Raw genomic sequence first — 72,089 nt, 5'->3', positions numbered from 1 at the left:
TTATGACAACTTTATTTGGAAAAAAACTCATTAATAAATAAATTAAATATTTTTGATCAAATCAAAATGTCAATATTGGCTGAAATTGTTTTGGATTGGTTTTATAAAAAATATAAATTATAATTAAATATAAATTATTAATAAAAAAAAGTGATCTGGTTATTTATTATATAGACAATTTAAGAAATAATTTAAATAATTAATTTATAATTTTATTATAAAATTAGTGAACATTTCACACATCATCACAGATTTTTTAATTATATTAAGTTTATTATGAAACAAATCCTTTGATTTATTCTCTTCGAAAATTAGAAAAAATTATAATTTAAAGTAAAATGTAATATAATTAAGTATATTTTTCCAAAAACTAATTATTTACATTATACCAAAGTAAAAAAAAATTCAAATATTATGAAAAACCAATTCAAATAAATAATTATCAATTACAAATTAAATATTCACACCATAGTAATAATTAAATCTATTTATACTATTTTATATATTAGTTATACTATTTTATATATTAGTTATTAATATTGATGTGATTACATATATAAGTACACATATATGTAATATTATAAAACTTTATACTATTTCATATATTAGTTATTAATATTGGTGTGATTACAATATATAATATATAAGTAAACACATTATATATAATATTATAAAACTTTCATTAGTCTAAGAGAAAAAAACAATTGAAAAGGTATTTTATAAGATATAATATTTTTATAATTATATATTGACCATACTCCTATGTGACCGTGTGACCATATTAATAGAAATTTTTCATTTTTTTCAAAATAAATTTTAACAGAAAAGGAAAGGTGGATGCATGTGCGTAACGCATGAGTCCTGCCTTGACACCCGCTGAATCTTCCCCGCGAGAAGATGGGACGATTGAGATGACTTTACATGTAATTGTAACTCTACTGGAAACTGAGTGCAGGACGTGCCTGTCAACATATTCACATGCATATCCATAGGAAGTCATGACACTTCGCTCTTTAAATCCCGGGAGTAGCTGAGGACAAGTCTGCGCAAGTCTCTCTTGCCTTCTGTTCGTTTAGGAACATTAGGAGTTACAGAAAGTTTTGTTTCGTTATGTTTTGTGGCTGAAGTTTGCTCGTTTCCCGAGCTGGTCATAATATGGACATGGGCATGGAGGGCCGCTTTCCAATGGATATATTTCAGGCGCCTGGTGGCCATGCCGTGCCGCAGGAAAGTCGACTGCGACACCAACCTCCCGCTCGAAGTCGAACCATGAATCTGCGGTGGATCTGTCACTGGCCATAACGTCAAGTGGTCGAAATCCATGGAGCAGGTCTGTCATTTGCAAAATACCTCTTCAGGCATAACAAAGCCCGCTGCTGAATGGATGTGGTTAAGTCAAGAGTCAATTCTCTGGACAAAACGAGATCGGTGTCTGCCAAAGCGAGACACTGGAAAATCAACGCTGCTTGCGATAATTGTGGCAGAGACATGCTTAGAGTGGATTGCGGGCTGACGGTAATCACAGGCCTACGGTTACGTGATCATTGCGATGAAGAAGCATGAGGCACCGTCACTTCTCGTATGCACATTGCAGACTATGAGGACGATCGTGCCAGGAAGCCGCGGACTAGCCATGCCAGTCTTTCTAAAAAGGCTGCGGACTACATCGTCGCGCTTCACATGCAAGTTAAGGCCATGCAGGCATTGGCCTACTACTATTCAAATTATAATGATCAGACTGCTGGCCATGCCTCGATATAAGGTCACGAGATCGAATCTTGGCCGCAGAAGCAAAGGTGACGGGCGTATTACACGCATCAGCTGGTGGTATACTGTGTATTTGTCGAAGAATGAACTCCGACTAAGAGTTTGGTTTTAGTTAATCCATCCCTATGGTAGTCCAATTTTGGAATATTTTTGAAATATGCAATCTAGTGAAAGTTTAATGGGTTGTGGTTTCTGGAATATTTTTGAGATACGCAATTTGGTGAAAATTTAGTGGGTTGATAATTTAATGGGTTGAGGTATTTTTATTTTTTTGCTATATTTTTATTTTAAGGAATTTATTGGAAAATATTTTGAAATTTGATAAATATTATTGTTATTAATTTTTTTAATAGTTTGTTAAATTTCAAAATATTAAGTTAATAGGTGTTTTTTTAATTGGAATTGGGCATTTAATGATGACAATTTCAAAATGCTACTATATTTTAGTGTAACCACTATATCAATAAATAAAATTCACACCACTAATTTTTTTATATATCTTAATCATATATTTAAACTTTACTTAAATTATTTTTTTTACAAAACACAACTAACAATTTACCCTACAAATTATTTATATCACTTATGAAAAATAAAAATATTAAAATTGACATTATTGAAATGTGAAACATTGATATTTCAAAAATCCTAATCGCAGCCCAAATAGGTGTCCTGTCCTCTATTCATTAGCATTTATTAATTACAGTTTCATCAGACTGCCAAAAATATAAACATGGTTTTATGGCAGAAATTAATCATTTTAAATTATAATAATCTTTATAGATTTTAAAGTCTAAATTCTAAGATAATTTATATATTTTAAGTTGTAAATTTTAATATATTTTATATAATATCAAGTAGTTTTGATGAGATGATATATAAATATATATTATATTTTAATACTAAATTTAATATAAACTACTGGTTTTAACATTCAATATCTTAATGTGATTTTAAGAACAAATTTTTTATTTTAAATTCTTCATTTCCTCTTAATAACCCTGTTTTGCCTTTAAATTCCTCATTTTTCAAAATATGTGATGCGTCCTTCTTTCTTTTTTAATAAAAGATTGGTGTGTGGACATTTAAACAATGTAATGCCCTCATAGCTCTTCATTTAAGCATTAAATTCATTTTTCAAAATTCACTAGGATGCTTATGGTATAATCAATAATTTTGGAAAATTTTAAAATTCAGGGATGCACATTGTATAATCAATAAAGATTGGTGTGTGGACATTTAAACAATGTAATGCCCTCATAGCTCTTCATTTAAGCATTAAATTCATTTTTCAAAATTCACTAGGATGCTTATGGTATAATCAATAATTTTGGAAAATTTTAAAATTCAGGGATGCACATTGTATAATCAATAATCTTGAAAAAATTTAGGGAAAAATTAAACAATTCCATATTATATTGGTAAATTGTTTTAAGATTATCTTAATTTATTATACTATTTTTCAAATTTAGTGTGATCACCAGAACCATCCAAATTTGGATGCCAAGGAATTTGTCAATTTCAAGAAAAACATGAACGGATGAATTGAAGTTTAAGACATTCATCCATAAAATGTTAATTAGAAATCTATGCATAAAGCAAATGACCTGGGTGTGATATGATATGTTACAGACATTTACCAAGTATAAAATTAGTAAATTAGTATTTTAACAATTGAAACTGGGATGCCAATGTTGTCTTAATTCATAAAATGTTAATTAGAAATCTATATGTAAGCAAATGACCTGGGTGTGGGTGTGAGATGATATGTTACAAACATTTACCAAGCAGCAAATTAGTATGTTAACAATGGAAACTGGGATGCCAATGTTCAACAAGAAGGAATTTGTGAATTTCAACAAATCATGAATGGATGAATTGAAGTTTAAGACATTCATAAAGTGTTAATTAGAAATCTTTGGATAAAGCAAATGACCTAGGTGTGAGATGATATGTTAGAGACATTGTAGCAAATGAGTATGTTATACCACAATATTCGTTTAAAGCTTTGCTTTAAACTTGCTCAATCACAAATATTAATATTATAATATTGTATTAATATTTATTAGGTTTTAATAATAGTTTTAAAATTTTAGTTTTAATATTAATATTACTATTTATGGACATGTTTCCTAGTTAGGGTAGTTAGTGATAGATGAAATGCTTTAATCCTTGTCTTCGTTATTGATGTAATAAAAAAATAAATGCTCTAACCATATAGAAATTGAATATCCAATAATGATGGACAATTCATTTTTTGCAATTTAATAAATAATGGTAGAGAATAAGAAATTCATGAATTTCAACATAGCATAAACCCATTTACTTCTCTCAGAAATTGAATATCCAATAATGATGTACATTTCATTTTTTGCAATTTAATAAATAATGACAATAAGAAATTCATCAACTTCAACATATCATAAAACCATTTACTAGTCTAAAAATTTGAATATCCAAGAATGATGGACAATTCATTTTTTGCAATTTAATAAATAATGATGGACAATAAGAAATTCATCAATTTCAATGTAGCATATATCACTACTCTCAGTAAACCAACCTAGATCCATATTAACTCTGGATCTATCAAGTGCCAAGAGGGATCAAATATCTCGAGGTGTAAACATTTTTTTTGAGTGAAAAACTTGAGGAAATGTTTGTGCCTCGAGAGATTTAATCCCTCTCTACGCTTGGTAGATCCAGATTTAAAGATGGATCTAGGCTTATTTTAGTCATGTGTGGCCAAAGAAAATCTATCAAACATATGATTAATTTTATCAATAATATGTAAATACATTTAATATTGATATAATCATTTTAAATGCTAAATATTATGAGATTTACATGGTCATTTTAACTTTAATTCTTCTTAGTTACCTTAGTTTATTGAGATGACAAATATTCTTAATAATTTTAAAGATGAAAAATGATGAAATAAAATTTTTGAATGCAAATTGACAATGTAAGAGTGTTGAACGATAGAAAATGTCAATAATAAGAATGTAGTCAACTACAAATAGTCTTCATTGTGATCAATCTCAAATTATTTTCTTGTACTATTCTTGTTGTCACCCTTATTAGTTTTGTCATCTTTTCATATCGATTATATGAAAATGACGATTGAAATCATAAACCATTTAAATATTTGGCTCGAGCTGTAATAAAAACCATACCTTGTTTCTATTTCTCTACAATATTGATACATTGAATTACTATAACACAAAAATCAATGCACATTGTCAATATTTTTTTGTGATTACACTAAAATCAATGCACATTGTTAATCCAATCACTTTAAAATTAATCTACCATGATACATCTATTTACATCAAATTAGAAATCAACATCCACACTGAAATCAATGCATCTAATGCAAACAATAAAATAATATTAGAAAACAACATCTACAGTGAAATCAATGCATCTAGTGCAAGTAAACAAATAGGATTCGAAACCAACATCTACACTGAAATCAATGCATCTAGTGCAAGAAATCAAATAGGATTATAAATCACCATCTACACTGAAATCAATGCATTTAGTGCAAGAAATAAAATAGGATTAGATATCATCTACATTGAAATCAATGGATCTACTGCAAGCAATCAAATATAATTAGAAATCAACTTCTACATTGAAATTAATGCATCTGGTGCAAGCAATTAAATAGGGTTAGAAATCACCATCTACACTAATATAAATGCATTTAGTGCAAATAATCAAATAGGATTATAAATCATATACATTGAAATACATGCATCTATTGCAAGTAATCCAATATCATTAGAAATAAAATCTACACTAAAATCAATGCATATAGTGAAAGAAATATTCTTACCTCTCTCTCGCCACCATCTATATGTATATATATCTCCATCCATCTCTCCTTCTTTTTCTCTCTATCTCACCGCCACAAACTCACAAACTCACTCACTCCATATCAATTGATCTTTCTGCCCCTCCCTCCTTGTCTTCATGTCTCTTCCTCTCTCTCTTCACCTTCCATCTATATCTATATCTCCCTTTGTCTCTCTATATCATCCCCAAAAAATACACTCTATCCAATCTATTTATCTATCACTCCATCTCTCTCTCTCTCTCTCTCTCTCTCTCTCTCTCTCTCTCTCTCTCTCTCTTTTCTTTCACTACCTCTACCCCGATTCTATCTCTCTTCCCTCCTGTTGTCCTCTCTCCCTATATATCCATTTTCCTTATCACTCCCTCCCTCTCTCTCTCTCTCCACCTTCCAACTTTGTTACTATATGTTTCTCTCTCTCCCTCTCTCCACCCTTCTCTCCATATCTCCTTCTTTGTCTCTTTATCTCACCCCTAAACATACACACTCTCTCTCCCTCTCTTCATTGTCACTCCCTTTCTCTCTCCACTTCTCACTCTCTGTGTCTTTCTTATTTCCTCCCTCTCCCCCCCTCCAACTCCATCTCTCTATCCCTCCTTCTCTCTACCTCTCTCTCAAGTCTTCTATCTTATCCTTCCTCTCTCTCCATTCCTCTCCTAACTCCCTCGTTCTTCCCCCATCACTCACACTCTCTTTCTCCTCCAATCCTCTCTCTTCCCCAATCACTCTCTTCCTCTCTCTCAAGTCCTCTCTCTCATCCCTTTCTCCCTTGCCTCCGTCTATCTTCCTCTCTCTCTCTCTCTCTCCTCTTCCTCTCTCTCTCTCTCTCTCTCTCTCTCTCTCTCTCTCTCTCTCTCTCTCTCTCTCTCTCTCGAATTGTCTTACTATATCCCTCCCTTTCTCCTTCTCTCTCCCTCCCCCGCCCCCCCCCATCTCCATGTCTCCTTCTTTCTCTCTTTATCCGACCCCTAAACACACACTTTCCACCTATATGACTCGATGTCTTTGTTCCCCCTTCCATATATATCTACAATTAATACATATATCATTCTATATTAATATATATTATAATATAACAAATTTAATATTGTATTAATCCAAACTTATTAAATTTAATAATATTAATATTATAGTATATTAATATGAATATTAGATTAATAATAATAATCTTTTAATATTAATATTAATTATTTAGTATTAATATTAGGCTTAATAATGTTTTAATATAATTTGGTCCATGGTATTTGGACCGCAGGGTTGGTATATAATTAGATGTTGATTTCTAATCCTATTTGATATATTTTTATTTATTCACTATACCTCTCTTTTCATCGTTTGTAAACCTCTTCATATTTTAAAATTACATTATGCTTATAGATCATAATAATAATTAGACTGATTTTTAAATAGGACCAACATTAGATTAAAAATGCTAAATGTTAAATGTTAAACATTACATATACGTACATTTATCAAAATTATTTTAAGTTTAATTTTTATTTATGTTATATGATTAATTTGAAAAAATTAGAAGGAAATGGAAATCAAGTATTATGGAAATTTTTAACCATGACAAATCATATAGAATAAATAAAATTAAAGTTAAAAACAATTTTGATATTTTTTTATACATGTATCACACAATCAAAATCCAACTTAATTTAAACATTACCCTTTAAAACTAAATCCTAAAATAAAACATTAAAAGTAAATATTAAAAATTATATTTAAAATAAATTCCAACCATACTTTTTTGCAACTTCACCATGTGGATGTAAAGACTTAACCAGAATGTAAAAATCTTAAAGTACTATTAAAGTACAAATTTTCACCATTCAATGAAGACAATTTATACGAATTATATTGGTGGTCAAACCATTTCAAATTAAAATAAAACAAGGGGAGCTACAGGGAAGCAAGTCCCTTAAGGAAACAAGAAGAAAAAAAGAAGAAAAAAAGTAAAAAAAAGTATTGAATGACTTTTTCTAGATCTGAAGTTTCAACTACTGCTTGACATCAAAGTTGGAAAGACAAGCCAAAATACTTGAAGGGAAGAAGATGAGCCCATTGTTGCCAAAGGACATGAATGGAAGAAGATGAGATGGATGTTGTTTCACAATGTATGTTTAAAACCAACATCATGGTATTATCTAAGTTTCTAACGAGTCCATATTCCAGAAGGTCAGAAAAAACCATATTTTGTTGAATAAGTGATGAAAAAAAAAGAGGTAGATGAGATGGGAGGTGGGCGAGTGAAATGTATTTGATAGGAAAGGGCCATTATGTGCCTAACTGACTAGGTATCTAAAGTCACATGTTCATGGTGATAAAAAGGATCATTAATTTTTTTTTTATTCTAGCTAATGTAGCAATGAGGTCTGTGAAGGTGGACTTCTCATTTATGTAGTCCAACTAATGTAGAAATGAGGTCTTTGAAGGTGAACTACTCATTCATTTAGTCCATTTTATTGAGAGAGAGAAGACGAATAATTGATTTCTATTGGAAGAATTTAGATTTCCTCATAAATTTTTGGAGATATCTATATAATATTATAATTTTTCCTGTAGCTTCTGAAGAATCCTAGTAGCCTTCAACAAATAGCCCATGGCATTAGCATACAAAGCATACAAGTAGGGAGCTAGTTGACACCCTTGTCTAATGAATTGATGCAACAAAAACAGGTTTGGCGGGGGAGAATTAACTATAGAAACATGAGAAATAAGTGTTAGACATGGAAACACACATCGAGCAAAATCAGTGAAGCATTTATTTAATAATATAGATGATCAGTGAATGCTATCGTATGCTTTATCAAAGATAATATTGAGAAAAAGAGACTCTTTGGCCCATTCCATGTTGTCTCATACTGAAATGATAGTGTTTAGAATCTCCCCTAAACAATTCAATTACTTTGTTAAAGTTAATCTTGAGAAAAGGAGACTCGTTGGTCCATTCCATGTAGAATCTCCTCTGAACAATTCAAGTCCTTTGTGAAAACTAATCTTGAGAAAAGGAGACTCGTTGGTCCATTCCATGTTGTCCCATACTAAAATGATAGTGTCTAGAATCTTGCTTGAACAATTCAAGTTCGGTCTTGTTTGACCACTCGGGCAGAAATGATCCAAATGTGTAATGTTACAACCTTTGCTAGGATTCTGTAAGAGATATTCAACAAGTCTAATCAAACTTTGATAAATGACAAGAAGAGTATTTTGTAATAGATATTTCGCAAGTCTAATCAAACTTAGATAAATGACAAGAAGAGAAGGCTTCCCCTTGCCTTCTGAAAGAAATCATTACCCAATTCATCCCACATCCTTTTAAAAATTCACAAGGAAGGCCATCTATATCCTTCACACAAGAGTTCACACTAAAGAAGAGTTTGAAGCTAAGAAGTGTTCATCCTTAGATATCCAAGGAAGAGTCCTTGGGCTAGATAAATGTATTACATTTGCAGTATCATTCAGCCCTAACCGATTGATTTCATGAAGCTTGGAAAACTAAAGTAAGCAAGTATGGCATGCCATGAACCCTTCTATTAGACATGTTTTACATTTACATTCATAGAAATAAAAGAAATACGTCCATTCCACTCCATAATCACATCTACAATATGTGAAACTACCTATGTCCCATAGTAAATGAATTCAATGCATAAGGAACTTATAGAAACCATATTATTTCCAATGCTAGAATTTATTGTTGTGTATAACATAAGCACACAAAATGATCCAATACCATTTGTCTTTTAAGGGACCAGTTCAAGGTGATTCAAAATGAAACACAACAATTATGCACTAAAAATGTAGGCTAGTGACAGGATAGTAACAGTCTTGGGAGTTGGAAGTCAGGCTTGTGTCTATGATTCAAAATGAAACACAACAATTATGCACTAAAAATGTAGACTAGTGACAAGATAGTAACAATCTTGGAAGTTGGAAGTTAGGCTTGTGTCTAGTATATTAAAGAAGCATGATTTACATATGAAAAAAAAAAATCTACACCATTAATACCACTTGCCACTACCACTTACCTAAATAGGGTAGTGACAATTGATAAGAACACCTTGTTGCAAAGAGAGAAACAAGGTCCATCTAAATTCTAGTTTATAAGCATGGGCTATATACAACTCATTTACAACCAATGTAAATGAGGCACATATACAACTCATTTGCAACCAATGTAAATGAGGTATATATCAGGTGAATAAGGGTGTGTCACGTTACCTGTCCGTCCATCCATGTGTGATGATTTTCAACCAAGATAATAAAAAGAGGTTGATTGTATGTGTACTCAAAACCCAGGTCAGAGATATGTAAAGAGTCATTTACATCAAAGGTCAATGAGGTGTCACATTATCTACGAGTCCATACATGTGTAACAATTATAAACCACATCGATTTAAAAAACATGAAGTCTCATCGATTCATATATAATGATTATAAACCAAGATAGAAGAAAAGAAGGTATAAGCTCATAGTGTAAAAGAAAAATTAACCTAGATATTTTAAGCACTTGAAAGTTTGGATCTTAGTTTCTTTTTCATGCCTCTTGGTACCTAACATTGAAACTGGATATGGAGATGATCCAACTGCCTACTAAAGGATCAGATGAACTCAAGGACCAAGCTATAGTCGAGTCCTATCCCTACCTGACTCTAGACCCTGATATTAGCTCCTTATCTCTCCCCTCTTTATCTGTCCAGCCAACCAAACCCTTCTTTTCACAACATATCCAAATGACTTATATAAGAATAAAGCATACTCACCAATGGAAAAACATAACCAGTTCACACCTATTGTTTAGTTTGTTGTACATCCCACTTAGTTGCTGTAAGAAGGCTCAAGTAGTTATTTAGTTAGACTTCTATAAGCTTCTACATAAGGATACTGCGAAGATAAGTTACACCTTTCTTATTGCATTGGGCATTTGTGTGAAGTGAGATCACACCACCTAATCCACCCTTCTTTATACAGAATCTCAGACACCAGGCGCCATGTCTTTAGCAATAAAAAGTGAGAGAAAGACAAATTTTTTACCCCGAAGACCTTAAAGGGTTGAGAGGGAGGTTTTCTTACCTGAGACATAATCGTAGAATGCATTTTTCACAATCTATGAATGATGAGATTTCTTGCATTGAAGCATGAGTATTCTCTCAAGGGCCAAGCTCAAGCTGGGTTAATTTCGCATTGTGGTATTGGTAAAGAAAGGCACAAGTAAAGGCACAAGTGAAGGTTAAAGGCACAAGGAAAGAAAAGAATATGGGTAAAGGCGCATTAGCAAGTGTGTCTACAACTAAACATCATAAAAGGAGGCTAGCAAAATAAGTTAAAATGGAGTCAAACTATAAATATTCACCTGTAGCAGAACCTATTCGGGCAGAAGCAAGGGTAGTAGTACTAGACAGAGATTGAGTTGACAGGGTCATAAAAGGAGATCCAATTCCATATTCTTTACGCACTGTGGTTTTTATTTTCTTCCCTGATCCCTATTTCATGTACTGTGCTTTTCGTTTTCTTCCCTCATACTTATTTCATGTTTTATTAAAATCTTATATATAGTAAATAGAGTATACAGTTGTATGGGGGCAGTAATTAGTTGTAACAGGAGGGATTTCAATTAACTTTATAGGTTTCCCAGTGTAGGGAAGTCAGATAATACTACCATAGGTCATGTTTTGAAATTAATTCTTATTAATTCAATTTATACGGACACTCTTAACATTTGACATATGACACCATGATTCACACCCTGGAATTATCTGTAATTCTTGTTTGTCCCTTAAGCTTACATCTAGGCCCTCTGATTAGTAATAATAGAGCACAAATATTTGTGGGGATTTCTTTTGTTCTTAAAATTGCTTTCTAAAATGAACCGTAGGCCTGATATGTTTCCCTTATCACATACATTGTTGAGAGTCAAGGAAACACTTTGATAGCCTTGGATGTCACATTGTTAACTACCATACATGTTGAGTCACTGTGGTAAAACCCTCCTCACATGCACACATTGAGAAACTCTGCAACTTGATGATCGTGAGAGGAAAGAGCACTTATGCACACACAATTATTTTCCAACCTTCTCAAATCAATGCAAGTTACAAATTAAAAATAAGAAGAGCCTTAGAAATAAGAATATCCTTAGGGTATCTGGGTTGAATGCTTGATGCTATGTTACACTCTTCCATTGATGCTATGGACTCTGCACTTCAACAACCACCATTCAGATATCGTCTAGAGGAACAAATTGTTTCTTTGTTGATGACAGAGGACAACTATCCAATGTTGAGCATTATTTATCACAAATAAATAGAATCAACTCTTCCAAGTCTAGTGAAGACAATTATGTCCTTCTATGGGAATGTGGATGTCATTGTTGAGGTAGTGCAACAATGCCCAAGATAGCTAGAAATGTTTGGATCAAATTAAGCAGGATTGGAAGACATGTTGAAAGAAATAAAAAGTAAGGATGATACATGCATATATTTGAATGAACTCATGTACAAAGGTAATTAATGAGTTCACATGAACTAAGAGATGTTCCCACAAATACACACAGATGGATCTTGCAACTTTGAAATACTATGGAAATATAGGTAAAACATATGAGGTAAAAGGCCTTTGTTGAGATATGGTGTCTGGTGAAGGCCGCTCTAAGGACAAGACATATGCTCTAGGTAAATTTACCAAGGCATATGAATATAACTTTGATAATTTAAAAATATTTAGAGTCTCAAGGCTAATAATAAATTGGTTTAACAATGATTTATAGCTGAGAAATAACAACCTCTTTTTAAGGAAAATTGGAGTATTGGAGAATTCATGAGGTTTCACAGGTTTCTTCTCCTACATATTCCAGGAATGGAATCAAGTGGTTACTGGAAATTACCTATTCTACTTACATTTTTTATAAAACACATATGCAACATTGTACAAAGGGACTATTATTACGTCAAGGTCACATGTTATCAAGTTGTAAATAGTCTTCTAAATATTTTGATGTTGAATCTATGGACATTATTATCTATTTCTATCAGAGTTGTGAAAGGATATAAAAATGCATGAGAAAACATATGCTCAATGTAATTTTTATCTTTTATTAGTAAATTATAATTTTTGGAGTAGGAAAAGAATTACCAACCTTGATAGAAATTTAGGTTCAATGGACAACTCTCATTAGTAGAGAGATAGAGAGAGACAAAAACAAACAAAAAAAGTAGTAACAAAATTCGTACATCTTGCTTGTTGAAGATTTAATATTCTTTCGTGGCTTTGAGGGAAACCTTGATAAAACTTTAGGTGCAATGGACAACTCTCAACAACAGTGAGATAGAGAGAGAGACAAAAATAGGAACACTAGTAAAAAAACTCATACATCTTGGTTGTTGAAGCTTTAATATTCTTTAATGGCTTGAAGACCTTCTGGAGCAAGCATACCTTGTTGAGGGTCTTTGAAATTCTTGTCTCTGGATTCCCTTCACAAAGAAAATTATTGTAGTTTTTTCTTAACCTTCAAAACAACTTTTCTGAGTTTAGTAATGGATTTATGCAATGTATTTGTAGACACAAGGAAGGTACATCGATAGACCTTAACTGTGATTCCAATGTATCCACATACAACTATCCCAATTACAAACAAAACATGTTAAGAATTTTCAATGAATTTTCGAAATTTTGATCTTCTAATAGTAATTAGCAAATAAAAACAATTGATTTATAACATATGGTATAAATTGCAATTAGACTGAACAAACACCTTTCTGCGAGTTAGGTGATGAAATGTAGATGAATTTACACTAGACTTGATTTTATTTACAAAAATTTAAAAAGAACACATGAATGTATGCTCGTTTTTCAAAATATTTACTTAAAAAAAGATAAATCCTCTTATTAATGTTCATTTAAACTAATCCAAAATATTTTCTAGTTGGAGATTGTCGGCATATGTTACATAGTTGAAAGGGAGAACGTTTGCATCTACTAGCTTGAGCGTTGTTAGACCTCATATTGCTCCCACTAGACAATAGGTAGAAAATAAGATGTTTGATTATAATCATTAAATTTGATTCTTGGGGCAAGGGATGTATACTAGAATTTTAGGAGAAATATTAAGCACGATGGATTGAGTGACTAATTGATTTAGTGTTTTTTCATCTTGTTGGCTGTATAAGAAAAAAGTGATATCTAATATTGAATATGAAAAATCCAATGCATAGTACTTAATATTTGGCATATTTTACAGTTTTTTCTATGGAATGTAAGTTTGTTCATGTTGGTGCAACCTATAAGACGTTCGATCCGCACAACTTGTGAATTGTTGATATTCCTTGCTAGAGGACAATGTATGGAACGTTGACAATCTACTTACATGCAACATTCCTATGGAAAAGCAGGTTGCCATATTTTTCCATCCACATGTATTCATCATATAGAGAATGATATGTTCGAAAGTCTATCATCAATACATTGTAGAAATAAGCACAGTACAGTAACTTGTTGATCTCTCTATTTTCTTTAATCTCAATTTCATGTACTCTATGATTGTGATGTTGTTACCTTTTCAAATGTTGAAGTTAGTGCTTTGAATTCTGGCATGCTATACAAAAGGAGAAAAATTGGATCGCTTTCCACCTAACCTATTAATCTGAGATGGAAATTTAATAAGCTCTTTATAACAATCCCCAATTTTTTTGGCAAATATTAATCACCATATGGTAATTTTATTCTATGCGAATAATGTGATATTGAATTTGACGAGATAAAAAAATAGTACGCCAATCATTCGCTTATTAATATTTCCTTCTGATTGGAATTAGATTAATCATATTAATTTAAAACTAGTGAAGTGTAATCGTACTTATCCTTATCATTAATTGGAGCATAAGGTAATGAAGAAAAACATGAACACTTACAAAAGGACAAGAGTCGTAGTTCGAAGAAGCCCATGCTTCATAGATTGTCCTTCTATGGTTGTCTAGATCTTCCACCTTTGGAAATCAAAGTATAATAATCAATTCAAAGTACAAAAATCAGTTTTTTACTCATAGTGGAAGGTAGAACAGACCTACTTGACTAAAATATCCAATTGACCTCTTTAGCTATATCTTTGAACAATATCGTCAAGTTGGGGTGTTGATTGAACCAAAAACCCTGGGCCCCTAGAAGCGACATCAACATTGAGATATGCCACTGCGGATGAGAACAGTAAATCATAGTTCTGCTCCACCCATTCTGTCGATCCAATTTGCAATTTTTATAGGTTGATAAATAGGATATATCTCCTCAATGATTCTAAGTTTTGTGTTAATCACATTTATTAAACATGAAAAGAGATAAGTAATAATTTTTTCAGAACTTTTTTGGATTAAGCTGGATATTTATATTTTTTTCAAAGTGAACTTTGTGGGGAATTTAAAAGAGTAAAGGGAACAGGATACCTACTGCTAATACATAATTAAACAAATATTTAGTAATAGTAATATTACTAATACTAGAGACTGGTTAAACTTACCCATTGATGTAGACTTTTCTCTTGGTACAATGGGACTTGAGTAACTATAATTATTGTAGGTTTTAACCCCATATAAAAACTACCTGCATATGAATTCTAAAAACAAAAAATAAACAATGGCCAGAGCATAAAAAATAAAACAAATATACATAGAGACATCCCCCTAAATCCCAAAATCGGGACTACCAAATTGATTTTTCATTATATTCCTTTCTTTGTTACAATACATATATATACATGCTGAAGCATCAATAAAACCCAATCCATTAACCTTGGATTAGAACATAACCATAGTTCCCTTGATCGGATCTATAAAATATCATGGACATAAAACCATCATGCCCAAAACCATGTGTGAAATCCATGCACAAAACCATAGGTAGGTCCGACCACCTAATATAGGGTCCAAAAATATTTCCCCGGGCCGCTGCCCTGGACCCCATGCAAGAGGGCTACCACCCCCCTGCATACCCCCAGACTAGGTGGGTAGCACTGCCCCCTACTCCACCTGGAGCAACAAATGGGGGGCCTAACACTCCCCTATGACCCCCTTGCACATGGGGTAGTAATGGAAAGAATATAACACACATCCAACATTCTCCCACTTGTTGTTTTCTTTCCATAGGGGACCATAGGTGAGCTTAGTCATTGGTCTAGCTCTGCAATGCCCATTGTTTCTCTATAGCAAGATAACTTCTCAGTGCTCACAGACTTTGTCAATGCATCTGTAGTATTCTTCAAGGTGTCCACCTTTACCAACAACTTTTTATCCTCTACCACATCCCTCACAAAGTGATACTGGACATCAATGTGCTTTGTCTTTGAATGATAAGAAGATTTCCTTGCTAAGAAAATTGCACTTTGGTTGTCAAAATCTATCCTTATATCTCGTTGTACTAACCCAATACTTGAACATAATATTTGCAACCAAACTACTTCCTTTCTTGCATGAGTGGATGCCATGTATTATCCTTCTGTAGTTGAAAGTGCCACTACATACTGTCTCTTACTCATCCAAATCCAAATAGGTTAAACATATAACCACTTGTAGATCTTCTCTAACCCAAATATCCATCCCAGTCTGCATCAACAAATGCACAGATGTCCAAAATTCTATCCAATCCTGATCTTCCTTGGTAGCACAAACCATAATCACTAGTGCCATGCAAATACCTGAAAACTTGATCACTGTTGTCCAATTCTCCTTCCTTGGTTTGGACATAAATCAGCTCAACACTCCCACTTCATGTGCAATGTATGGTCTAGTAAAGACCATTTCATACATTAGGCTATCGACTTCACTTGCATACGGAACACGGGACATGTCCTCTTCCTCTTCTTGTGTCTTGGGATGCTATTCAACATATAACTTTACACCTACAGGAATAGGAACTTTCACTGATTTACACTATCTCGCATATTAAACTTATGCAGTATTTTCTCGACATACTTCCTCTAGTTTGACCAGATATTTCTATTTTCCCATTCTCATTTAATTTCCATGCCCAAAATATAGTTTGTAACACCAATATATTTCATGTTGAATTTGGAGGAAATTTGGGTCTTCAAATCCTGGATAATATCTTTTTCATTTCCAACCAGAAACATATCATCCACATACAAGAACAAATAAATAACATGGTCACCAATTAAGTTAAAATACACATAGTGATCTTATTTCCTTCTAGTGAAGCCAAGTCCCCATATAAATGTATCAAATTTCAGATACCACATCCTTGGTGACTGTTTTAACTCATACAAATACTTTCTTAACTTTCATATCAGTTCTTTCTTACCCTTCACCACAAATCCTTTAGGTTGCTTCATGTATATCTCTTATTCCAGATCCCCATGAAGAAACGTTGTCTTCACATCCATCTATTCTACCTAAAAATCAAAAGTAGGAGCAAAAAAATAAAAGTAATATAGTAAAAGCTACCTTGGCAGCAGGAGAAAAAATATCATCAAAATCAATTCTAGGAAACTGGGAATAACCTTTTCCTACCAATCAAGCTTTGTATTTCTCCATCTTTCCTTCTTCATTCATCTTCTTCTTAAACACCCATTTTCTGGCAATGGGTTTCCTTCCATTCGGCAACTCCACCAGATCACAAGCCTCATTTTTGTGCAAAGATGCCATTTCATCAACCATGGCCTCTTTCCATAGTTTTCCATCCTATGAATCTACTACTTCCCTTACTGTTCTTGGATCATCATCATTAATAGATAAAGAAAAAATTGAACATAAAGAAGATGGACTATACCTTTCTGGCTACCTTCTTTCTATAACTGATCTTCTCACAGCTAGAGTTTGTGGCTCTTCATCTTCTGATTCCTTTTCTATTTTAGAGTCTGATTCTTCCTCCTTTAGGTCAAACTCTATCTTATCAAGTTATTTTTGTAGGACTTCATGTTTAATAACATATTTCACTTGTCTAAACACCACATCTCAGTTATGCACAACCTTCCTTGTTTATGGGTTTCAAAGCTTATAAACTTTTAAGCCATCCTTATACCCAATAAAGATGCACATTTCAGATTTACTATCAATCTTTGTTCCTTTCTCCGTTGGAACATGTACATATGCATCACATCCAAATACCCAGATGTGAAAGAGAAGGTTTCTTACCCGTCCGTACCTTTTGTGGAGTATTATCCTCCAATGTTGATGAAGGTGATATGTTGACATGCAGTCTCCACTACCTCTGCCCAAAATTCATGTCCTAACATGGCACCACTGAGCATGCTTCTTTCCTTTTCCATCAACCTCCTCTTATTTATTTTTGCAACTCCATTTTACTAAGGTGTGTATGTAGTAGTATTTTTCCATTCTATACCACACTTCTTACAGAACTCTTCAAATTCCATCTTAAAAAACTCTGTCGTTATCTATCCTTTGCACCTTATCTTCTTCTCTATATGGTTTTCCACTAGAGCCATAAATTCTTTAAACCTGCCACAGACTTCAGATTTCTTCCTAAGGAAATATATCCATGTATTCCCTAAGAAGTCATCTATAAATGATACAGAGTACGCAAACTTACCAAATGATGGAATCGACAAAGTTCCAAACACATCATTGTGCACAAGCTCTAATATATGTTTCGCCCTCTTAGCACCAAAGGGGAAACTCACCCGATTTTGATTCCCATATACACAATTTTCACAGAAATGAGAATCTAGAGAGAAATTAGACATACCTTCTACCATACCATTACCATGAAGTATTCGAAGACCCTTTTCTCCATTATTTCCAAGCCTTTGATGCCATAGCATGGCCTTTTCTCCAAAGACCACTAGATTTCTTGCTCCACTTTTAGGAACCACACAACTATTGCACCCATCAATAACAATTCTACCCTAAAGCTTCTACAGAGTTCCAATATGAACTCCCCATATCAATACCATTACTCCCTGAACAATCTTGCAGGTGCCTTTCTCGAACACTATTTTTACACCTACATCATCCAGCTTGCTTACATAAATCAAAGTTCTAGCCAATGCAGGAATATGTAGAACACCCAGAAGTGTTCTAATTCTTCCACCTTTGCAACTTCAACTTTACTTTTTCGTGACCAACGATACTAGCTTTCGTGTCATCCCCTAAGAACACACCACCACCATCACATTTCTCATACTCGCAGAACCACTCTCTATGGTGAGTGAAGTGAAAGGATGTACCCGAGTCAATCAACCATGCCTCATGAATTACATGTGTACTTGAGGAAGAAGCCAAGTACACATCCCCACCTTAATCACAGGAGGTTTTCACCTCTATAGAAGGAGCGTCATTTGATCCATTTCCTTTCTCTAGAGCTTTAGATTTACAGTCCCTTTTGAAGTTCCCTTTCTGCATTTCCAACACACCTTTATAGGTTTTCCTAGATGTTTAGATCTCCCTCTAGATTTAGAGGTCCCACTGGAGGGCTTATTTTTTTTATGTTTTGGGATCATCCTCGTATAGACAAGGCATCACCATTCTATCCCTCCATATTTTTCTGTCTCATTTCCTCCGATAACAAGGATGAGACTATTTCATCAAACTGTCAGATAGTTGCATTTCTACTTATTGCAACAACCAGACTATCCCACAAATTTGATAGAGAACACAAAAAACTGATGCACTTATCTTCATCTCAAATTTTAAGCTCAATAGATAATAACTAGCTTACAAAAGTATTAATGGCATTCAAATTCTCTATCACTGAGTCTCCATCTTTGATCCTCATCTTACACAACTTTTTCCATAGGAACAGTTTATTCACCAAAGACTTAGATTCGTACAAAGTCCCTAACTTGTGCCACAAAGCCTTTGCCGAAGCTTCCCGTAATACATTAAAAAATATTGAATCTGAGACACACAATAATATTGTGCTCTTCTCCTTTCGATCCAACTTTGCCTAGTCTTTAGTTGACAATGTTGTTGGTTTAGTACCCACATCTATCAAAATCCACTAATCTTTATCCACCAGTAGATCCTCTATCTTGAGTTTCCACAACTCAAAACATTGACCATTAAATTTCTTAGTCTCTATCTTTCCACTGCTCGCCATCTTCTTTCACCAAAATAATCGATCCCTCAGATCTTCCACTCAATAGTGTCTACTACATGCCCGAGCAAAACCCCTCAGCAAGAAAGGCATCCCCTTGAGGCGGAAACAACTCTGATACCAAATGTAGGTTTTAACCCCATACAGAAATTACCTGCATATGAATTCTATAAATAGAAAATAAAAAATGGTGGGAGAATAAAACATAAAACAGATATACATAAATATTTTCCCCTAGATACCAAAACCAGGACTACCAGATTGATTTTTCATTATATTTCTTTCAATGTTACAATACATATATACATGCGGAAGCATCCATAAACCCCAATCCATTAACCCTGCATTAGAACATAACCATAGTTCCCTTGAATGGATCTACAAAATACGATGGAGAGAAAACCATCATGCCCAAAACCATGTGCGAAATCCATGCACAAAACCATAGGTAGCCCCGCCCACCTAATATAGGGTCCAAAAAAATTGCCTGGGGCACTGATCAAACCCCGCACAGGGGGGCTACTGTCCCCCTCCATACCCCCCTAACAAGGGGGGAAGTCACCCCCCCATGACTCCCCTTCTGCACCCAATGCAATGTACACGAGGGGCTATTGCCTGCCCTATGACCCTCCCACACGTGGGGTAGTCGTGGAAATAATATAACACAGACCAAAAATTTATATTTTTGGACTCCTCAATGTATATCCTTGACATATATCTCCTTTATCTTGATCTAAACTACCATATTTAATCATAGATCATATAAATGTCAAGAATAGTACCTGAGAACATACTAGGGATGAAATACTAATCGCCATTCATCCCTATATTTACTAAATTCCCCTTCCCACCTTCATACAGTTCATATTCATTCATTTCCCATAAAAAACTCCTTTTCCTAAGGTCAAAATCCTTTTTGACTAGGAAAAGTGAAAACTTCAAGTTAAATCCCATTTTACCCGAAAAACCCACAAAAAGTTGTGTAGCCTAAGTATTGATATATATGTGAAAGCAAATAACTTATTAGAAAGCATCATATTTAGTGTATTTCCCCCTTTCCTCTCATATTTCATATTAACTCTAACTTATACTATTAAACACCTAAAAGTTCCTTTTCCCGTATATATCAACTCCCTTTAATAAAATACACTGAAACCATAAGTTTTATAATAAAACTATGTATTTAATAAAACGTCGCATCAGCGGATCGCAAGCCTTTCAACATGCATGCACTCAAACTGCGATTGTGATGGACCCAGACCCAACGCAGATATATATCATAATTCATACCCATTTCGCATCCACCTCCATCATAAGTCCTGGCTAAAGGAATAACCCTCTACCGTTGCGATCTCCGATATGCGATAGGAAACCTGCACCCGATCGCATTATTATCTATGATCTATTTTCCACATCGTGTCTGGCCCTTATCACATTCCTTTGTGATGGGCCTTCCTTCGATAAACTCTGATTGCGATATGCGATGAACCCGGACCTGATATCATTTATCCGCCCGAATTAATACAATTTCAAGTCCGCCATACCGTGTTTTGTGAAGGTTTTCTTTGTTAAAATGTTTTTATGATTTTAATGAAGAATTAACCTAAACCTCCATTTAATAGCTAAATCTTAGTTTAAACCATAATAAAGCCCATACCAACATAATTAATCGTTGGACCCCTCTATACTGCCCTTTCGCTCCACCACCATCCAATCACATACATTCAAATCCAATAGCCGTCAACAATTTCAGGTTGGCTCTCTGTATGGGGATTACCCACCCAAAAAGTGGTATTCCACTGACCTCCCCTTACTACGTGTTAGGATTTAAACCATATCGGGTGACCCCACCCAAAACCACCTGCACCTCATAAGTGGTGTGATGAAAACCAAAACCACCTCCCGCATAATGATAAAATGGCCATTGTTCACTTTGCGCCATATTTCAAAAAGAAAGTTGTTTTTCCGTTTAAACACAAAAATCACCATTTTTCTCTATTTTGCCTGTTTTCACAGTGAAACCTCCATAAGCCTCTGCGACCAATAAAACCACTATTTTACCTTCCAATACACTATGGACTCATTCTAATATCATTTCAAGCTCAATAAAGCCATTGATGTCCTTCTCTGTCACATATGTTTTTCTTAACAATTTCTGTGTTTTGCTAGTAAAGACTCCTGTTCCAGGCTTACAAAGAGAAAGCCTACATACATTTTGAAGACAAATATGAAGATCATATCAAATTAATCTACCATGTGACATAAAAAATAAAAGGATTTACCGTTGAAAAATACAGTAAAAACCTGAAATTCACAGTAAAGGTAAAAGGAACACATTAAAGGCTACTAAGTAGGGTCAAAGGATATTCACAGAGTTTAAAGAGCATCAGATGAAGGATCGAAATTAAGGAATCAACCAGCGTAAAGGATACAAACAATTTAGCAGCTTAAAGGGCAAAATAACAAACAACAAAGCTAGCAAACCTAAATAAAAGGGACAACATGAAGCAGTTCAATAGCTGCCCCTATCTTCTTGCATGAAGATCTTTCCTTTCCTAGAATAAACATTAATCAGTTTTAGGGATTTTGTTAGTTTCATTATTGTATAAATAATTCTCTTCTCAAGTTATTAAGGTCTTAATGTTCGAGGTTCATAGTTCATTTCTTGTTAAGTTGTGACTATTCATTCTACTTTGAACCTGGTTGCACTTTTGAAGGAAGCTTTTCTAGACACTTGATGTACTCAGCTTTTCTGGAACCTTAATACAAAGCAGAGGATTCTAAATTTGGTTTTACATAGTTTGTGTTATCTTGTAAGTTTTTCCAGTTATCAATCATTATGTTTTTCTTCATATGCTTATGACTTATAGAGATATCTAGGTAGGAATAATTATGTCCCAATTTATTCCTATAAGCTCCTGAACTTATCATCTATTAAGAGAATCGATTAATGAACTGTTTGTTTAGCTAACCCCCTCTAATGAATAAATCATCGACATCTTTTGTAAGCTTAAGTATACTACTTTGAATCTTTTGAACGTAGTTTAGAAGGTTTTCACACTTATGATTGTTCTGTTTTTTAGTCTGGAAACTGTGATAATCCTATTATTTTCTCTCTTCTTCTCACCACTATTTGATCTATGTTACTGTGTAAAGCTTTATATTAGCCATTTTCTGAGATATTAATAGTATCCATATGATTAAGTATTTCAATTCTACATATTTTTTCATTCATTGGTCTTCCAAACCTAAAACCAAAAACCTCAAAAAAATTATTTTAGATGCTCTAGCATTGGTAGCTGACCTACTACTATCTCAGAGGTACAACATCAGACTGACGCCATTGCCAGGGATTCAAATTTCATTTAATTTTCCCTTGGGACAATGATATTCATTCATTCTTTTCATTTAAGGTGATTAAAGGTTTAGAAAGGTTAAAATCATTCACCTAGGTGACTCCACACTCCCAAGCTGGCACGTTCTAAACATACCAGATCTCATTCAGAAGCTGACATGGTTAGTCCTCTGTCAGATCCTGAAAGGCTTCTGAGAAAATCAAGTTCTAAAAGGGGACACCAACCATCTTATTCTTCATCTTCAGTCCTATAGTCTGAAGAATTAGAATCAATTGACCCCTATAATAATATCCCATCTGATCTTCATTACTCCCACTTATCACCTAGGATTGCTGAACTTCTAAATAGGGGAGTTGATTTTAAGTCAACCTATCTTATTCATTCATTAGAATCTCATCCAATACCCACACTACCACCAGGATCACCTAAAAATAAATCTGATTTGGGTGTTGATCTACCAGAATATAAACCCACAGATTTCATATCCCCTACCACCTATCCATTTCCTTCCATTTTTGACCGACCTGAAGCTTCTTCTTCTAAACAATCCGAGGAGACCTTCTCTATATATACCAATACTCTCTTTGAAACAAAAGAAGGTATTCTTTTATAGGTCCCAAAGTTAGTTCTTAAGACTCCTTTGAAGTCTTTCAGGAGATCCCCTCCTCCTTCACCTCCAACTATTTCATTAAACCCCGAATCACCATCTTCTTCCTCTACTTCTTCTTCATCCTCTACATCCACACAAACACCTCATACTCCACCTGAACAACCTCATATACCTCAAACACCTCATACTCCATCTGGACAACCTCATATACCTCAAGCACCTCATACACCACCTGCTGTCATGGCTTTATGACTTATTGTACAAGCTAGATATGCTACCTTAGTCTTACCTAATAACCTTGATCCATTCACAGTTGGATACTTAAAATACCTTCCCAAGTACAATTGAGAAACTGGTCCCTCTGCTAAGGACCATCTTCAAGCTTTCCTAGACTTTGCAGACAACATGAATATTGAAAAAGAAAATGTTTATATGAGATTGTTTGTACAATCACTTGAAGGAAATGTGAGGATTTGGTTTAGGCAGTTACCAACAGCTTCCATTAGAAATTGGGAAGATCTTACAACCATATTTAAAAATCAATGGGGTGTGAAAAATGATCCTCTTGATTTCTTCATGGAATTTGAAGAGCTTAAAAGGAACTTCGGTGAACTAGTATCAGATTTTATCAAAAGATTCCATAAACTCTATCACAAAATGCATGCTGATTGTAAACCCCCTGTAGCAGCAGCTAAGTCTAGATTTTCTAAAGTTTTTGATGGTGACTTAATTGTTATGCTACGAGAGAGAACTTCAAGAACTCTTGAAGATATGATAACAAGCACTATAGACGTATAAGCAAATAGGGCAACCTCAACTTCTTTTAAACTTAAGGAAGAAAAGGCCCAAAGAAAACTCAAATCTGTTCAAGAAGCCTCTAGTTCCTCTAAGACTAAATCAAAAGACTCAAAAATAGATGAAATGACATCTCTTCTTAGAAAAATATAAAATAGGATTTCAAAGATTGAGACCCAACCCAGGACAATACAACAAACAGTTAAACTCAAAACCAAAATCAAGGTCAGTCTAAAAGAAATCCACCACTACAAACTCTTCAGAGACTTAGCAATGATCAACAGGTTCCTAATCCTCTATTGATAGATGACCAACAACCTAATGATAATACTATGACAATTACTAAAGATATTAATAGTATGGATTCTTCTTCCAATCAAACATCTATCATTCCTCTCTCACAACAAAATCAGGTTCAAGAAGATTAGGAAGCTTCACAGGTCTCTAAATATCATGCTTTCTCTAAATTTTTAATTGCAGAATTAAGTAGGAGGTATGATCTTAGGCCTAGCCTAGTCCTAGGAGACCTCCAAAGGAGACTCTAGTAATTGAACCACGTACCAAAACTATTGAATATCAAACAACTCTTATTTAGCCCTTAGATCAGTCAATTGGTACTACCCAAACTGGTAAAAACTTTTTGACTACATTTAATGTTGAAAAAGAATTAGAGAGGGTTAAGATCCCAATTCCACTGTCAGAACTTTCTAAAAACCCTAGTTACAAAAGCCAAGTCACAAAATGGATACAGAATACCTCGGTTGATGCTGAAGGTGATGTCATAAGTCTGCAAGATGAAAACCAGTAATAGTTTTTGGCCCTAGTTCAGACATGATAGATGAGATAGTGCCTCCTTTCTATGTAACTCTTAAAACAAATGATTCCATGTTGTATAATTGTATGCTTGATTTAGGAGCATCACACAAACTTATGGAAAAATCTATCATGGACCATTTGAAGCTCGACATAACTAGATCCTACCATGACCTATACACCTTTGATTTTAAAAAGGTGCCCTGTTTGGGATTGATCAAGGATCTAGTGGTTACACTTGCCCAAATTCCAGTGAAAAGTGTAGTACTTGATATTGTTGTCACAAATATCCTTCCCAAGTTTGGAATGCTCCTTTCTAGGTCTTGTTGTGCCAAATTAGGGGGAACTCTATAGATGGATATGTCATATGCTACTATTCTGGTTTATGGAGGAGAGAAATTAAGATTATATAGAGAGGTAATATTTATACATACTTTTTGTAAGACTGACCAGCCAAGGGACCATCCAATTTATGCAATAGATCAAGACTTTGGTTGTTTTCAACTCACTTCAAACCAACATAAAACTCAACTCAAAATTGAAGAGTTAGTTGAAATTCCTGAACCAAACCAAACTGATATTCGAAAACTGTTCTTTGATGGCTCTTGCACAAAATATGGGGTAGGTGTTGGAGTAGTTTTAATTTCACTTGAAAAAGAAAATATAACCCAATCATGTAAATTAGAATTTGAAATTACCAATAATGTGGCTGAATATGAAGCTTTTCTTTTAGGATTTCAATCAGCCAAAAGCTTAAAAGTTCAAAAATTAAGTGTTTTTACTAATTTAGAACTTATTGTTAAGTAAGTAAGAAATGCTTGCTAGACCAAGCACCCTAGACTTAGGTCCTACCGAAATGAAGTATGGGATTCAGCTAAAAAATTCTTTGATGTTTTAATTTGACTCATATTCCCAGAGATTACAATACTCATGCAGATGCCTTAGCTGTCCTTGCTAGCTCTTTTAAAATTCACGATCATACTGATGTACTCTATCAGATACAAGTCAAATATAGGCCATCTATCCAAGATAATCTAAAAAATTCGCAAATTTTTGAAGATGATGAACATTTGAAATCATTTCTGCAGGTAATAGATGATTTTCCATTTCTACAAATTGATGAAGATAGAATTGAGATAAATGAAAATGCAGATGGAAATGATACTTCAATTTTTAAAACCCAAATTGCTAATCATGACACTATTCAATTATCAAATAATTTTATTCCAAAAGGACTTATTCCTTTAGAAAGATTATTTGATCAAAATGATGTCCTCCGAAACCCTCAGTCCATTTCTTCAAAAGATGACATGGAAGAGATTAACATTGGAACTAGTGAACATATCAAAAACATCAAAATATGTGCATCTCTAGACCCTGAGATCAAAGCTCAATATCTTAAGTTACTGCAAAATTATAAGGATGTTTTTACTGGACTTATGATGATCTAAAGACCAATGATACTTCATTAATAAAGCATAAGATTCCTTTGGAGCCAGAAGAAAAACCTTATCAACAGAAACTTAGAAGGCTAAATCTATCCCTTATACCAACTATAGAAAGGGAGATTAAGAAAATGCTAGATGCTCAAATCATCCTCCCTCTTAGATATTATAATTGGGTTGCAAATCTAGTTCATGTTAGAAAGAAAAATGGAGAAATAAGACTCTATGTGGATTTTAGAAATTTGAACAAGGCATCATTAAAAGATAATTATCCTTTACCCAAAATGGATCAATTACTTCAAATGGTTTAAGGAGCACAAAGACTTTCTATGCTTGATGGTTTTTCAGGTTACAATCAAGTGAATATTGAAACAACAGACAGATAGAAGACAACCTTTACTACACCCTAGGGTACATTCATATATGCTAGGATGCCATTTGGCTTAACCAATGTTGGAGAAACATTTCAAAGAGCTATGGATATAGCTTTTATGGGTTAGGTAAATAAATTTGTAGTTATTTATCTTGATGACATAACAACTTTTTCTAAATCTGATCAGCAACATCTAAAGAACTTAAAGAAGGTTTTTGACAGGTGTAGAAAATTTGGAATATGATTGAACCCTAAGAAGTCCTTGTTTGCTGTCAAAGAAGGAGAACTGTTGGGCCATATAATTTCAAAGAAAGGAGTAGTAATTGACCCCAAATGAGTATCTGCCATTGAAACATTGACCTTACCTAGAAACAAGAAGGAGATTCAAGCTTTTCTAGGCAAGATTAATTTTCTAAGGAGGTTTATTCCAAATTATGCATAGATTGTAAAAGATATAATTGACATGCTCCGAAAGGACCATGAATTCAAATGGACTCCCTTTTCTAGGCATGCATTTGAAGAAACAAAAAGGGCTATCTCTGAAGCTCCCACCTTAGCTAGCCCTAATTATACTAAGTAATTTATTATTTTCTCTTTTGCCTCTGAAACAACCCTTGCTGCCATTCTATTATAGAAAAATGAAGATTCCCATAACCAACCCATAGCCTTTTTCAGCAACGTTATGAGAGATGCTGAACTTAAGTATGACATTATTGAGAAGCAAGCCTATGCCCTCATTCAAGCCCTGAAATCATTTAGGATGTATGTCCTACATTCACCTATTACTGCTTATGTCCCTAATAGTGCTGTGAAAATTGACCTAACCCAATCAGACAATGATGGGAAAATAGGTAGATGGATCACTCAAATTCTGGAGTTTGATCTAACTATCAAGACTACCAAGCTAGTAAAAGTTCAAGGATTAGCCAAGCTTCTAGCTGAATCCAACTGCAAAGTTCTTGGAATCAATTTTGTTTCAGAAATACAAGGGAAGAATACACAAGAACCTTCTGTCCTTGCAGAAGGGGAGAATCCAAAAGAACCTTCCTTTCATGCAAAAGGGGAGAATCCACAAGAACCTTCCCTTCATCCTAAAGGGGAGAATCCATAAGAACCTCTACCTTTAGAGTAGATCAGTCCTATACACATTGATGATAAATTCTTGTTTCAAACTGGTATCAAGATATTGTAAATTTCTTAATCCATTTTGAGTGTCCAGCATCATTCTCCAAAACACAGTGTAAAACCCTTAAGTTAAAATTAGTCAAGTACTGCATTATAAATAAAAATTTATATTGGAAAGATCCACTGAACATTTTGTTATTATGTTTAACAGAATCAGAAACTAAAGGAATCATTGATCAGTTTCATACAGGATTTTGTGGGGGACATTATGCTTGGAGAGCAACAACATACAAGATTCTGAGGGGAGGATTTTACTGGCCTACATTGTTCTTACAAGTAGGGGAAAAAGTCAGAGGTTGTGTTCCTTGTCAAATGTTTGTTGGTAAACAAAAATTAGCGGCTCTTCCACTCATTCCATCAATAGTTTCAACACCTTTTTCTCAATGGGGATTAGATTTTGTTGGAGAGATTCACCCCACTTCAAGTAATCAACATAGATGGATACTCACTGCAATAGACTACTTTACTAAATAGGTGGAACCAATTCCGGTTAGGAATGATACTGGTTTAGTAGTAATTAAGTTTATTGAGGAGAATATCTTATCTAGATTTGGTTGTCCAACTCAAATTGTCATAGAAAATGCAACAACCTTTTCTAGTGTTAAAATAATTGAATTTTGCCAAAAATATCAGATTCTGTTACATCATTCAACTCCATACTACCCTCGAGGTAATGGCTTTGCAGAGTCATCAAACAAAAGCCTAGTAAAGGTAATAAAAAAGACTCTAGCTGATCATAAGAAGAGCTGGGATTCACATTTGATTTATGCAGTATGGGAAAACAGAATTACTCCAAAGAGATGAACTGGAAAATCTCCATTTCAATTAGTCTATGGGAAAGATGAAATCCTCCCTGCCAATTTGGCCTTCCCCATTTTAAAATTCCTGCAGGATTCAACAGATGAACCTGATGATTTTTCAAGAAGGATAAATCAGATTATTGAACTCAATGAAACCAGAGATGAAGTTCAATACAAATTGAATAAATATCAAAATAAGATGAAGGTCCTCTTTGACAGAAGAGCTAGGGAGAGGGTCTTTAATGAAGGTGATCTAGCTCTAAGATGGGATGCTAGGAGAGAAGAGAAAGGAAAACAATGGAAAATTTGACAATCTATGGTTTGGACCTTTAGTAATTGCTGAAGTGAAGGGTAATAACACTTTTGTGCTGTAGAATCATGAGGGGCTATATTCCACTTATCCTGTAAATGGAATGTTTCTCAAACATTACATTCAGTGTTAAGAAGTTGAAATAGTTTTCATTATAAATACTCTGGTTTTCTTTTACTTTTCAAGATGTCGGTGTGATTTTTCTTACAGCAAGGACTCCATAGCCTGAGGAGAAGGCACATGGATCTCAGGTTCTCTGCATTCTACAGGAGAAAGCAGTCCCCAGATGGAGCCAATGTTGTAGCATTTTTTGGTTTTGATAAGATAGAATATTTGAAAAAATGTTAAGTTAGGATATGGACATAACAATAGTGAATAAAATGTTTTTGAAAATATCTTGATGATGATGTCCATATCAAAGAAAATGTTAGGTTAGATGTCCTAAAAAATCAAGGCAAAAAAACAAAATGTTAGGTTAGAAAGAAGAGAAAACAAATAAACTCTGAGAGTGAGCAGGTCTAAATGCCACTACTAATTTTTCTGCAAAATAATGGTTGTGTACAGCTTGTCATAAATGCCACAACCCATGACGGTCAAATAGTTTAATCTTGACTGCTTCATGCTTTAAATTTGATGTTATAGTTAGAAAATAAAGATTTGGCCAAACTATTTAATCTTGGCAGATCAATAGTTAGGTAGAGAATAATAAGGTGCTCATTAGTTTAATCTGAGCCCTTGGAGGTTATAAGGTTAGAATTAGATAGTTTTCTTTTGTAAAAATAAATAGAAAGGAAAAGGGTTTGCTTGCTTAAATTCACCCATTAAGTGAAGAAAAAATTATAGGATAAGCAAAGGGTAAGTAGAAGAAAGGTTGCAGAAGTTTGATGATTCATTGGACAACATGTACATTTATCATGTTTTACCATATGTTTCTATGCCCATGAGGTAATTACACAAAGCAAATGAAGGTCTACAAGATAAATTGATTAACTTCCATCATCCCCATTCATCCCTATATTTACTAATTTCCCCTTCCCACCTTCATATAGTTCATATTCATTCATTTTCCATAAAAAACCCCTTTTCCTAAGTTCGAAATCCTTTTTGCCTAGGAAAAGTGAAAACTTCATGTTAAATCCCCTTTTACCCGAATAACCCACAAAAAGTTGTTCAGCCTAAGCATTGATATGTATATGTGAAAGAAAATAACTTATTAAAAAGCATCATACTTAGTGTATTTCCCCCTTTCTGCTCATATTTCATAGTAACTCTAACTTATAGTATTAAACTTGTAAAAGTTCCCTTACCTGTATATATTAACTCCATTTAATAAAATACCCCAAAACCATAAGTCTTATAGTAAAACTATGTATTTAATAAAACATCACATCGTGGATCGCAAGACTTTCAACGTGCATGCACTCAAACCGCGATTGTGATGGACCCAGACCCCACGCAGATATATATCATAATTCATATCCATTTCGCATCCACCCCCATCATAAGTCCCAGCTAAAGCAATAACCCTCCGCCGTTGCGATCTCCGATATGCGATAGGAAACCCGGACACGATTGCATCATTATCTATGATCTATTTTCCACATTGCGTCCGGCCCCTATCACATTCCTTTGTGATGGGCCTTCCTTCACTAAACTCTGATTGCGATATGTGATGAACCTGGACCCGATATCATTTATCTGCCTGAATTCATACAATTTCAAGTGTGCCATACCATGTTTTGTGAAGGTTTTCTTTGTTAAAATGTTTTTATGGTTTTAACGAAGAATTAACCTAAACCTCCATTTAACCGCTAAATCTCAGCTTAAACCATAATAAATCCCATACCACCATAATTAATCATTGGGCCCCTCTCTACTACTTTTGCGCTCTACCACCGTCCAATCACATACATTCAAATCCAACGACCCTCAGCGATTTCGGGTTGGCTCTCTGTACAGGCATTACCAACCTGAAAAGCAGTATTCCACTGACCTACCCTTGCTATGTGTCAAGTTTCAAACCATATTGGGTGACCCCTCCCAAAACTGCCCTGTTGACACCTAATCCTTGTGATTGGGTGGATTTATGTAAATAAATAAATTAGAAATATGAATAGTCATCGGGAGATGAACTGAACAGTCTCTCCCTCGTGTATATAATAAAGACCTACCTGATTGAATAATATGGTCGAATCATTTTTTCTTTATGGAGTTACTGCCTGGCCTGACATGGTATTAGAGCCAGCTCCTTTTTAGCTCTTATGTCCCTTGTAAATCCCTAGTCTGTTCTCCATATAGCTTAGCTGCTCCTCCATATAATTAGCTACTCATGACATGGTAGCTACCCCCTCCATATTGTCCACACTGTCAAGCGCTTTCTATGATCCTGACTGTCCATAAACATTTAATAAAAGAAGCGCTATCCTGAAATGGTAATTTTAGCACTGTCCATCCACAGTTTTTTGCTCAAAAAGCATCCTCTCCATGGTTATTCTTGCTACGGTTTTCACATAGTCAGCCTACACCGAAACAAGCACTCCCTGAGTGCTTCGAACCGACGATTCCGCAAACTCAAAGTTTTCTGCAGTGCACAACATTTGGCGTCTGTGGAGACTTGCGTTTGAACACCATTGCTGTTCATTGTATTTTGTATGCATATTCAATGGTGTTGGGCTGCTTGTTTATTAATTCCCCTACAATTTTTTTTATCTCTGTTTTTCATTATCCCCTGTGGGAAATCATCATCTCTGCTATGATGATTCGAATATGAAAGTGCTGGCTTCAATACAAAGCGTCCTCTTTGTTATTTCTTTAGTTACACCATCGGATAAGTGTAGGATATTGTTCTTACGGTTTGGTCAAATGCCGCCATCATTAATATCATCCAATTGAATTATATAATATGTCAGGACTACATTCTTCGGCCTTTTAGTGGACGCAATGCTTTATGCTATTGAGGTTCTTTTTTTTTGGACTGAGTATACTGTGATATTCTATACTTTAACATTGTGCAGATGAATGCAAATTGATATTTGAGTTTGTTGTCCAGTCACATCAGAACTATATTTTTTTCCATTAAGAGTAAAAGTTTTGCAGTAGATGTTTTTGCTACAGATGCATTCAATCATATCCATGGTGGGAATAGTTCTCACTAGCAAGGAGAGCTATCCTGAATAGTCCCAGATGATAAAATACACCCTCATTTTCAATGATTTGTGGAAAGGAGTGTGTGTCGGAGACAGAGACAATGAACCAGTACAGCCTACGTTAGACAAAGAGCTCATCATTTGGGAAAACAAGAACAAAAAATATTATGCATTAATCGTAGCATCCATAAATGAAGAGGTGAGTCACCATATTTCGTCATATTCAACTACCTTTGAAGCCTTACAAAAGCTAAAATAACTCTATGAATCACATTCTGCACTTGAAGTTGTTCAACTCATGATTAAACTCTTTACTCTTGAACTGCAAAATAATGATCCTCTTTCTCTTGCATCTGAAGTAAAGTCTATAATGCATGATATCAAATCCACTAAGGTTGAATTGGATATTCCTCTTATTTCTTTTCTCAAGGCACTTTATCCTACTTACTCCAATTATCTTGAGTCATTACAAGCTAATGGAAATCTCAAAGATATAACCTTTGACTCTCTTGTGAAAAAGTTTGCTAAAAGAGAGAAAGCTTTTGGGAAGAAGGCAGCCCCTGAATCTTTGGAAGAGGTTGTGTGCCTTGCTCATAAAGAAAATAATCCTACTCAATATTCTACAAGAGGAAGAGGTGGTCGAAGAGGAAGAAGAAGATATTTCAGAGGTAGGGGGGCAGGCATTCTCAAGGAGAAAAGGCAGATTTGCACTGTATTCACTGCAAAAGAAATGGATCACATGATGCCTCTACATGCAAGCTACCATGGGACAAAATTGAGCAGAAAAGAAACCAACAAAAAGGTAAAACTAAGGATACAAACAAAGGTAAAGCACCTCAATCCGCTCACTATGTTGTGGCACAATGTAACATTAGAGTAAATGAAGATTTATTTAATGCTTCACTTGCTTCTTGGAAAAATGATTGGTTTCTTGATTTAGGAGCAACCTGCCACATGACTCATAGAAAATATTTTTTTGAAGATCTCACTGAAAATGTTGATGGAGCAGTATACTTTGTAGACCAATCAAAAGTCAAGCCATCAGGGCTTGGCACAATCAGGCTTAAACTGCCTGGTCTTCCAGACTTTCTTCTACATCATGTTCTATATCTCCCACAGCTCAAGAGCAACTTGTTTTCCTTGGTCCACATCCGCCAGCAAGGTCACTCCATTCATATGTTTGATGGCAAGCTTGAGGTAAGAAAAGCATCTGACCACTCACTTGTCATGAGGGGAATAGAAGAAGAAAGGCTTCTCAAGCTGCAAGGAACCTCTGCTCATGCACAACATTTCTCATACAATTCTTATCATGAAGAAGGTACACTACCATCAAGTTTATTATGGCATGCTAGATCTGGACATTTGAACTATGACTGTCTCCACTTGTTGAAGAAAAATGGTGTTGCTAGTTTGCCTACAATTCCTAGGAAACTTAAGCAATGTGATGCTTGCATTTTAGGAAAGCATAGCAAACAGTCTTTTCATGATTCACATTCAAGAGCACATAGAAAACTTGAACTCATTCATTCAGATTGATGTGGTCCAATTCCTGTTCCTTTTGCAAATGGAAATAAATATATCATGACATTTATTGATGACTACACCAGAATGTGTTGGGTTTATTTATTGAAGAACAAATCTGATGCTTTTCAAACATTCAAGAATTTTCATATATGGATTGAAAATGATGCACAATCTCATATTGGGTCTATTCGCACTGATAATGGAAAAGAATACACATCAAATGAATTTGAAAACCATCTTCACCAACATGGGATCAAACATCAAACAACTGTGCCTTATAATCCCCAACAGAACGGTGTAGCTGAAAGAATGAATAGGACAATCTTAAATATGGTACAATCCATGATCTTCTTAAAAAACGTAAAGATAATGTTTTTGGCTGATGCTGTTCTATGTGCTGCATATATAAAGAATAGACGTCCATCTAATGCTATAAGAAACAAGACTCCATATGAAATGTGGTATGGCCATGTTCCTTCGGTAAGGCATCTCAGGGTCTTTGGTTCCACCTATTATGCCTTGATACCAAAGGTACATAGAAACAAACTTGGTGCTAGAAGTCGTAAGTGTATCTTCCTGGGGTACTCAAACACCTCCAAAGCATACTACCTCTATGATGAAGTAAATAAGAAGTTTGTTGTATCTAGAGATGTAATTTTTCTTGAATCATCCAAAACTAACAATGTTGTTGAGCGACAACTTGATCGCTTGGATAGATTCACAAAAGCAAAATCATTTCTAGAATTTGATAATCAGATTCCACATCTTGAAGGGGGGATTCCTATACTAGATCAACATGTGGAATATTCGTCTGAAGAACACTCTCCCCCGCATGAAACTCCAACAACGGATGATGCTTTAAGTGATGTAATTGATAGAATTGGGAGACTCAATCTTGATTTAGTCCCAACTCAATCAATGGAGCAGCCTGGACCATCTGAGAAAGGTCCCCAAAAGTGGGTGACAAAGACACTTGAAAGTGTTCATCCTGATGAAGTTGGAAAGACAGGAACCAGAAATTCAAACCGGCAAAATGGAGGTGATGTAGATGACTCTAATTCACCTGTTGATTTGGATGTTTCTTATGATTGTGAATTGAACTTGTCTACACATTTTGAAGCAACTTCCTTCAAAGAAGTTGCTTCTCATGATGAATGGAAAGAAGGATGCAAAAGGAGTATGATGCCCTCATAAAGAATGACACTTGGAAGCTGGTTGATCCTCCATTAGGAATCAAACCAGTTGGCTACAAGTGGTCTACAAGAACAAGTATAAAGCTGATGGCTCACTTGACAAGAACAAAGCTAGGCTTGTGGCAAACGGTTTTTCACAAAAGGAAGGGGTCGATTATAAGGATAGCTTTTCCCCCACAGCAAAATGGGCTACCATCTAGACACTCTTTCTACTAGCAGCTCAGAATGGTCGGAAAGTCCATCAAATGGATGTAAAAACTGCTTTCTTGATTGGATATCTAAAAGAGAATGTTTTTATGTCCCAACCTGAAGGATTTGCTATGAAAGGACAATAACATAAAGTATACAAACTTGTGAAGTGCTTGTATGTCCTCAAACAAGCACCACGAGCCTGGTATGGAAAACTAATTGAGCATCTTCTGAAACTCAATTTCAAACATTTTGATCTTGATGATGCAACTTTATTTTTCAAGAAAGTTTCCAAAACAGTTGTATATCTTGTGGTATATGTAGATGATCTTTTGATGACAAGGAACAATGAAAGCTACATTGCATCCATAAAGAAGGAATTGGGGAAAAGTTTTGAAATGACTGATTTGGGCTATGTTCATTACTATCTTGGCATTGAAGTAACCCAACATCCAAAGTCCATATTTCTTTCTCAAAATAAATACATTGGAGATTTGTTGAATAGGTTTGGCATGACAGAGTGCAATCCTCTTATTACTCCAGTGGAACAAAACTTAAAGCTCACATCTATTGAAGGAAAAGAATTTGAGGATGCAACAAAGTATAGACAACTTGTAGGAAGTCTCAACTACCTAACTACTACTAGACCAGACATTTCATTTGCTATTGGAATCCTCTCCAGGTTTATGCAAAAGCCTTGTGAGGGACATTGGTCTACTACAAAAAGAGTTCTAAGGTACTTGAAGGGAACTCAAGACTTTGGAATCAAGTATACACAGGTGGACGACTTCAGTTTGATTGGATACTCTGATTTAGACTTCGATGGAGACAAAGAAACTGGGGTATCAATTTGAGGATATGCTATGAGTCTTGGATCAGAAGTTGTCTCCTAGAGATCATGCAAACAATCAATTCCAGCAGATTCCACAACAGAAGAAAAATATGTGGCAGCAGCTGAAGCAACAAAAGAAATTGTGTGGCTCAGGAAAATTCTTGAAGATTTGCAGGTAAAACAAGTACAATCAACTCCACTCATGATTGACAATACCTCTGCAATAAATTTGGCCAAGAACCGAAAATTCCATGATCAAATGAAGCACATCAATACTAAATATCATCTGTTTCGACATCATGTTGAGGCCAAAACAATCCATCTCCGTCATTGTTTCGCAAATGAGAAAATTGCAGACATCTTCTCCAAAGCACCTGGAAGTGAAAATCTTGAACGATTCAGAATGATGCTTGGACTCACCAACATGCCTTCAGATTAAGGGGGGGAATGTTGACACCTAATCCTTGTGATAGGGTGAATTTATGTAAATAAATAAATTAGAAATATGAACAGTCATTGGGAGATGAACTCAACATTCTCTCCCTCATGTATATAATAAAGAACTACCTGATGGAATAATACGGTCAAATCATTTTTGCTTTATGGAGTTACTTCCTGGCCTGACACACCTGTGCCTCATAAGCGATGTGATGAAAACCAAAACCACCTCTTGCATAACGACAAAATGGCCACTGTTCACTTTGCGCCATATTTAAAAAAGAAAATTGCTTTTCCGTTTAAACGCAAAAATCACCATTTTGCTCTGTTTTTCTTGTTTTCACATTGAAACCTCCATAAGCCTCTGCGACCGATAAAACCATGTTTCACCTTTTGATACACTTTGGATTCCTTCCAATATCATTTCAAGCTCGGTAAAGCCATTGATGTCCTTCTCTGTCACCTATGTTTTTCTTAACAATTTCTGTGTTTTGTAGGTAAAGACTCTTGTTCCAAGCTTACAAAGAAAATTCCTGCATACAGTTTGAAGACAAATATGAAGGCCATATCAAATTACTTTACCATGTGACATAAAAACTAAAAGGATTTACTGTTGAAAAATACAGTAAAAGCCTAAAATGCACAGTGAAGGTGAAAAGAACACAGTAAAGGCTACTAAGCAGGGTGAAAGGATATTCACAGAGTTTAAAGAGTATCAGATGAAAGATCAAAATGAAGGAATAAACCAGCGTAAAGGATACAAATAATTTAGCAGCTCAAAGGGAAAAATATCAAATAACAAAGCCAACAGAACCTGAATAAAAGGGATAGCATGAAGCAGTTCAATAGCTGCCCCTATCTTCTTGCATGAAGATCTTTCCTTTCCTAAAATAAATCTTAATCAGTTTTAGAGATTTTCTTAGTTTCATTATTGTATAAATAACTCCCTTCTCAAGTTATTAAGGGTTCAATGTTCGAGGTTCATAGTTCATTGCTTGTTAAGTTGTGATTGTTCATTCTACTTTGAACCTGGTTGCACCTTTGAAGGAAGCTTTTCTAGACACTAGATGTAGTCAATTTTTCTGGAACCTTAATACAAAGCAGATGATTCTAAATTTGGTTTTACACGGTTTGTGTTATCCTGTAAGTTTTTCTAGTTATCAATCATTATATTTTTCTTCATACGCTTATGACTTATAGAGATATCTAGGTAGGAATAATTGTGTCTCAATTTATTCCTATAAGCTCTGTTATAGCCTAAATCTACCTCAGGCTAAGAAAGGCAGGTCTGTGGTAACATCAAACCATGCTTAACCTGGTAGTTAGCCCTACCAGGTTGGGAGATGGCTCTATCCTTTTCATTCTCAAACAAAATATGGCAAACAAGGCATGAGATGACTGATATGAATAATAATTTTAGGATAGGCATATGCGTAGAGGAATTTGATTGATTTTAATGGTTGTTTGCTGGATCAGATGAGGAAGCCAGTTTTGGGTCCGAGAAATCAACTCAGTTTTGCAGAGGTTTCTGAGGGGCAAGGTAGGAAAGTGTTTTAGCACTTTGAAATTAATGTAATGGTGAGTCTAAAGACTGGTGAGGAGTTGGAGAGGGCATGCAAATGTCATGAGTCCTCTTCAAACAATAGAAAACATTTAAAACTAAATAAACTCCAAGGAAGAGCACTAACACACCAATGGATTCCACCTTTTACACTTGATTCATTTAGTTATGCAGAAAGAGAGAGAGGATGGTACATATAAACATAAGATAAAGTGAATAACAGAGAAGAAAACAATGCTAATTCACATTACCACAAGAATCCCACAAAACGCTATAAAACCAATAGATCAAGTGATGGTGTAATGCCATATCAACCAATCAAGTAACTGTGACAATGATGTTGTTTTTTGATAGTGTTTGAACCAAAAGATAGTTAGAAACCCTACCAGCAGTATATACCCATAGTACCTCTGGCTCTGTAAAAGGCAACCTGGTTTTTCTTTTAGCTTAAAAATATATTCCATATATTTCTATCTGCTACCCCAACTCATTAACATATGCTCTTGGCTGGAGATTGTCACATCCTCGCTGTAAATCATAACATCCTTCAATCCAACCATCCAAGGGCAGCCTTGTCTTTTCTTCTTTGGGAGGAGCGAGAGTTTCCAAGAACTGTTTAGGCTTGGAATTCATGTGATTTAATTTGAACATCAAATAATTCAATTTCATTTTCCAATCTTTCAACCGCTAAGCCAAGAAAACAATATTTATTCTCAGGTGTGAGTTGGTTGGATTTCAAGCTAAGAAACAATGATGTTAAAAAACTCTGATCAATCTGAAATTTTTCTATCTCATCCCTTAAAATCAATAACATTTCACTAGATAATGGATTTGCCACATACCCCGTCATCGATGATTACCATCAACGTTCTAAAAACTGGATTCGTTGGTAGTGAAGTCGAAGCTCAGGATCTTGAACATTGGAGTCATCAGGTAGATGATTTCAGCCTTCACATGTGTCTGTCTGGTGTCCACCATCAGCATTCAGATATGCAACTTGAGTGATCTTTCTCGGAGAAGATCTGTCACCTATTCCCCAGTATGGTTGCCACTATGTTAGCACCTAGATCGACCTCAGGCTGAAGGGAGGAAATCCTAGGATAACGAAAAACCAAGCTTAACCTGGTAGCTAGCCCTACCAAGTTGGGAGAGGGCTCTCTCCTTGTGAAATTCAATCAAGATGAATGAATCAAATATGGATTTTAGGCTAGGTATAGTAGCTCTAGGTTTTTTTATTGATTTTTGTTTTGGGTCGAAACAACAAGAGAAAGGATGATTTGGACTATGAATCGATGTCAGTTTTCGCTGCCAAACCTGGGGAAAATTAAGTGCCATGTTTAGCCAAGTGAAGATTGTAAATGTGAGAAGTATAAGGGAGAAATCCTACTGCCCTATAGGCATCAAACAAAGGATGAATCTACAACAACAACTTTATATGAAAGAGATGTTGGAAATAATACTGAGAGGGGGGGTGAATCAGTATTATCAGATCAATCAAACTTTTCAATGCTCAGAAACATATACGCTACTTCAGTTAAGTGAACCAGCGTGTACACGCTACTGTGACTAAGTAAAACAGCGTATAAAAACTCACAATTTAGTTAGCTTATTCTTCAGTTAAGTGCATCAGGACATTATTCACCACATTAACAGTAAACATGTGCAGTATAACAGAACAGATCAAAAGCCACACACATGAACACCAAGATATAAGGTGGAAACCCAATGTGGGTGAAAACCACCTGCTGCAAGTTGTCTCTATCTTTCTTTAATATGAAACTTCAGTTTACAATCTTTTGTACTGGTGCAGCCTTATACCAGTACGCAGGCTACAACCTGCAGAAGGCTACAACCTTCTCTCGTTCTCCAAACTTCCTTGGAAGGGAGCTCCAACCCCCTTTGCTCTTGTACTAGCCAAGATACTAGTACGTAGGTGCTGACCTACAATCTTCTTTCTTTCAGGTATCACTTTTCATACATTTTCAGACTTGGATATTCCTGAAGCACAACATTACAATCTGAAGACCACAATTCATTCAATTTCCACAACAGATCATTGAAGCATAAAACAACCAAACTTTGAATCACTGAACCACTGAACCCTGTCAATCACCAGTTACCAGAACACAGAGCAGACTACAGAACTCTGCAGTAACAGTCAGACCCTACTGTAAACCCAAAATCAAGCTTCAAAAGATATACGCTACTTCAATGAGCAAAACCCGCGTATACACGCGCTTTTACCGAAGCCAACCTGCGTACAGATCTAAAAATAAACTTTCTCAATTTGCAGCTGTGCCAGACATTAGTTAGACCCAGAACATAATATTGCGACAATATGCAGATCTAGAAATACGCATAATCAACCATATCATGATAGTGCATTTCAAACCATTAGATCCCGATCTATCCTTAGATCTAGTCTTCCATCAACCGATGTGATCTCTCCTTGGCTTAGATCAAGCAACCCAGAACCTGCATATCAGATCTCTTTCTCTCTTAGATATTCAAGCCTTGTCGAAAGATGATTTTGCCTAATGATCTTCTTCTCCTTATATAGTCTTAGGCCTAGCTCAATACCAAGAGCCAAAACCATAGTAACACAATACCATCAACTTCAAAACTAGGGATCGACACGCCCGTCGAGACACAATGGTCCGAAATCATAGGCACAACTTCCAAGGACTAACCACCATGGACCAAAGATACTTTTCCACATACACGCGCTTTTTATGAATCCAACTAGCGTGTACACGTGACTTGGGCTTAACGAACTTGCGTATATGAACTTCCTTGGCATGCTGTACTAAGATCTGTCTTCTGATTAAGTTGCCATCACCTGTACCAACCTCTGAGCACCTGTACCATCCTCTGAGTGAGTTGCCATCAAGGACAACACTTGAATCATAATGCCAACAATCTCCCCCTTTGGACTTGATGGCAACCACCACACCAAGTCACTCTCCCCCTTTGACATCAAGGGCAAAGGGCTGTGCTCCCCCTGAGGACATGCTGATACCTCTGCTTGGCTGTGCTGACTCGTGCTCCCCCTGACAGTAGGCCAGATCTGCAAAAGATGTTCTTCAACAAGAACCAAGACTTATACACCATAAGGGACCTTCCTATCACCAAAAGACTCAATACATACATCCATACTCCCTACCAAGAGGGGACATATCAGAAACAACCAATTATATTACAGCATTCATCCCAGGCATAGTGGGGAAACCAACATAGGCCGTTACATGACCTTGACATCATAAAAGAGATATGACAAGAGAGATACATGACATAGAGACAACAGATCTAGACCAAGACTTAGGAAAGGCACCAGCAGCATCTGATAAACATCTTGTTAGATCAGCAACCAGGATTTCTTTCTGAGCTCCTTCTCCTGAAACCAACAACCAAAACATCTGAATGCCAACAATGCTTTATGAGACTTTTAAGCTGCTCCCCCTGAACCTGTGCCTGTTGCACTCCCTGAAACTGTGCCTGAAGAATTCTGACATTCCCATTGCTGTTCAGAACTTCATATACGCGATTTCTCCTGTATAAAACAGCGTATGTACGCGGATATTCTTTCTGCAACAAGCGTCCAACATACACGCGACTTACCCAGCAGGAATCCGCGTATATACGCGCATATCCCTTCCGTAACCTGCGTATACCAACTTTTCTGTAGAACAAACAAACTTCAACAACAGGATGAAGCATCAACTACTCCCAGCTTTTGTCTGAGATATTCAAAAGTTTCCCTGGGCAGTGGCTTTGTGAGAATATCAGCAACTTGCTCCTTAGAAGGAACATACTCCAACTTGACCTTCTGCTCAAGCACTTGTTCCCGAAGAAAATGGTACTTGATTGGTATGTGCTTGGTCTTTGAGTGCATGACTGGATTCTTTGAAATGCTGATTGCACTTGTATTATCACATAAGATAGAGACAGGTGGAGTGCAAGTGATTTGAAAGTCCTGCAAGGTCTGCATCATCCAAAGAAGTTGTGTGCAACAAGATGCTGCAGCCACATATTCTGCTTCAGCTGTAGATAAGGCAATCGAACTTTGTTTCTTGCTGAACCAAGATACTAATCTGGAACCCATGAAGAAAGCACCTCCACTTGTGCTTTTCCTATCATCCACACTTCCAGCCCAATCTGCATCTGTGTAAGCATGAAGAGTGAGATCTGTATTTCTAGGATACCATAAGCCATAGTTTTGGGTCCCTTGAAGATATTTGAAGATTCTTTTGACTGCCTGAAGATGAGTTTCCTTTGGGTTGGCTTGAAATCTTCCAACCATTCCTACTGCATGTGTAATATCTGGTCGAGTACCTGTCAAATAAAGCAAACTCCCAATCATGGATCTATAAGTGGGTTGGTGAACTGCTGCTGATTCATCATTTGCACTGAGGCTGCATCCTGTAACCATGGGTGTACATACTGGCTTTGACTCTTCCATGCCATACTTCTTCAAGATCTGCTTGAGGTATTTGGTTTGAGACAAGAAGATACCTCCTTCATTTTGTTGGATTTGCAATCCAAGAAAATATGTCAATTCTCCAAGAAGTGACATTTCGAATTCTTTCTGCATAACCAAGGCAAAGTTTTGACTCATAGTCTCTTCATTGCTGCCAAAAATAATATCATCTACATAAACAACAAGAATTAGCAATTTGTTATTTTCAACTTTTATATAGAGATTGCTATCTGCTGATCCTTTTGAAAAGCCTTGTTGGTGAAGATATTTGTCCAACCGATAGTACCAAGCCCTTGGAGCTTGTTTGAGCCCATAGAGTGCCTTTTTCAATCTGCATACAAGGTTTGGATCATTCCCAAGAATGAAACCATCTGGCTGCTCAATATATACTTCTTCTTCTAAGTCTCCATTCAGGAAGGCTGATTTCACGTCCATTTGAAATACCTTGAAGTTTTGAAAGCTTGAGAGAGCAAGGAACATTCGGATGGCCTCTAGTCTTGCCACAGGAGCAAAGGTCTCTTCAAAATCTATTCCTTCTTGCTGTGCATACCCTTTACAAACAAGTCTGGCCTTGTTTCTAATTACTTCTCCATTTTCATTTAATTTATTCTTGAAGACCCATTTTGTTCCTATTACATTCTTATCTTTTGGTCTAGGAACTAATTCCCAAGTGTTGTTCTTTTCGATTTGCTCAAGTTCTTCATCCATTGCTTTGACCCAACATTCATCTTTGCATGCTTCTTTCACATTTTGTGGTTCAATGGAGGAGAGTAGAGCCAAGTAGCTTGAAGCTTCTGCAAGTGTCCTTCTTGTTTGTACTCCTGCTTCTTTCTGCCCCACAATCTGAGTTTCTGGATGATTCTTTTGGACATATCTGGATGGAGTCTTCTCTTCTATTCTTGTCTGCTCCTCTGGTTCTTCTTGAGATTCTTCTTCTTCTTGAGGTTCTTCTTCTTCATTATTTCGCCTTTGAGAGTAACCTTCATCTTCTTCAATGTCTTCATGATGAACTTGCCTAGGAATATATCCCTTCTCATCAACCACTATATCAATACTGTCAACAATTCTGCCAAGTCTTTTATTGTAGCACTTGTATGCTTTGCTATGTGGAGAATAACCAAGAAGAATGCCCTCATCTGCTCTAGGTTCAAGTTTGCCAAGTTGCTCATCAGTATTCTTAATATAACATTTGCTCCCAAAGATTTTGAAATGCTTCACGGAAGGAGTTTTACCACTCCAAAGCTCATGAGGTGTTTGAGTGCTGTTTACTCGGACATTTGTTTTGTTAAGAATGATAACAGCAGCATGTGCAGCTTCACCCCAGAAGGTTGCAGGAGTACCTGATTCATCGAGCATAGCACGAGCCATTTGTTGGATAGTTCTGTTCATTCTTTCCACAACCCCATTTTGCTGAGGAGTTCTAGCTGTAGAGAATTCTCTTCTTATCCCATGTTCATCGCAGAAATCGAAAAATTCATTTGATGTGAACTCCCCACCTCTGTCAGATCTGAGGCACTTAATTTTGTGTCCTGATTCATTTTCAGCCAATGCTTTGAAGGATTTGAATTTTTCGAATGCTTCATCTTTGTGCTTCATAAGCCCTAACCAAACAAACCTTGAGAAATCATCAATGAATAATATCAGATATTCTTCTCCTCGAGGTGTCCTTTTCCTAAATGGACCACATACATCTGTATGGACTAGCTCAAGAGGCAAGCTAGCTGATCCTTCCTTCTCTGGAAAGTTAGTTCTGGTTTGCTTTCCAAACTGACAAGATTTGCATATGGTGTTGTCTGGAATTTTGATATCTGGAAGATCGCGAACTGCCTGATATTTGCATGCTTTCCTTATTTGTGAGAAGCTTAGATGTCCCAACCTTCGATGCCATAACCAGTGCTCTTCATCCTTGCTAAGATAGCATTGTTGTTGTCCTTCTTCAAATATGTACAGATTATTTGGAGTTCTTTTGCCTTTGAGAACTGTTTTACCTGTATCAAGATCACGAACAAGACATCCATTCGATCTGAAAATAACCTCGGTTTTTTGATCACACATCTGGCTGACACTTAGTAGATTATGCTTCAATCCATCAACATACAAAACATTTCCAGCCTTGACCTTTTCCTTCAAAGGAGCAATACCTTTTCCTTTTATAGTTGCAGGAGTATCATTTCCAAAAGAAACTTTCTTTCCCTTTTCTAAAGTAGAATAAGATTCAAGTTTTTCTTTATCACCTGTCATATGTTTCGAACATCCACTGTCAATGTACCATAGATTTTCCTGTCCTTCTGCATAAAAAGCTATCCCACATCTTTCTGTCTGAGGTTCCTTTATTCTCCATTTTTTGGTGCTCGTGGCTTGTTCCTTTTTCTCCTGAAACCTGCTCCTGCATTCAGATTCTTTATGACCAAAATTATTGCAAATAGAACATTCAACTTCATTTTCAAGAACCGAAAAGTTGTTATAGGTCCTCTTTGTAATCCCTGTCATACTTCTTTGTTTTTGAGCTTCCCTAGTCATGATTGTTTTATATGCAACACATTGAGCTGCTTTGTGACCAAAGTTATGGCAAGAAAAGCATTGTCCATTGAAGAAGCTTCTGCGGTTATTGAATCTACCAGCCAACTGATTGTAATTTCTATTTTCATCTATTCTTGTGCCAAACTGAGAAGATTTTACCTGTGGTTGGTTGTAGCTTTTGTTCACCTTTAAGAAGGATTGTCCCTGATAGTTTCTGTTTGTAATTCGTCCCTGCTTTACCTGATTATCTTCATTGTTCTTCTGCTCATTTCTTCTTGCTGCATCAAGATAACTTTTTGAGGTGGATGCTTGAGAGGTTTCTCCATTATAGCCCAAACCTGTCTTGTTTAGAGGAGACCGCTGCACATTGATAATCTCATCCAAAGTTTCAGATCCTTTGACAAACTTAAGATTAATAGCTTTTGTTTTCTCAATTTCTTTTCTGAGACCAACAATTTCACTTTCTAGTTTTTCAAGATGTTTTTCCTTTTCATCAATTTGAAATTGCAAAGTATCAATGATCACACTCTTTTCTTCTATGCATCTCTTGAGTCTAGTAATTTCATTATAGAGATTATCCACATCTACAGCATCCTCATAATCATCATCTTCAAATGCCATTAATAGCTTATATTTATTACCTTGTTCATCTTCATCACTGTTTGATAAGCCATCACTATCTTCATGGGTGTAGTAGCTTTTCTTATTTGCACTTTGTTTCTTATTCCATCTAGCAGGTTCTTTTCCTTTATCCTTATTAGGACATTTTGCAGCATAATGACCTACTCTTCCACAAGCAAAGCATTTGAAAGGTAGCTTACCTCTGAACCTTCCAGCACCCCTTTGAAGATTTCTGACAAAATTTGATTCTTCTTCCTCTTCTTCTGGAACATGGCTTGCCTCATAGTAATCTTCTTTTCCTGATGCCTTAAAAGCAGCTTCCCTTCTGTCTGATGGACCTCCCTTTCTCATTTCATAAGCAGTTAGAATTCCATGTAGCTGAGACATAGTGAGAACTTTGAGATTTTCCTTTTCTTCTATTGCAGATACTTTAGATTCAAACTTGGGGGATAATGATCTTAGAATCTTTTGAACTACTATAGTCTCTTTTACTTCTTCACCCAAATTTTTCATACAATTGACAATCTCATCTACCCGAAGAAAATAATTAGCCACACTTTCATCATTATACATCTTGAGAGTCTCATATTGAATCCTGAGAGTTTGAAGTTTAGCTTGCTTTACCTGTTCATCTCCTTCATAGCTAGTGATCATTTTGTCCCATATCTCTTTTGCTGATTTGAAGTGCATGACCTTCATGAATTCTGTTTGGGATATACTTCCTAATAGAGTACTGACTGCTTTTGCATTTGTTTCATATGTCTTTTTCTCAGCTGGATCTGTAGGAGTAGCTGAAGGAAAAGCATAGCCTGTTTCTACAATGTTCCAAACTTCTGTACCAAGAGATTGAAGATATGCAGTAACTCTTACCTTCCAATAATTGAAATTTGTTCCATCAAAAACCGGTGGCCTGATTGATGCTTCTTTCTCGTAGTTGCTCATGATGAATGATCTACCTTCAAGCGATCAAGCTTCTCTGAAGGACCTGCTCTGATACCAATTGTTGGAAATAATACTGAGAGGGGGGGTGAATCAGTATTATCAGATCAATCAAACTTTTCAATGCTCAGAAACATATACGCTACTTCAGTTAAGTGAACCAGCGTGTACACGCTACTGTGACTAAGTAAAACAGCGTATAAAAACTCACAATTTAGTTAGCTTATTCTTCAGTTAAGTGCATCAGGACATTATTCACCACATTAACAGTAAACATGTGCAGTATAACAGAACAGATCAAAAGCCACACACATGAACACCAAGATATAAGGTGGAAACCCAATGTGGGTGAAAACCACCTGCTGCAAGTTGTCTCTATCTTTCTTTAATATGAAACTTCAGTTTACAATCTTTTGTACTGGTGCAGCCTTATACCAGTACGCAGGCTACAACCTGCAGAAGGCTACAACCTTCTCTCGTTCTCCAAACTTCCTTGGAAGGGAGCTCCAACCCCCTTTGCTCTTGTACTAGCCAAGATACTAGTACGTAGGTGCTGACCTACAATCTTCTTTCTTTCAGGTATCACTTTTCATACATTTTCAGACTTGGATATTCCTGAAGCACAACATTACAATCTGAAGACCACAATTCATTCAATTTCCACAACAGATCATTGAAGCATAAAACAACCAAACTTTGAATCACTGAACCACTGAACCCTGTCAATCACCAGTTACCAGAACACAGAGCAGACTACAGAACTCTGCAGTAACAGTCAGACCCTACTGTAAACCCAAAATCAAGCTTCAAAAGATATACGCTACTTCAATGAGCAAAACCCGCGTATACACGCGCTTTTACCGAAGCCAACCTGCGTACAGATCTAAAAATAAACTTTCTCAATTTGCAGCTGTGCCAGACATTAGTTAGACCCAGAACATAATATTGCGACAATATGCAGATCTAGAAATACGCATAATCAACCATATCATGATAGTGCATTTCAAACCATTAGATCCCGATCTATCCTTAGATCTAGTCTTCCATCAACCGATGTGATCTCTCCTTGGCTTAGATCAAGCAACCCAGAACCTGCATATCAGATCTCTTTCTCTCTTAGATATTCAAGCCTTGTCGAAAGATGATTTTGCCTAATGATCTTCTTCTCCTTATATAGTCTTAGGCCTAGCTCAATACCAAGAGCCAAAACCATAGTAACACAATACCATCAACTTCAAAACTAGGGATCGACACGCCCGTCGAGACACAATGGTCCGAAATCATAGGCACAACTTCCAAGGACTAACCACCATGGACCAAAGATACTTTTCCACATACACGCGCTTTTTATGAATCCAACTAGCGTGTACACGTGACTTGGGCTTAACGAACTTGCGTATATGAACTTCCTTGGCATGCTGTACTAAGATCTGTCTTCTGATTAAGTTGCCATCACCTGTACCAACCTCTGAGCACCTGTACCATCCTCTGAGTGAGTTGCCATCAAGGACAACACTTGAATCATAATGCCAACAAGAGAATCACGAGGTTGCTCAACAGAGCATCTAGCCAAGGATAAATTCTGCTAAGACAACCATTATAACAAACAACAAAATCATCATGAAAGGAGCATCATTACGGATGAATTCCTAACATATCACTTACCTAATGTTGTAACAAGGCAGAAAAAACATAATGTGTAAATGCATTATAGGAAAAACATACTAAATATCAGCACCGTGATGAATCCTAGATCCAAAGGGTAAAACACTGCTTTATTAAAATGATATTCAGGAAAAAATTTACACAAAGCAAAGAAAGCCTCTTTGCTACCAAAATAAAACCTCTACACCATGAAATTCATAAAATTTATACATTTAGCTCATCCTTGTATTAAGGGAATTGAGCTCAACCATCTTCTTCAAAATAGAATCAGTTACATTAAACTTGGACCGAATTTCTGAAAATAGGTGTTGAAGATGAACTCGTATCTCCTAAACCATAGCACCTGTTACAACACTGAAAGAGGTTTTTATACATAAGTTCATGTTGGAGAAAAACCTATCTCTAATTTTGGAAATTCATTTCCATTTTCAAATAATATGTGCCACAAAATCATCTCTAAGACAGAAAATCATTAAAAATTTAAATCTGTGAAAATGAGTTGTAAAGATCTAGTCACATATCCCAATTCATGACACTTGTGAATAAAATGAAAGAGATTTTTGTTATATGGCTCATGTTTAACAAAAAATTCCTTGGGTTTTGTAAAATTACTTTCCATCTGTTGTAAAATGGCACCGCACTAAAATGACTAAAACAATAAAATAAATAGAAAATTTGCTTTGTTTTAATGTAGGCTCCAAATATCACTACATATCTCCCACATAGTAATGCCCATGAATAAACTGAAGGACCATTTTTTTATTTGGTATGTGTTGTACAAAATCCTCTTTCACTTTTGTAAAATTCCTATCCAAACTGAATTTGTTATAAACTTGTCCCTGTGTGCAACAACTGACCTCAAAACATGCATAACCAAGAATCAATCATTCATTTTGATCATATCTTCTAATCTGAGAGCCAGTTACGGGAGTGTGATATACCATTTGGTTTGGTTATATGTTTCTGAGCTCACCAAACCAAACATAGTAAGAGCTCATGTTGATCCATGGTGACAGGCTGTGAAGACTAGAACTAACAAGCTCCTAAAGTGATCATCTATTAAGAGAATGGATTAATGAATTGTCTGTTTAGCTAATCCCCTCTAATCAATAAATCATCAACATCTTTTGTAAGCTTAAGTATACTGCCTTGAATATTTTGAACGTAGTTTAGAAGTTTTTCACACTTATGATTGTTCTGTTTTACATTCTGGAAACTGTGATAATCATATTATTTTTTGTCTTCTTCTCACGACTATTTGATCTATATCACTGTGTAAAGCTTCATAGCAGCCCTTTGCTGAGATATGAATATTATCCAAAGGATTAAGTATTTCAATTCTACATATGTCCTCATTCATTGGTCTTCCAAAACTAAAACCAAAAACCACAAAACAATTATTTTAGATGCTCTAGCATTGGTAGCTGAACTACTACTATCTCAGAGGAACAACAACATGGATGTAGGGTTGGATTAAATAGAGGTGGGAATTCTTACCTTGTAGTGAATATTGAGAATGCTTGGTCCCCGATCAAGGCGATATGTAGGAAATTCCAGAGCACCATGCCACTTTGCAAGAGAAACCAGGCCATCGAGTGACTTCATTATGGTTCTGGTATCCTCTGTTGATATTGGAATCGATGGAATCATATGCAATTTAGTCATGGGATCATCTAATGATAAGCGTTATGAATCAGGAACATTACGCCAACCAAGCATTCGAGGATCCCCAATTTCCTAAAAAATAGAACCTCATTGAACTCTAGAGGGAGGAAACCATCTCAAATATGGATAGTATCCTTGTGTTTTGTTCCCTCCAAAGTCTTGAGAAATAGAATATACAATCACTCCAACTGCTCCAGCTCCTACATTAATCTCTATGATATCTCCTCTAAATTTTTTTCCATATTTTCTGATAACAATGGCACCTTTAGCATCCAATCCCATGTGCCTGAGAGTGGAGTAGTCCTCTTCTATGCCATACTTGACAAACACCAATTCTGCAGAAATATCTGCGGATGGACATTCAACAAATGTGCTTGTACAAAGAATAACATCTCCTTTTCTTAGCACACCTGCAATCCATCGAGATATTATAACATTATACTACCCCAACAAACCCTTTCAAAGTGATTTTTCAAATAATTTTGAACCAAACATTTAAAGTATGACCTCTGGGCCATGTGGGTCTGCATGGATACACTTGTCTCACTACTCTATTTTCCACAACATGTGATGAGTCCACTTGCCTCACCAATCTATTTTCCATAACATGCCATCAAATACATGGATGAATCCATATGAATTTGTGGCATGCTAATATGATTTCATACGGGGTAGTTATCTATAAATGAAGTTCGGAGGGAAAATTTAAAAGTATATTCTGGAGCTTTTTAGCCTCAATGACTACTCCACCATGACTACTCTGTAAACTTCTGGATTGACTACTCCTACAACCTTGGCTTCAACCCATGCAACTGGGAAGAGTATGACACTGGAAGTGATCAACATGGCACCATGCAGCTCGGAAGAGAATGACACTAGGAAGTGATCAAAACGGCGCTAGGAAATGATCCAAGGCAATTGACATAGAGGGGAAGCAGGATTGACAGAAGAGTAGGTGAAGCTCCACATAGTGGGATTCGCCATGGTAGATGATTTGACTTGGTTTCTAGAACTGTGATCTCAAAACACTAATTTTAAAGACATCTCCTCATACCATTTGACATATGGATTTTATCACCCATTTGAAAGACGAAACCTTTATTAAATTCCAACATGGATTCTAAATGAACACAATTAAATGATGCAAATATTTTCTATCAAAAGAAACTATTGAAATCCCTCAGCTCTTGACAGAGAATCCACACATCCTATCTTTCCAAGGAATATATATACTAATAGGTTTGATTCAAACGATAGTGGGAGTGTCCTCTCTTGAAGCTTCAACTGATAGAGAAATACAAAGAAGCAACTGGTCCAGGTGAATCTTCAACTGATAGAGAAAGTGGAAGAAGTAGTTGGTCCAGGTATGGATGATTAGGATCCATATGCAGATCCATATCCATATGTAGGAGCTGAGTAAGTATCTTGTTATTTTATATACCTCTATTATGTCTCTATATTTGATACCCAAAATCCTCCTCTGACAGAGCTTCCTTTATGTATCTCAAAATTTTCTTAAGGAATCATTGATGAGACAAGATATGATCTATGCCATCATATGCCTATGAGACAGGATATGATCTATGCCATCATATGCCTTAAGTGGGAGTTAAAAGATTAATCATGTCATTATTACTTTAGGCAGAGGTAGGGAATATTAGTGCAAATCAGTGCAAGAGCTTACTACAGAGGAAGCGAGAAGTGAGCCATTCAACCTGGAGTATCCCTCAAGAATCCAAGACTCCAGACATGGTGATGAAATATTTGGGAGCCTTTATGCCACTAATCTAGTGACAATTGAGACGTTAATTTAGACCTCTCTTCCAAGCTCTACAGGGCACTTCAAGAATCATAAGAAATCCCTAAGAATTAGAAGAAATCCCTCTGCAACGTCTAAATCAAATTTCTTTCTTTTTGGCATCAGCTATAATGACTCTAGTAAACTTTCAACGACTCTGGTAACATTCCAAAAACATAGATTTCATATCAGTGTATTGTCTACCAGTGTTATATTCAACAACTTAGTTCATGATTACCGTTATTTAGACGGGACTGATGCTGACATATTACTTGTACAACAGCTATGTATGCAACTATGTATGGTATACACTCAAACTCAAAATCCAATTTTATGTAAAGACCCCAAAGATCTGGAAAATCATACATGATACATACACAGTTCTCATAGTTTATTGTGCTAGTTAAGAGCTCTCCTTGGCCCGAACCCAGTTTGCTAGTTAAGAGCTCTCCTCGTCCTAGTTTAATGTGGTTGTTAGAATCTTTCCTCTCCCATAACTGACCAAATAAAGTGAAATGAAACAATAGAAATATAGCAGCTTTGGGTGATCACAACAATGAGAGTGCGCTAGCCAGGTGAGCCATGTTTAAACCATGCATGAGGTTAATGTGGTTAATGTGATGTTATCTACATATAGATCCCTCTTTGGTTACTTTTCCTCTTACATTTTCATGACATATTTAATGTCTTGAATTAATCTTAGGATTAGTTCAACAATTCTAAATATTAAAGGAAACTATTAAAATGGGAAGGAAATAAAAGAATATAACATATGGTTCTCGCCTCCATACCTTGGGAAGAGGCCAAATAATATGGCCAAAAAAAATCATTATAAAACACATATCGCAAGCCTAAAAAATTTACTCATAACCAACTCAAACTAATATAAATAGCAACCATTTCGATTACTATAGTCCCTGCCTTGCCTGTGGCAAGGACTAATAATAACTCAACTATCCATTGTTCTTAAATTTCCTTTACTATATTAATCGATTATTTTAATATTTAATTAGCCATGATAAATTATATTTCCAACTCAAAAAATTTGGGGTTTCTTCCCTCTTATTCTCCCCATCGACGTCCCCCTTTATTTTTCCTTCTCTTCTTCAGCTATTCACTCTACTACCTCTGCATGTTGATCAATCTCCCTCACAGATCTTTAGGACTGTGATCTCTTTTCGAGCCTATACTAGGATTGATTCATGACATTCTTAAAGACCCAAAAAAAACTCAAAAGGTGAAACAAAATGAAGAAGAATAGAATATGCATGGAGAAGTTAGAGGGATGGCACTTGTAACAGTAAATAGATTCTTTTGTATAAGTTAAATATTAATGACCACCCACATCAAATTGTGCAATAAAAGAATGTAAAAGTTCCCCAAGTCCCTTGTTGTAGGAATCTAGCGATTGAAAAGAAGATCAAACTAGAGTAGAATAACCAAGCAAGTGCAAACGAAATCAGTTAACCCTATATTGTTATTTATAGTTATTTATTTTTTTCTTTAACCCCACATTATTTGTTTATATGTTTATTTAGATTGGTTATATTAATTTTTTTACCGACATTAGGTTAAAAGCATGGATGGATGGAAATACCTACACATCACCTCCATACCAGGTTGTAGAATGTTCCTTTCCACCCAATAGGAATGTATGGATAAAGGAAGAGATGAGAGGGAGAGGTGATATGGAATAAACTTTAGTGAAGTCCCAAACAAATATGTTATACAACCATATTATCGATCAATGACAAAATTATAGTTAAGTTTATAATAATACAATATTAGTTACCCTGATCGGAGTGTGAGCCGATGGTTGGGATAGCTAATGGAGATTAATGCTAAGCACACCTGAGTACTATACCACTGCCCCCCACATGCTCGATGTGATGGGTGCGGTGATTGCATGCAAGGGAGGTGGGAAAGGTGGCAATGAGGGTGGTGGAGGAGAAGGTTTTAACCGGAAAAAGGGTAGGCAAGTGGATGATATTGTTGAGTTTTTTGTGGACAAGGGAGCTAGTGCACTGGATAGTTTTGGCAACGCCATCCTCAACTTAAAGCTTGTCAATGGCCTGAAAATATCAACGGGTATGTTTTTCTTGTATCTCTCTTCCATTGTAATGTTGACCTGTTTGGGTTTATGCTAGAGGGAGCAAGGGAAATTAGGAAGGATAAGTGGGAAGTTGAGAATCATTGGTGGAATTGGGGGTGGCACCTGATTGTGTTGGATTGGTCCTGCATCTATATTATTCTACTGTCAGGTATTGCTGCAATTTCCCTCTGGTTCGAACTCTTACTGTCTTGCATGGGGATCTTGGGAACTGTGGACCAAGATCTGAGTGGGGATGCTTGTAGGGGTTTTGTGGGTAGAGGTCGCGAGCCCAGGTGCGGTCCCCTGCTATCGACTTGAATGCAATTGCTGGGAAGTAGATAAAAACTAATGCAGAGAGGGAACTACCAGGAATCATGGGTGGGAAGTGAGGTATGAAAATATCAGAGGCTATACGTTGGTGTCTTGGTCAGAAGGGAAGGGGTTTGCAAACCATGGGAACCCTAACACTGGCAAGCGATAGTGCTCACCAACTTGGAATTGGTGAGGGGAAGAGAACCGGCCTATGGTCGTGAGGAGTTGGGTGTGGCAACAGGGTCTCATTGCTGGTTGCAGTAGGCCAGCCCCTCTTGGGGAATGGACCTATGACCATGAAGTCCCTCGCACCAATACCAAAGGGAAAGGGGAGGAGCAAGGTAGGATGGTTATCAGTGGTAATCCAACCCAAGGATAAGAGCATTGTTATATCATGTTGAATTATTTTTTGTTAACGAATTGTTGCTCTAAATAGGTTTATGGCATCGCCGTCATGGCTTAACCTGTAGAAAGTTGTGGTCATGGCAAATCGGCCTAGCTTCCCCGAAACGAAAAGGAACCAAGCATGTCTGAGCCTTGCAGGGGTATAAAATCAGTGGAAAGGCTTATCGGTGAGGCTATTGAGGCATATTGCGAGGGAGCTAATGAAGGTATTCATAAAATTTAGAGGAATGGGAAGCAGAAGTTAAGCAAGGAAGCGAGACTTAGGAGAACATGGATCATTGGAGGACCCTTCTCGCGAACACTGGTACCACTAGAGGTAGGATAACACAATTTAAGCAGACCTTATACCTTTGTTGGCTAATGAAAATCGTGATGTGCAAGGCCATGGAGGAAATCTCAGTAGGCATGGTTGTTTCTCTCCAAGGCATGCGAAGCTACAAATAGGAATTCTAGAAAGTTTAATTTCAATTCCATAAGCAATATATCAGGCTTGGTAGAATTGTAAAGCATATCCCATGCATCTTGGAACTATCTGAGATGTTGGGATCGAATGTCAAATACCCTATGCCTATGGAATCAGTCTCAGAGCAACATAATGAGTAGATAATCTCCTTTGTTTAATTTTGTTTTATATGCGGATAACTTTTACTTTTCCTTATGCAAGAATATGTATAGGTATAAATCTAGACTATGGTCATGAAAGAGAGACTTATATAGCGTGGATAGAAAGACTCAAACTTTTTTGTTTTTGGATGGAATACAATGCGGATAGGTGGCCAATAGACTGGGTTTCCTAATAGGCAAGTTGGGGCCACCTAGCCAATCTATATGGCATAAATTTGCTTATAAATGAATGGATTAAAAAAAACCTACCAAACTTAACCAAAAAAAATAATATTATTTTTTAATATTATATTTTAGGTTTTAAGTTTTTTTTTTAATAATAGTTTTTATATTTTACTTTTAATATTAAGTTTTAACATTAATATAATGGTTCATGAATGAGTTTTCTTAATGAAATGTTTGAATCCTCACATTCTTTATTTATATAATAAAATATTAAATTCTTTTAACCTAATAGAAATAATCAAAGAAAATAATATTACTGACCCTAATAATAATATTAAGGAATATTTTTCTTATTGGATAATTGATTAATTATAATAAATTATAATAATATTACTGACCCTAAGAATAATATAAATGAATATTTTTCTTAATGGATAATTTATTAATTGATCTCTTTATATCCTTGTTAATTCAAAACGTGTTAGCAACAAAATCATTTATGTGATGGATCTTAATATATTTTTCTAAATTAAAAAAAAATGTATTTAACAAAATTATTAACTATGAAGATTCAACCGCACTTTACCCTGAAGATTCTTAATTAGTAATAGAATTTGTTACAATACAATGGGTCAATACCATTTCTTATCAACTTTCACCACTTTTATGTTGGTTCTATAAATTCAGTCTTTTCACCACTCTTTTGCTTACCTCTTCAACCACATTTTCTCTCATAACTACATCCTTTCATTTAATTTATTATCTTTTTGCCTAAGGTTTGTCACTTTCTCATGTTAGTCTAAATTATGTTTTTTTTCTTGCATTTGGTGAAAGGCTATCAATTTTGGCCGTATTTACTAACAAAATGATAAAGAAAAATGTTTACATGATGAACCAATTTGTCAAGATGTTGTTACTCTGTTTTTCTAGATGAAGTGATGCTATTTTTTCTAGGATTTTGTGATGTTGTTACACTAGGAAAATAGCTCTACTATTATTCTAATGTTGATACTTTGTTTTTTGCTGACATAATTCTTAGTTTCTGTATTCAAGCTTTTGTGAACCATAATGAATTAAGAAAAGTCTTTCAGTAGAAATCACATAGGAGAATTTTTTGGCTGACGCATTTCAAACCAACAAGTGTGGTTCATCATCGTACGCATCATGATGAACCACACTTGTTGGTTCGAAACGCGTTGGCCAAAATATTCTCTTATGTGATTTCTACCGAAAGACTTTTCTTAACAATTCTCAGTGTCACATTTCAGAGATGATGTGTACATTGTTACTTAGCAGGTCCAACCAAAACCATTGTGCCAACAAGGCCTTTACTTCTCTTGACAAAGTGACCAATTTGGCCACAATGTTTATGATTCATAGTATTTTAGCTACTTGCTAAAATAATGAATTAGTTATGGAATTGAATTTATTTGTAGATAATTTGTTGTAACTTGTTTCAAAGGAAATACTTTCAGTTATTATAATTAGATAACTTGAGAATTAAAAGCTTCTCATGGTTAATCATGATACTGATATGATTATTAGATAGAAGTGATCGAAAATGGATCCTAAATACCTCTTAGTCTTCATATACTTAAACACTATCGCAAAGGATAAACCTTCAAGAATGGCAGAAAACACTATTAGACAGGAAAAATAGGAAGAAATGGTGAAAACAGAGTCTATTAGAGGCTTAAGTAACATCGTACAAGAGCGATCGTATCTGGCCAATCAACATTTCAGATCTAATTGGCATATCACAATCGAAGGTGACCACCGGAGTACATCGGAGGCATCCCTATAGCGATCGGCGTGATTTAACGAAGACCATTGATCAAGTGTGCAGATCAACAGCCCAAATTACATCGCAATATCGCATCGCTAAAACACAAGAGAAGACTTACCGGGGGCCTGAAGACCATGTGATATGCAATTGTGATATATCGCATTGTAATGTCGCATCGCAGTGATACAAAGGACCAGACCCAATGGGTTTTATGAATGTGAATATATATATTTTGAGTTCAGGTAAAAAGGGTTTTTCTATGTATTTTCACATTTTTGTTAAATAAACGAAATACAAAGGAAATGCGCCCAAAGCGATAAAACGGACCCGAAAGGATTATACATGCAGTTTTATCTTATTTGAGTTCTGTAATGAGTGGGATTTTCGGACGGGCCTCAAACGGTAAGTGTTATTAGACGGGATTCACCCAATCCCATCCACTGGCTGTTGGCTTGGGTTATATTCTTTCCACGTAGTTAATAGGGGGTTTGAAGGGCACTCGTAATATGACTTTATGTGGTCAAAGGCAGCACCCCAGAAAATTTTGGTTTTGGAACATATGTTAGGTTGGGCAGACCCCCCTATGGTTTTGTGCATGATTTTCGCACATGTTTTTTGGACACGATGGTTTTCGGTCCATGGTATTGGATGCAATGGTTTTCGGTCCATTGTATTGGACGTGATGGTTTTTGATCCATGGTATTGGATGCTTCGGCATGTATAAATATGTATTGTAACATTGAAAGGAACATAATGAAAAATCAAGCTGGTAGTCCCGGTTTTAGGATCCAAGGGAAAATCTCTGTGTATATGTGTTTTATGTGTTCTGCTCTCGTATTATTTATTTTCTGTGTTTTAGAATTTGTATGCAGGTAATTTCTGTACGGGGTTAAAACCTACATTTGGTATCAGAGTAGATTTGGCTTCAAGGGGACGCCTTTGTTGCTGAGGGGTTTCACTCGGGCCTATGGTAGACCCTGTTTAGTGGGAGATCTGTTAGTTCGATTCTAGCGGTGAAAGAAGATGGCGAGCAGTGGAAAGATATAGATCGAGAAATTTAATGGCCAGAGTTTTGAGTTGTGGAAACTCAAGATGGAGGATTTGTTGGTGGATAAAGATCAGTGGATCGCAGTAGATCCGGGTACTAAAACAATGGGAGTGTCCAATGAAGAATGGAAGAAGTTGGATCAGAAGGCAAAGAGAACAATGCAATTGTGTGTCTCAGATTCAGTATTGCTAAATGTACCAGGGGAAGCTATGGTGAAGGCTTTGTGGGACAAGTTAGGGACTTTGCACCAATCTAAGTCTCTCGTGAATAAATTGTTCCTACAGAAAAAGTTGTATAACTTGAGGATGAAAGATGGAGACTGGGTGATAGAGCATCTGAATGCATTTAATATTGTGGTAAGTCAGTTATCATCTATTGATATTAAAATTTCAGATGAAGATAAGTGCATTATCTTGTTGTATTCTCTACTAGATTTGTGGGATAGCCTAGTTACTGCAATAGGTAGCAATGCAACTGTCTTGCATTTTGATGAAATAGTCTCATCCTTGCTGACAGAGGAGATGAGACAGAAAAATATGGAGAGCGAAAATGGTGATTCCTTGTCTGTATGAGGGCAGACCCAGAACATAAACAAAAATAAGTCATCGAGTGGGAGATCTAAATCTCCAGGAACACCTGTAAAGGTGGTGTGTTGGAAATGTGGAAAGGAAGGGCAGTACAAAAGGGACTGTAAATCTAAAGCTCTTGACAAAGGAAAGGGATCTGATGAGGCTCCTTTTGCAGAGGAAAAAACCACCTCAGATGAAGGTGGGTATGTGTACTTGGCTTCTTCAAGTACACATGTAGATCATGAGGGATGGTTGATTGACTCAGGTGCATCCTTTCACTTCACTCCCCATAGAGAGTGGTTCTATGAGTATGAGAAATATGATGGCAGTGATGTCTTCTTGGGGGATGACAGGAAGTCTAGAATCATTGTTCGTGGAAAAGTAAAGTTGAAGTTGCAAGGTGGAAGGGTTAGAACACTTTCGGGTGTTCTAATATTCCCGCATTAGCCAGAAATCTAATTTCTGTTAGTAAGCTGGATGATGTAGGTGTTAAAACAGTGTTCGAGAAGGATACCTGCAATATAGTTTGGGGAGCACTGGTATTCATGTGGGGAGTTCGGATTGGAACTCTATTCAAGCTGCAAGGTAGCACTGTTATTGATGGGTGCAATAGTTCTGTGGTTCCTGAAAGTGGAGCAGAAAATCTAGTGGTCTCTGGAGAGAAGACCATGCTATGGCATCAGAGGCTTGGACATATTGGAGAAAAGGGCCTTCGAATACTTCATGGTAAAGGTATGGTAGAAGGTATGAGTAATAGCTCTTTAGATTTTGATTTCTATGAAAATTGTGTATATGGGAAGCAGAATTGGGTGTGTTTCCCCTATGGTAGTAAGAGGGCGAAACAGATATTAGAACTTGTGCACAGTGATGTGTTTGGACCTGTGAAGGTTCCATCACTGGGTAAGTCTGTGTACTATGTATCATTTATAGATGACTTCTCAAGGAATACATGGATATATTTCCTTAAGAAGAAATCTGAAGTCTTTGACAGGTTTAAAGAATTTAAGGCTTTGGTGGAAAACCAGACAGAGAAGAAGATAAAGGTGCTAAGGACAGATAATGGTGGAGAGTTTTGTAGTAAGGAATTTGAAGAATTCTGTAAGAACTGTGGTATAGCACGGTAGAAGACTACTCCATATACACCTCAGCAAAATGGAGTTGTAGAAATAATGAATAATACGTTGATGGAAAGGGCAAGAAGCATGCTCAGTGGTGCTAGGTTAGGACAAGAATTCTAGGTAGAGGCAGTGGATATTACATGTTACCTGGTCAACAGGTCACCTTCATCAGTGTTGGAGGATAAGACTCCACAAGAGGTATGGACTGGTAAGAAACCCTCTCTTTCACATCTGAGGGTATTTAGATGTGATGCATATGTACATGTTCCAAAGGAGAAATGAAACAAGTTGGATAGTAAATCTGAAAAGTGCATCTTTAATAAGGATGGTTTAAAGGGTTATAAGCTTTGGAACCCAGTAACAAGGAAGGTTGCGTACAACCGAGATGTGGTGTTTAGAGAGGTGAAAGATGTTATTAAACATGAGGTCCAACCAAAGGAACCTGAGAAGATAGAGTTTGAGCTAAAGGAGGAAGAATAGGACTCTACAATAGTGGAGGAATCAAAAGATGAAGAGCCAAAAACTCCGGCTGCGAGAAGATCAGTTCGATAAAGAAGGCAGCTAGAAGGGTATAGTCCATCTGCTTTCTGTTCAACTTTTTCTTTGTTTCTTACTAATGATGATCCTCGAACTATGAAGGAAGCAGTGGATTCAGAGGATGGAAAACTCTGGAAAGAGGCCATGGTTGATGAAATGGCATCTTTGCACAAAAATGAGGCTTGGGATCTAGTGGAGTTGCTGGCTGCAAGGAAACCCATTGGCAGCAAATGGGTGTTTAGAAAGAAGACAAATGTAGAAGGAAAAGTGGAGAAATAAAAACCTCGGTTGGTAGCAAAAGGTTATTCCCAGATGCCGAGAATTGATTTTGGTGATATTTTTTCTTCTGTTGCCAAGGTAACCTCTATTATATTACTTTTATCTATTGTTGTTGCTTTTGATTTTGAGGTAGAATAGATGGATGTGAAGACAACATTTCTTCACGGGGATCTAGAAGAGGAGATATACATGAAGCAACTTGAAGGCTTTGCGGTGAAGGGTAAGAAAGAACTGGTATGTAAGTTAAAGAAGTCTCTCTATGGTTTAAAACAGTCACCAAGGATGTGGTATCAGAAATTTGATACATTTATACAGGGACTTGGCTTCACCAGAAGCAAAGCAGATCACTGTGTGTATTTTAGATTAATTGGTGACCGTGTTATTTATTTGGTCTTGTATGTGGATGATATGTTGTTGGTTGGAAATGACAAAGAAGTTATCCAAGATTTGAAGACCCAATTTTCCTCCAAATTTGACATGAAAGATCTTCGTGCTGCAAACTATATTTTGGGCATGGAAATTAAAAGAGATCAGGAAAAGAGGAAGCTCTTGTTAAACCAGAAGAAGTATGTCGAGACAATACTGTAGAGGTTTAATATGCAGGATAGTAAACCAGTGAAGGTTCCCATTCCTGTAGATGTGAGGTTATCTGTTGAACAGTGTCCGAAGACAGAAGAAGAGGAAGAGGACATATCCTGTGTTCCATATGCAAGTGCAGTCAATGGCTTGATGTATGCAATGGTCTATACTAGACCAGACATTGCACATGCAGTGGGAGTATTGAGCAAGTTTATGTCAAAACCAGGAAAGGAGCATTGGACAGCAGTGAAGTGGGTTTTCAGGTATTTGCATGGCACTAGTGATTATGGACTATGCTACCAAGGAAGACCAGGATTGGCTAGAGTGTTAGATATTCGTGGCTTTTTTGATGTAGAATGGACTGGAGATTTGGATCAGCGAATATCTACAAGTGGGTATGTGTTTAACCTATTTGGAGGAGCAGTCAGCTGGATGAGTAAGAAACAATCTGTAGTGGCACTATCAACGACAGAGGCAGAATACATGGCAGCCACTCATGCAAGCAAGGAAGTAGTTTGGCTGCAGAGATTGTGTTCAAGTATGGGGTTAGTACAGGAAGCTATAAGGATAGACTGTGTTATGCTCTTAACTTACAAGACGATACCAGAATATAGAATATGCGAAGAAATATACCCAGAACATAGAATAGTGAGAAACAATAGCAAGTATTTTATTATTCAGAAAGTAATGTTCACTTGCCTCTTCGAGGGGGCAACCTCCAATAGAGCAGAGATCGATTACAAAATAAGACACGATGCTCCTCACAGGGAGTCTCTATCCTTTATATATGAATCATACATGCAATACCATGGATTAATACCATGGTTCTTATTAATACCATCTATCTAATACCATGGCCCATTTGCAATTAACTGTGGTCTCGTCATTAAGTGCGGGTTAACCACTTACAATTACTAATATGGTCTTTATTGACTCTTTACTTAACTATAACTAGGACTCGATCCTACTACATAAATAACGGGGTTAGCGTGGGACCATAACATGCCCTCCCCCTTAACAATAGCCTTGTCCTCAAGGCTGAAGCTACGGAAACTGCTAAAGAATAGTGGCTGGTTCCCAGGTTGCATCTTCTGGAGAGGTGTCTTTCCACTTGACGAGGATTTACTTGATCATATGGCCATGCAGGTGTCGTTCTCATGTGTCTAGGACCTATTTAGGTTGGAGCCAGATCCAATTCAGGTAGACTGGTTTGAATTCTACAATTGTTCCCAATCACTTTCTTGAGGCATGAGACATGGAAAACTGGATGGATTTTTGTAGTGGGTGGCAAAGCTAGCTTGTAGGCCACTTCTCCAATGCACTAAAGTACTTGATACGGTTCGTATAATTTTGGAGATAGTTTCTGACAACCCTTGTCTTTGAGTGATGTTTGCTTATATGGTTGCAACCTCAAAAATCCCTCATCCCCTTCTTGAAATTGGCACTTTGAGCGATGCTAATCTACCTATTGCTTCATGTGGTTTATAGCTTGATGAAGATTCTCTCTAAGATGGGTGAGCATGGTTGTGCGGTTTTGTAGGAGTTGATCCACTGCTTGTACCTTTGAGCACCCCTTAATATAAGACGTAGGGGAAGGAGGGAGTTGACCATAAACTGCTTCATAGGCAGTCACTTTGGTGGTGGCATGATAGTTGGTGTTATACCAGCATTCAGCTAAAGGTAACCATTGTACCCAAAGATGTTGCTTTTCTGAAGTGAAACACCTAAGGTAGGTTTCCAGACATTTGTTGATGCTTCAATTTGACCATCTGTTTGTGGATGATAGGAAGTACTGAGTTTTAGTAGGGTGCCTTGTAGCCTGAAGAGTTCCTGCCAAAAATTACTGGTGAAGATCGGGTCACAATTAGACACAATAGAAGTGGGCATGCCATGCAATTTGAAGATCTGATCCATGAAAGATTGAGCGACCAAAGTTGGTGTAAAAGGGTGGGGTAGGGCGTAAAAATGAGCATACTTAGAAAGTCGGTCCACAACCACCATGATGACTGACTTGTTTCTTGACTTTGGAAGACATGTAATGAAATCCATTGAAACCCCCGTCCATATTGATGCCGGGATGGGCAATGGTTGTAATGTGCCTGGTGCTTTGACTGTCTCCCCTTTGTGGCGCTGACAAATATCGCATTCCACTACAAAAGTAAGGATGTCCTTTTTCATGCCTATCCAAAAAAATGATCTTCTAGTGCGAGCATACGTCTTCTGAAAGCCTGAATGTCTTGCAGTGGGGGATGAGTGCAATTCTGCCAAAATGCGGCTTTTGAGGGTGGATGTTGGTGATATTACAACTCTGTCCTTGTAGCGAAGAATCTCATCCTACCATGAGTAGCCCTTGGTGGAATTTGGATCCGCCTACAATTGAGTAATGAGTTGGGAGAGCCAGGGATGTGAAAGCCATTCCCTGCGGGCCTCTTCAATCCATTCTGGAATGGGAAGGGAAATTGCGAGCAGGGTACTTTCCTCCTCAAATTGGCGAGATAATGCATCTGCTACAATATTTTTGCGCCCTTTCTTGTAAATGATCTCATAATCATATCCCAGCATTTTGGCGAGCCATTTATTTTTTTGTGGGGAGGATAGGCATTGCTCCAAAAAATATTTAAGATTGTGATGGTCTATGCAGATTTGGAAACGTCGCCCCAATAAGTAAGGTCGCCAGGTATCTATAGCATGTAAGATGGCCATCATTTCCTTCTCGTAGGTATATTCTCACAGATTTTTCCCACTTAGTTGTTGGCTTGTGAAGGCCAAGTGTCAACCTTCCTGCATTAAGACCACCCCAATACCTTTACCCAAAGCATCACATTCAATGACAAAAGATTTGGTGAAGTCAGGTAGTGCTAAGACTGGAGTGGAACACATGGCATTTTTGAGAGCTGTAAATGCCTGTTGTGCTTCCTCATTCCAGAAGAATGACTTTTTCTTGAGGAGTTGAGTGAGGGGCTGTGAAATGCGACCATAATTGTGGACAAATTTGTGATAGTAGCCTATGAGACCCAAAAATCCTCTCAGGCTCTTCAAGTCTTAGGTTGAGGCCAATCCTGCATGGCTTGGATCTTTTTGGGGTCCACCTTGACACTTTCGCACCCCATAATGTGGCCCAGATATTCAACTTCTTCCATGCCAAAAGAACACTTGGACATCTTAACAAATAATTTATGCTTGCGGAGCAGTTGCAAGAGCAGATCTACATGCTGAAGATGTGCGCCCAAGTGCAACTGTAGATGAGGATGTCATCGAAGAAAACAAGGAAAAATTTCCTGAGATATGGTTTGAGAAGGTGGTTCATAAGGCTCTGAAAAGTAGATGGGGCATTACAAAGACCAAATGGCATGACCAGGAACTCATAATGGCCTTCATGAGTTCTCAAAGCAGTCTTTGGAATGTCGAATTCCTTCATGCGCATTTGGTGGTAGCCTGAGCGAAGATCCAACTTAGTGAAGAATTGAGCCCCATTGAGTTCATCCAGAAAATCATCAACAATCGGGATGGAAAATTTATCTTTGACTGTCAAATTATTGAGGGACCTGAAGTCTGGACACATATGCCATTCCCCATCTTTCTTGAGCACCATGACCACCGGTGACGAATAAGGACTAATGCTGGGACGAATGATGCTTACTTCCAAAAGTTCCTTGATTATTTTTTCTATTTCATTCTTTTGGGTGAACAGATATCTATATGGGTGCACATTGGGTGGTTGGGCCCCTGGAACCAAGGTGATGCTATGATCATGTTCCCTTCTCGAGGGTGGATTCATGAGGCTTGTCAAAGATTGGCAGATGGTTGTTGAAAATCTGTTGCATCTCAGGATGAATCGACAGAGAATTGGGTTCGACGGCCTGAATGGCATTAAATTGAGCTATAACTCCATGATGGCCCTTTTTTAACAATTTTTCCATCCTATGTGAGCTGATGATAGAGGGAGCTCCCGCCTATAGTCTGCGGAGGGTATGTGTGGAGTTGTTCTGCTTAAAGCTCATATATAACTCCTGGAAATCCATTGTGATTGGCCCAAGAGTGTGAAGCCATTCAGCACCGAGGACAATGTTGTACCCTCCCATGTGTATGGAAAACATGTCGGTCTTCAACTGATAATCCCCCATTTGAAGTTTGACATTTTCACAGCGGCCTTCACATTTCATTGTTCCCCCATCCGCAATTTGGACTTGGAAGTTAGAAACTGCTCATACAAAACAATGCACTACTTCCGCGACTCTTTGATGGATGAAATTACTTGTACTTCCACTATCAATCAAAACTACTACTGGGCGATGCTTAATAAAACCTCTAATTTTGAGAGTTTGAGGCGAAGAAATCCCTGCCAAAGCATGTAGCGAAATAACTGGTTCATTAGGGACATTGTCCTTTTGGTTGTCCTCTTCTACCTCCTAAGGTTCCTCAAGTGGTGGGGCTTCCTCCGATGAGCTGTAATCAGTGGCATCAATTTGAAAGAATTTGGGCTCCTTGCATTTATGACCTGGGGAGTATTTTTCATCACAGTAGTAACATAATCCCTACTTTCTTCTTTTGGCCATTTCTGCAGGTGACACCTTTTGAACCTTAAGTGTTTGAGTCGTGCAGTGAGACTATGGGAGACAACCCTTGGTGTTGAAATTTGGGCAAATGGACTAGGCCGCTAACTCATGTTCCACGTTACGAGATACCTTGCAAGCCTCCGACCATGTGGGAGGGTGGTGCAATTGGACGTGGGCTTGTATGGCCTCTTTAAGACCACTGATAAAAGATTCCATGTAGAATGCATCTAGGAGACCCCTAGTGTGGAAAGCTAAGGCTTCAGAGGCTGTAACATATTCATCCACTGCGCCAGTCTGTCGAAGCTCAGTGAGACCACCCAAAAAAGCAGAGTCATGGTAAAAGTGCTCTGTAAGAGCTTTTTTGAATGTGTCCCATGTCAAAAAGCTTCCATTGCAACATTGATGCCATTGCCACCATTGCCATCTTTCATTGTCCAAGTACATGCTCCCCACCATAAGCTAAGTCTCATTATCTAAGATTTAATTTATATTAAAATACTGCTCCATTTGTGCTACCCATGCTTCCGGGTGAGAACCATCAAATTTATGCATATCCAGCTTGGGAGGTCGTGGATGGGATTGTTGGTGGGTGCCTCAGAGGTGAAGAGAGTGGCTAGACTCACCCTCACTATGTTCATGACCAATATACGCATCCTCGCGGGATTCTGCCTTGCCCTTAGAGAGTACGTTAGTTAGTTTGTAAAGATGATCTTGGATGTCTTTCAAGGATTGTTCTAGTTTGTCGATCTTCTCATTGGCCATAGCTTGAGCTCTAGTTGCTACCATGCACCAATCCGATGTAATTGAAATTTGGGACCGCCCGATTTTTTTTTTTCACTAACAATTGAATGGTACCACCTTCCTCAGCTCGTCTTCCTGATTCTTATGGGCTAGATCACCAATAAGCGCCCCGGGGGGTCTCAGACTTTTTTTTTTTTTTCTCTCAAAACTCTTGACAGAGTTTTACTCCTTGCTTAGGAATACTGTAGTAGCCGAATCCCCAAAATGTCAATGCTACCAAAAGTCCTGCGAAAATCATGCCCCGGTATAGGAACCCCACACAACTACTTAGATCTGGTGGATCTGAGAGATCTGAATGGCTGATCGGATAGCTCTGAGTGACGGAACGGATTGTTGTTGCAGATCTAATGGATCTAATAGATCAGAATGCCTGTTCTGTTAACACAGAACTGCAGGACTGATGTCTGCTGCTACTGCAACCCCACTTGCGAGATTTGATCTGGCAGAGATTATGCGTGATCCCGCGATAGAAAAGGGAACTATGGTCTCGATGAGTGTCAGGTGCTACAGATCGCAATATACATAAGGGTCTGGCAGTAGTACTCGGTCCAATGTTTCAGGGCTCTAACTAAGGAGGATCAACTATACCCTTAGCCGTACAACCTGACTATCCTATCGTATAGGTGAGTAATCTCTTCGAGTGCTGTTCTCGGTGTATTGTAGCAGCAAGATGACTGACAGTTTTCTATGGTGAGGTTTCAAAGGAGTTAGGGGGCTTCTGATATACCCAGAGGGTACTTGGAAGACAGTCTGTGCGCGGTTCTGTCTAATGCGCTACTACTCGAAGAGGTACCCACAGGGGTTACGAGGGAGTCCAACAAGCATGACCACCTCTTATATTTCCTGCATGCATGCCTCCCCAAATCCACATGTTTATGCACTCAATGATAGATCCCGTGGTTTAAAGATTCCGGAACACGTCTCTAGCCAAAAAAAAATTTTGCTAAGAAATGGAGATCCCACTGGCCCTGGAAAGAGCTCTGATACCACTTGTTATGCTCTTAACCTACAAGACGATAGTAGAATATAGAATATGTGAAGAAATATACCCAAAACATAGAATAGTGAGAAACAACAGCAAGTATTTTATTATTCAGAAAGAAATGTTCAGTTGACTCTTTGAGGGGCAACCTCCAATAGAGCAGAGCTCGATTACAAATAAGACACGATGCTCCTTGCAGGGAGTCTCTATCCTTTATATATGACTCATACATGCAATACCATGGATCAATACCAGGGTTCTTATTAATACCATCTATTTAATACCATGGCCCATTTGCAATTAATTGTGGTCCCGTCATTAAGTGTGGGTTAACCGCTTACAATTATTAATATGGGATTTATTGAATCTTTACTTAACTATAACTAGGACTCAATCCTACTACATAAATAAGCATGTTAGGGTGGGACCCTAACAGACTGTGACAACCAAAGTGCAATTTTCTTGGAAAAGAACCCTACATATCATTCAAAGACAAAGCGCATTGATGTTCAGTATCACTTTGTGAGGGATATGATAGAAGACAAAAAGGTGTTGCTGGTAAAGGTGGACATTTTGAAGAATACTGCAAATGCATTGACAAAATCTATGAGCTCTGAGAAGTTCTCTTGGTGTAGAGAGACAATGGGCATTTCAGGGCTGGGAAAATGACTAAGCTCTCTTGTGGCGCCCTGTGGAAAGAAAACAACAAGTGGGAGAATGTTGGGTTGTGTTATATTCTTTCCATGTAGTTAATAGGGGGTTTGAAGGGCATCCATAACCCCACTTTATGGGGTCCGGGGTAGCGCCCCAGAAAATTTTGTTTTTGGACACTATGTTAGGTTGGGCGGACCCCCCTATGGTTTTGTGCATGATTTTTGCACATGTTTTCTGAACACGATGGTTTTCGGTCCATGGTATTGGATGCGATGGATTTCAATCCATGGTATTGGATGCTTTGACATGTATAAATATGTATTGTAACACTGAAAGGAACATAATGAAAAATCAAGCTGGTAGTCCCAGTTTTTGGATCCAAGGGAAAATCTCTGTGTATATGTGTTTTATGTGTTCTGCTTTCGCATTATTTATTTTCTGTGTTTTAGAAATTGTATGCAAGTAATTTTTGTACGGGTTAAAACCTACACTAGCCAACACGTGGCCTAAGAAAACCACCTTTTCAGGTAGGTAATCTCCGTACACATAAGCCACGCGAAATGAATATCAACTGTTGGATTAAAGATCACACAGATCAATGGTGGGCACGCGATAGTGACCCAAAGGTAGAACCGATAAGATTATAAGGCGGAAATAGTATTATTTGAAGTCCGTTAAGAGGAGTTTAGGTGGATTTTTCAGTGTTTCTATGTATTTCTCTGTGTAAATAGAGAAACAACTAGTTTGGGATTTTAATATGCCAATGGTCCCTTCCATTACAAAATAGGTGGCCACCATCCCTAAAGATGTTCAACAATGATTGTTTAACACTCAGAGGGAATTTGAGTAGACAAAGGCGGGGAGCCAGAGAGCCCAAAAGGGAAAGCAAATAGATAAGCATTGATTGGCTTAAAAGCCACTGAATGACAGAGACAGGAGTAGGTAGTGTTGAGATAGAAAGAAAATAGAGATAGAGAGCGAAAGGGAGAGTTTATGTACTCAGAAAGTCTTGAGGGATTCAAGCAAAACCCTGTTGTTTGTTCGTGTTGTGTTGAGACTCAATTTGAGCTCACATTTGTAAAAACTTTGCTCTTGAAGACATAATAGAGAGCTCACCACAAAAAGCTAAACTAGGAGACGTAGCCCAAGAGTTTTGGGTGAAATCCTTGATTATTTGCTGTGTTATGTGTGTGTGTTTGTTATGTTTCTCTAACTGCTCATTGTCTATATTATTCACAATATTTTTGATCCGTTGCACTAAGTAATATAGGCTAATCCTAGACATGAGTCTGTAATACCTTAATATTAATCTAAGATCTCATTTTTAGATCAAGTGGTATCAGAGCTTTTGGTTTTTGGTTTTGTTAAGGTTAGACAAGCTTGTGCTGGATTTGAATGCTAACTAGGTCAAAGCTAAAAATACGAGAAGGAAAACTTTTTGAGGCTAATCTAGAGATTGGGAGAGTCTATCCTCGAAGGAGAATGGCAAAAGAAATTCCATTGGAATTAGAATCTCAATTTATGAACAATTTTTGGGCCATGCGAGCCATGATGGAAGAGATGTATCAAGAATTTAAGAAGTGTCGAGGTGAAAGCACTTCAACACCCAAACAAGGCAAAGGAGTAGAGGAACCTCTTCTAGTTTCCCATCTAGAAGGAAAATGGAAAGGGGAAGTGCCTCCTCCATCATCTCCTCCACCATCACTCCATCTTCTAGCCCTTAAAAGAAAAAGAAGAAACTTCTTTGATTAAGTTAGATGTAAAGTTTGATTTTCCAATTTATGATGGAGAATTAAATGCAGAAAAGATAGATAATTGGATAAGACAGATTGATGCATATTGCAGGGTGAAAAACATTAATTTAGAAAGGAGAAAGATTCAGCTAGCTAGCCTTCACCTTCGAGGAACTGCACTAGTGTGGTGGGAAGGCAAGACACAAGCTGATCTGAAGAGACATGGTAAAATTCTTTCTACCTGGAAAGAATTTATTTCTGCCATCAAAAAACAATTCTATCCTCTAGCTTATATGCAGCAAGCAATGACGAGTTGGCAAACTCTTCACCAATTAAAGGGACAAAGTGTACAAAGCTATTCCCAGGAATTTAGAATAAGATCTTTAACTCTAGGCATATCTCTAGACTCACCTAAAACTTTGTTGAAGTATATAGGTGGTCTACATAGCTATTTGCACGCCATTCTCAGGTTTAATCCCACTAGCCTAGATGATGTATTAGTTCAGGCTACACATCTAGAAGCTAGAGGCAAGAATGTGAACCCAGAGATTGGGGGATCATCAAAACCCTCTATAAGCAAGAACAAGGAAAAGAAGAAGCTGAAATGGAAGGAGAGGAAGACAAATGTTGTACAGAAAGAAAAACCTTCATGAACTCACTACAAGAAGGATGGACACGATGATGAACACTACTGGCATTTGCATCCAAGACTGAAAGCTAAGAAGTTCGGTGGTAAGAAGAAGAAGACTATTGCTGCTATTCAGAAATACTTGGGGTCAGACTCAGGTGATGAAACAAGCCACAGGTATGAAAGGTAAAAATTCTGAAGAATCTACAAGTAATTATACACAATATATTGATAATGAAGATAATGAGAGGAAAAGACATCAACTTTTTCATTTAGAGTTATTTCCGAGCACCAAAATATTGATGCTTTATTTGATAGTGGATCAAAAGTAAACTTGATTTCTGAAACAATTGTAAAGAAGTTGGGCTTACTAATAACACCTCACAAGAGGCCATATCCATTAGGTTGGGTATGTGATAAAGCAAAGCTACAAGTGACTAGAAAATGTAAACTTAGGTTTGCTATTGGGTCAACATTTTTAGATGAGGTTGAGTTAGATATAGTTCCCTTGGATATATGTGGTATTGTTTTAGGAAGTCCTTACTTGTATGATAGAAAAGCCATTTTCTATAGAGCCAAAAATAAATATCAACTCACTAAATATGGAATAGAATATATTGTAAGAGCTCATAAACTCAAAAATAACTGTTCTCTCATAAACTTAGGGCAGATGAAAATAATTGTAAATTCATGCAAATTTTTTTACTAATGGTTGTAAAGGAAAAGAACCCTGATAAAACCAATGTATTTGAAGGCTGTGATGCTAAACAGAAAGCTGATTAAGTTAAAGTTGTTTCAGAAAATGGCATCCTATTTCAAGAACCTAAAGGTTTGCCACCCAAAAGGGAAATACTACATGATATTCATTTGCAGCAAGATGCTCCGTTACCTAGCATAGGAATGTATAGGTTATCCCCCTTAGAGAATGCAAAGATCAAGAAGCAAGTACATAAGCTACTCAATAAAGGGCTCATAAGGCTAAGCGCATCACCATGTGGATCTCCAATCATATTGGTGAGAAAGAATGATGGTTCGTGGACGATGTGCATTTATTATAGAGCACTGAATAAAATAACGATCAAGAATTGTTATCCCCTTCCTCGCATTGATGATCTATTAGATCAATTGAAAGAAGCAGTTTAATTTTCCAAGTTAGAGTTGCATAGTGGCTATCATTAGGTCAGAGTTGCAGAACAAGATGCATGGAAGACTGCTTTCAAAACAAAGCAAGGGTTGTATGAATGGCTAGTTATGACTTTTGGATTAACTAATGCTTTTG

The sequence above is a fragment of the Pinus tabuliformis genome, chromosome J, assembly GCF_031772625.1.
Source record: "Pinus tabuliformis cultivar Carrire ecotype Pingquan chromosome J, CPIR1, whole genome shotgun sequence".
NCBI classification, from domain to species: domain Eukaryota; kingdom Viridiplantae; phylum Streptophyta; class Pinopsida; order Pinales; family Pinaceae; genus Pinus; species Pinus tabuliformis.
This window is presented reverse-complemented; position numbering follows the sequence as displayed.